Source organism: Bidens hawaiensis, unplaced genomic scaffold (assembly GCF_021521415.1).
Source record: "Bidens hawaiensis isolate Kalapana, Puna unplaced genomic scaffold, B.hawaiensis_p1.1 tig00001032_1, whole genome shotgun sequence".
NCBI classification, from domain to species: Eukaryota; Viridiplantae; Streptophyta; class Magnoliopsida; order Asterales; family Asteraceae; genus Bidens; species Bidens hawaiensis.
In genome coordinates this window covers 319,368-391,456 of record NW_027491060.1, presented here as the reverse complement: position 1 = coordinate 391,456, position 72,089 = coordinate 319,368, and the positions used below count along the sequence as shown (strand labels likewise).

General features: G+C 36.8%; 3 protein-coding genes, 1 long non-coding RNA gene and 2 pseudogenes across 5 annotated transcripts; 4 read left to right on the top strand and 2 right to left on the bottom strand.

Annotated features, from left to right (window-relative positions):
* The first annotated feature begins 2,174 nt into the window (after nucleotides 1-2,174).
* LOC143552777 (protein Dr1 homolog) lies at nucleotides 2,175-5,027 on the top strand. Of its 2 annotated transcripts, XM_077042920.1 has the most exons (6): nucleotides 2,175-2,460; nucleotides 2,651-2,713; nucleotides 2,847-2,936; nucleotides 3,020-3,114; nucleotides 3,952-4,020; nucleotides 4,670-5,027. In XM_077042920.1, exons 2-6 carry the CDS (start codon nucleotides 2,659-2,661, stop codon nucleotides 4,838-4,840), a joined length of 480 nt encoding a protein of 159 aa, XP_076899035.1. In that variant the 5' UTR covers nucleotides 2,175-2,460; nucleotides 2,651-2,658; the 3' UTR covers nucleotides 4,841-5,027. The 2 variants fall into 2 exon arrangements, with proteins under 2 accessions (XP_076899035.1, XP_076899037.1); XM_077042922.1 differs by lacking the exon at nucleotides 2,175-2,460 and having other exon boundaries at nucleotides 2,513-2,713.
* Nucleotides 5,028-5,556: 529 nt separating this feature from the next.
* LOC143555860 (6,7,8-trihydroxycoumarin synthase pseudogene) lies at nucleotides 5,557-8,288 on the top strand (annotated as a pseudogene).
* A 35,621-nt stretch (nucleotides 8,289-43,909) lies between these two features.
* On the top strand, nucleotides 43,910-45,471 carry LOC143555842 (6,7,8-trihydroxycoumarin synthase pseudogene; annotated as a pseudogene).
* Nucleotides 45,472-49,006: 3,535 nt separating this feature from the next.
* LOC143552767 (6,7,8-trihydroxycoumarin synthase-like) lies at nucleotides 49,007-50,928 on the bottom strand. The gene is made up of 2 exons (XM_077042912.1): nucleotides 49,963-50,928; nucleotides 49,007-49,733 (listed from the first exon to the last, which is right to left on the bottom strand). Exons 1-2 carry the CDS (start codon nucleotides 50,845-50,847, stop codon nucleotides 49,332-49,334), a joined length of 1,287 nt encoding a protein of 428 aa, XP_076899027.1. The 5' UTR covers nucleotides 50,848-50,928; the 3' UTR covers nucleotides 49,007-49,331.
* Nucleotides 50,929-53,814: 2,886 nt separating this feature from the next.
* LOC143552761 (uncharacterized) lies at nucleotides 53,815-57,415 on the top strand. Its single transcript, XR_013138705.1, has 4 exons — nucleotides 53,815-53,994; nucleotides 54,090-54,191; nucleotides 55,976-56,125; nucleotides 57,093-57,415. It is a non-coding gene; the product is annotated as an uncharacterized LOC143552761 (long non-coding RNA).
* An 11,451-nt stretch (nucleotides 57,416-68,866) lies between these two features.
* On the bottom strand, nucleotides 68,867-70,589 carry LOC143552752 (uncharacterized). The gene has a single exon (XM_077042897.1). It carries the CDS (start codon nucleotides 70,238-70,240, stop codon nucleotides 69,101-69,103), a length of 1,140 nt encoding a protein of 379 aa, XP_076899012.1. The 5' UTR covers nucleotides 70,241-70,589; the 3' UTR covers nucleotides 68,867-69,100.
* Nucleotides 70,590-72,089: the final 1,500 nt, after the last annotated feature.

Genomic DNA, 72,089 nt, shown 5'->3' with positions numbered 1-72,089 from the left:
ATCACCCCTCCCCATCAGCTCTCGGTCATAGTATTACAATGCATAGAGAGCGTAAGGTGGGCGTGGGTGAGCTCACGTCATGAAGGATTCCTTCATCTTGCTTATGCTAATCAAGTGGTGACAACAATCCATTACTCCCTCCGTCCCATTAAAAGTGTCCACATTTTATTTTTTATTTGTCTCATTACAAATGTCTACTTTCAAAATTTATTAGTCAATTTTCAAGTTTACCCTTAAATAAACACAACTAACATTAATAAACAATATTGATATACCCAATTTCCAAGGACAATAATTTAATTTACCTTAAACTTTGTGTTTTTCAAACTAAAACACTTTAATCGGGACAGATGAAGTATATATTTTAGTTATTATAATATTTATTTAAAACATCACTCACACTCCTACCATGAACTCTCAAGTGAGTGTGAGATGATACCTTTCCTACACATGCGACGCCTACGTGAGTAATGTGACGCTACCCACAATCCCACACGCACACACACTCATAACCTATACTTGGATACGGCTCACTCTTATGTGTTGTTTTTCATGCCATTAAAAAATCTCTCATGCTCACACTCCCACTATCGACTCTCATGTGAGTATGAAGGAATACATTTCATACACATGTGACGCCTACGTGACGCTACCCACTCTCACGCTCATGGCCCAAACTCGGATACGGCTCATTGCCTGTGTGTTGTATTTCATATGCCTATTTAGTAAAAAAAAGTATATCTAAATAATATTTTCATAAACTACATATGAGACAAGTCATCATTTTTTGTTCATGAGTTGTTTTTTTAAAGTTCATACTTATTATACAGCATTTTGGTTTTTAATTAAAATTAAATTAGGTAACAATAACACTGCGCTGCGGCGACACGAAGCAATATCGGTTAGTTTCATTACGATAACGACACTAAATACAAAAAATAAATTAGTAAACATTTGGAATAATATTGACACTCATATAGTTTATGAAAAGAAAACATTTTTCTACGACATATATTCAATTGGTAATTTCGCCGTTGAAACCATAGAATCTAAACAAAACCATGTGAACAAATGCACCTAATGACAAATCATTGCCTGTGAAATTTCGTCGTTGGCGTTGCTAGATTCAAATTGGAGAGTGTCATATACAGCATTTGAGACGCCCGCTCATCCTCCGATTCACTCGTCGTTGCATTGTGGATTTACTTGCGTCGCTGGTCTCTTTCTCTCTTTGAATTTCTTTCTGCAAAGATGATAAAGGAAGGACCTAATAAGATATTGAAAGTGGTGGATAAGTGACATGGAGATGACGCATGAGTTGAACAGAACGCATGACTGTTTCACCTGAACACCTTCACGAAGAAGCCAAGTACAAACCGAGAAACACATTGTACAACAGTTCATGCACATGCACTAACCCTCTCAAAATTGTAATATCTATAATATGTATAAACGAAGACATAAAAATCCCACGTGTCGCGATGTGGTCGCTCCCTTTTTTTTGGAGTCACCAGATATGCTTGATTTTTAAATGGAGGCTTCTCATGCATTTGACCCGAATTCATGGGTATGAGTCTTACCAAACCCAGATATTCCTTAAACGGGTTATAACATCTCATTAAATTAAAAATTATTCTCACCAAATTATTGATGTAAAAATCCTATAATAAAATAGGATATAATAAAAATTAATATCTTATTTATTTAAAAATATATATATTATTTAAATTAAAAAATCAATTTGATAGTAAAAAAAATAAACGGGACTTGGGTCTCGTCAAACCATAAGTATATTATTAACTTTCATAAATATTATTATAATTAAAAAACCAATTTTATAGTAAAAAAAATAAATGGGTCTTGGGTCACATTAAAACCATATAGCTTTTAAACCGGGTTATAACATCTCATTTATTTGTGAAACAATTTATCATCAAACTATAAGTATATTATTAACTTTCATACAGTAAAAAAAATATAAATTCATAAAATAAATAAATATTATAACAAACAATATAAAACAATCCTCATAAAAACTAGTTAATAAATAAATAAATAAATTATAGAAACTCAACTCTCATAAACAATGGTCAAGTATTCTTTTTCTTCCGACCCAACCCGACCCGATCATAGGTGGTTTGTTTGGCTCCCCCTTTGCGTTTAATATCTCTCCCACCTAAAAAACAACCCCTATAAAACGCAACATCATGGATCTAATCATCACCTCATCCCACTCTCGCGTGTCACCCACGCATCTCCAAAGCACCGTCCACCTCCCAGGTCAACACTCCACGCGTCCATCGCGCGTGGATAATCCTTCGCCTGCAAACTTCACCCTCTATATCGAACCACCACCATCACGCTTCATCGTCTCCTCCTCCGATACTCCTTTTTCCGATATCCAAATCAAACAATAATAATAATAATAATAATATTTCATGCGTGATCTCGATCTTATCAGTAAGTCCTTTTTCATACCTTTGTTCCTTATCTTATTCGCATAGATCTATTATTTTTATTTATGGTCCTTGATCTGATTATTTTTGTTAGATCTGATGTATGTATACGAAAATCTGATTCGATTTATGTGTAAAAGTTGAAGTTTATTTCAGATCTGGTGATTAAAGAGTTTAACATGTTGATTTTGCAGAGTAAAATATGGATCCTAATGATATTGTTGGCAAGGCGAAAGAAGATGCTTCGCTTCCAAAAGGTGTGTTTGATTTTGGGGGTTTTTAGATCTGACGGTTGATTTTGTAATTAACATATCAAATTACCTGCCTGAATTAATTTGTATGATTTTGCCCTAATTTATTGACGGATTATTGATTTAAATGATTTTTTAGCTACTATGACTAAGATTATTAAGGAGATGTTGCCTCCGGACGTACGCGTGGCACGGGATACTCAAGATCTGCTGATTGATTGTTGTGTAGGTAAGAAATGATGTCGTGACTGATTCCGATGGATCGTGTTTGTGTTCTGGTGTTTATATGTTCTGTTGTGGTTTGTTTTGCAGAGTTTATTAATCTGGTTTCGTCGGAGTCGAATGAAGTGTGTAGCAGAGAAGACAGGAAAACTATTGCACCGGAGCATGTACTCAAGGCATTAGAGGTTTGTTACATCATACGGGTCAAACTGGTGTTCACCTGTTTAACTCGTTTGTGTTTATGAATTTATTAAAAGTTGTTTTTTGTTAGAATTAAATCGAAGGAGTGTTGTGTCAAAACTTAAATGATAAAGAATGAACATTGGGTTGTATAGCTTAATGTAATCGTTTCATATAAACCTGTGATTTTGGTTGTAAATTTGAACATGAGTATCAATTTGTAAAAAGAAGTAAAGTTAATTTAACTCTGGGATTAAACACGCTGCGCTCGTGTCAACCCGTGAATACACGTGGTGTGTTGGGGTCCGTGTCAAAGTTAAATGCTTGTGTCGTCTTTGGGTACGTGTCAAGTTTTCAGTTACGTGTTTGGTCGACTTGGAGCCTGGCGGGTTGACCAATATAACGCATTTGTTTTTATATATTTTTTAAAGTTGTTTTTGTGTTATAGTATAAATTGATCGAGTAATTTATGTCAAAGTTTTAAAGATAAAAGAGAAACGGACATCGTCCCTTATAGTTTAAATGCAACCGTCTTATATAATTTTTTTTGTTGGTTGTAAATTTAAAATTTGAGAGTACTAATCTGCCAAAAGAAATTGTAAAAATAAGTAATTTTGGGGTTAACAGGTCGTGTTTCATGTCAACCCGTGAATACACGTGCCGTATCAGGGTTTGTCTCTAGGTTTTTGTCGTTTAGTTATGTGCCAAGTTTTTAGGTTCGAGTCAGCTTTGACCCGTCAACCCAATAACACGGTCCATTTAATGACACCACTATTAAAGCACACTTTGTTTCAATGCTCTTTCCTTATTTGATCATATTGACCAAACTTACCATTTTTCAGGTTCTTGGATTTGGGGAATACATAGAAGATGTTTATGCTGCGTACGAACAACACAAACTTGAAACAATGGTACTTGTTTATTATATCTCTTACGTATGATATACTTTAGATGTCTATTGTTAGGCTATTTGGTTGGTATTTGTTAATTACAATTAGTGCTAGTTATTATTAGCGTTTAGCTATTTTCAGCCCACGGGCGTGCATGAAACTGAAAAAACCAAAATAACATAACCGAAGTAACTGAACACAAACAAAAAATTACGTTGTGGTTGTGCGTTTTCATAAAAACCAAATCTTCGATTCAGTTTCGGTTTTGCGTTAAAACCGAACTGAACTGAACTGAACCTAATGTATGAATTTTCATTTTTTAATGTTAGATAATTTGTAGTCCAAATGTGTAATGATAATAATAATTATCAATTAGTCATTGATTTAACGAAACTCAAAAGCATATAAGCCCAAATTCTTAGTTTGGTTCAAAGAGTATTTCGACCTAAAAATTTCCAAGCCCAGACCAAAAAACCCAAAAATAAAAACTGAACTGTTTTTAAAAACTTACCAAATTTACAATTTTGGTTTGGTTAAGAGACAAAACCGACCCATGCACACCCGGCCCCTGCATTATAATTGCAGTTTCCCAATATAACATTATTATTATTATTATTATTATTATTATTCCAATCTCTTTTACAATATTCGATTCTTTATAATTGAGCAGGATCCTGTGAGAGGCGGCGGAAAGTGTGCAAATGTAAGAGAGATGACGGAAGAAGAAGCGGTTGCAGAGCAGCAACGGATGTTTGCCGAAGCACGGGCTAGGATGAATGGCGGTGCTGCAACCGTAACCAAACCACCTGAAGTGGATCCTTGTTTGGAAACAAACTCTTAGTTAATGTTAAGTAGGTAATTAACCTTAATCTTTTCTTATTCATGTACAAAGTGTGCTAGCTTTAGTTACCGGTTTGATTCTTAGGGTTGTAGTTTGTTTATATGTTTTGCTGTAATCGGTAATTAGTAGGATTTTAGTTGATAGATTAGAGTTTTTCTTAACTAATAATTTTATGTAGAATTTTTCCTTTTTGGTTTATGTATGTACTGTAAATCAAGGTAAAAATGGAAACTACATATTTTCAATTAGTTTTTTGTTTACAATTACACATTATGAAGTCTGTTGCGCATATTGGTAACATAGAAAAAAGGAAACAAGTGACGACTGAATATGTATTTGTTTATGATATGGTCTTTGATTCGGCTCAAAACCAAACGGCACACATTATGAAAACTGTTGCGCATATTGGTAACAGAGAAAAAAGGAAACAAGTAAAGACTGAATACGGATTTGTTTACGATATAGTCTTTGATTCGGCTCAAAACCAAACTGCACAGAATGATTAATTCCTATGAGCAGGGGTTAGAATGTTTCATTTTGCTTTTTGATGGATTCAAAGGCAGTTAAATAAACACTTTACAGCTAATATTATATTATATTATATATACTGAGAACTGCGATCCGTGAGATTACAGTGGCGGATCTAGGATTAGTTTTTAGTGGTCGGATTTAATTTTTAGTGGTGGATCTAGGGTTATTTTTTAGTGGGGCCAAAAATGGATCTAAGATTTAGAGTGCTGGATCTAGATTTATTTTTAAGTGCTGGATCCAAAATGGAACATGTAAGGGTCATCAAAGTTTATCAAGATAACTTAGGATTATGATCTGGGCCATAACCCTAGGTTTTTTATTGTAATTTCAAATCAAACCATTAACAGGTAACCACTAACCAGTTAACATGGTCAACAATGTTTCCAACATTTGAAGCAGTTATATTTATTCAGATATGATGTTAATGTAAATTTTTCACTAGTTTAGATTAAATGGTGGTGAATGGGACGGACCAACAGCCTCCTGCATCATGGCAATGACAAAATCCAACCATGAATAATTAAACGGAATACTTATCAAAAAAGGACAATAACATCGTCGTCAGTTGAACAGACACAAACTATTATTTTCGTTTTCCGAGTTTCCAAATTGTTTATTATCAGCGAATCTACGTAGAGAACTTTTGTTAATATATATACCCTGGTTAATTAATTTGAGCCATGTCTAATTGCATCATTGGCTTCATTTCTCATCATACCAGTCTTCTTACTCTTCCTCCTTCCTATTATTATCAGATTTCTATCAAAAACACGCACCATACCGCCGGGACCACCCGGATTACCAATAATAGGAAACCTGCACCAACTTGACATCTCCGACCTTTCAGGTTACCTGTGGCGTCTTTCAAAAACTTATGGCCCTTTAATGTCCCTTTGCCTTGGCCGTGTCCAAACTCTCGTTGTTTCTTCTACGGAAATGGCAAAAGAAATATTGAAAACCAATGATTTAATCTTCTGCACCAGGCCGGTTTTAACAGGCCAGCAGAAGTTATCATACGATAACAAAGATATCGCTTTCTCACCTTACAGTGAGTATTGGAGACAGATGAGAAAGATCTGCACCCTTCATCTCTTTTCGGTGAAACAAGTGAACTCGTTTCGTTCGGTTAGTGAAGAAGAGGTGTTTGACATGATCGATAGGATAAAGGCTCAAAGTTCTAGCAAACAAGTAACGAATTTGAGTGAAGCTGTTACGGTCCTCACTAGTAATATTATTTGTAGGGTGGCTTTCGGGAAGAGACCGCCTGCATATAATAATAGAAAAGAAGGGATGCAATTTGATGAGCTTATGTTAGGATACCAAGCGATGTTTGTTAACTTCTTTTACAGGGATTATTTTCCTTTAATGGGGTGGCTTGATAAACTCAATGGAAGCATTGCTAGACTCAAAAAGATCTTCAGGGACATGGATGAGTTCTATCAAGAAGTAATTGATGATCATCTGGATCAAAACCATCCAAACAAAAAGCAAGATAATATGGTTGATATTCTGCTTAAACTAAAGCAAGATTACTCGAATGATCTCACTTTTGATCATATAAAGGTGTACTCATGGTGAGCATTTCACCTCATCTCTATATTCAGTCTCTTTCTAGATTTGTTTCAGTTAATATAAAATGTGTACCAGGGGTGTTCAACATTATGTTTAAAACCGACTAAACTAACCAATTATTGGTAATTCGGTTTTTGGTTTCACATAATATAAGTTTGGATCAAACAGAATAACCAGAATATCCCAAATAACAAATAATGATTATTTAAGTTTTATCATTTAGCACAATCTTTTTATAATTTTATTTAGGACAACCCAATTCAATAAAAAATGATGGCAAAAATAATAAAGAAAAAACAAATTTAAAAATTAGATAAAAATGGCTATATGGTTTGTTCGTTCAAAACTGAAATTAAAGCGAATTTGAATTCATTCATTTGGTTCTGTTGGAACCTACTAATTAGTTTCAGTTCATTTTTTTGTTATGGCCGAATAAAAAATCCAAACCGATCAGCCGTGTTGGTTTCTTTCTTTTTTTTTCCAGGATATTTTGTTAGGGGGGACAGACACAACTGCTTCGACAGTGGTCTGGACGATGACTTTGCTCATCAAAAACCCCGATTCATTGAAGAAAGTTCAACAAGAAGTGAGGAATGCAGTTGGAAATAAAGGGAAAGTAGATGAAGATGATCTATATAAGCTTGACTATCTAAAAGCAGTAATCAAAGAGACACTTAGACTATACCCGGTCTTACCCCTTTTAGTTCCTCGTGAATCAAGAGACCAATGCGTTTTAGATGGATACGAGATACCCAAGAAGACGATTGTGTACGTGAACTCTTGGGCAGTTGGTCGAGACCCTAAATGCTGGGAACGACCTGAAGAATTCGAGCCAGAAAGGTTCATGGGTAGTAATGTTGACTATAAAGGGACAAATTTTGAATTGATCCCATTTGGATCTGGTCGAAGAGGTTGTCCGGGGATGTTGTTTGGAGCTACGACAGTGGAGTTGGTTCTTTCAAATCTTCTGTACTCGTTTGATTGGGAATTGCCCGAGGGACAAAAGACATTGACACTTTAAAAGCTGAGGGGACCGTAATGCATAAGAAGAATGCGCTTCTACTAGTGGCTAAAGAGCCTGATAATGGCTACAAGAGTACTTCACTACACTGTTAAAAGTAACTCAAATTGATCTCTAATCAGCATCAAAGTCTATGTGCATATATGCATGAAGTCGTTTAATGTCATTCAAATAATATAGCTGGTGGTCAATCAGTATGTCCTTGGTTTACTGCTTAGCTTTAGGAAGTTTGTTTTATATATTGTCTATTTAATCGTTCGTTTGATGCAGTTTATGTACGTCCACTTTGGATCCAGATATAAGAAATCATTTGTGTTTACAATATTCATTTGTTTTGTGTATGATTTTGTATTCTGATTACCAACATCATCGCATAATTCAAATTGTAGGTCCTCTTTTGATGGAGTTAACAACTTTACTCGGATCAATCCGTGTTGTTAGCTAACGGAAATCACTAACAACACTCGAATCTCATATCTTAGTTTGTAAGAAAAAGAAAGAAAGAAAGATAGAAAGTTAGGTAGGTGGAGGTGTTTGGTGAGAGAGAATTTCTCTTTATTTCCAAGTGTTGTTTTGAATTATGAAAGGTTGGTGGAAAAATGGGAGTAAAGTGATTTCTCCAAGTTTACATAACATGTATATAAAATAAACGTACCGAGGTATGTAATACACCGACTCTAAGCAAATATAAAAACATACACAATCCTAAAACTAATTTAAAATATTGGCCATACAATCTCCCTCTAGGATTGAGTATGTCCAGGAATCTTCATCAAGTTCCTTGCTTCGTCTTTATTTCTTGAAATCTAGTACTTGTCTTGATCCAAGAGCTCGAACGAGATTGGATCTTGAACAATTCTTTATTTTCCGATCTTTAAGACTTGAACTTCAATCTTATTTCTTGGGAAGGATCGGTTGCAGCAAATTTTAGAAACATCGGATGCGGGAGGCTCGGCATCTAATTTTCTTTTGTTGACTTCTTGTGCTGACTTGTTTCTTTGCTTTGTTCTTCTACTGATCATCAGACAAGATCAGCTAATTTTTTGTTCAACCGCCAACTTTCACGTCCTCGTTTTCTTTTAAGCGCTTCAACATCGGCAACTTCAGTCTTTGCAGCCAGGACACTTGATCTTGATCTACCTGTCCATGTACAGCTGCACAAAACTTAGAGCAAATAAGATTCGTTCACAGACCCTACCGAGGGTCAAAGAAGAATTTTCTTTTTTTTTCAAAGCATGCCTCATCAACTTGTAAATGATTTGTTTAAGTTCCAGGTTTCAAACGAACTTTGCATGAACGACCTTGACAACAAATGCATGATTTTGAGTAAAACAAAGTTTTAATAAAATATGTACAAACATTAAAACATAAAATCTTTTTGGCATTTTCATATATTATAATATTTCAAATATATATATATACATAGTATATTGAAGTTGAAACATAAAATAAAACAACAATGAAAAAGATAGGAGTAAAGATGAAATTAAGATCAAAACCCGAAAAGTTTGATCCGAAAACCACAAAGTTGAGCCGAAAGCTCTGATACCACTTGTAGGTCCACTTTGGACGAATCTAACAACTTTACTCGGATCAATCCGTGTTGTTAGTTAACGGAAATCACCACAACACTCGGGTCTCGGATCTTAGTTTGTAAGAAAAAGAAAGAAAGAAAGATAGAAAGTTAGGTAGGTGGAGGTGTTTGGAGAGAGAGAATTTCTCTTTATTTCCAAGTGTTGTTTTAAATTATGAAAGGTTGGTGGAAAAATGGGGAAAAGTGACACTTTTATATGGTCCCCATTTCTCCAAGTTTACATAACATGGATACAAAATAAATGTACTAAGGTACGTAATGTTGTATATTGCGTACCTGAATGATGAATTCAATCAATGATGCAAAACCTGTAATCATGATTTCAATCTTAGTTTCTTGAACAATTGCCTAGATTAATCTTTGAATCGTGAATCACTTTTAGATAAAACTATCTGCGGGTTACACGCAATGATTTATCGGATAAGAGAGAGATTTCTGTAGATGGAATTAGATTTTCGTAATTCTATGTGATGATAAGAACTAGGGAGAACTAACCGTCTTCTCTGTTCTGTATTCGATCGAGATAATAATCTTCTCTAGGGAATGAAAACATTGACTAATTGATTTGTGCTGCGCGTGCTAGTATAAAATGATAACTGATTGGGGTTTTCAGCTTTCGCACAAGATCGTGTTTTGAATTTATAAAAGTGATTTCTACTAAGACTAAACACACACAAAATAAGCAAGTGTACCTATCGTATATGTAGAATAGTATTGGTAAGAACCATGTATCGATCCGTGGACACAAATGTTTCTAATAATGAATCTTCGTATTACTTTGATAGGAGGGTTTAATCTTTTTGAGGTTGATTTTTAAACTTTTTATAAAATAGAAATACTTATATATAATATATAGGTGACAGGAAGAGAAATTCTAAGTGAGTAATTCAATTATATGAAGGTTACCATCTAAGATCAAGAATCCACTCCATTATTCCTTAATGATTATTAAATAAACATGTGATAAACTTGTCATAATAATATATGATAGAATAGTCTCTCATTTCTAAGTGAACGTATTCTATGACATAAAAGAAAGTAGCATGAACATTTTAAAATCCATTCTTTCCTAATGTCATGCTACCACGAGAATGTCAATTTAAGTGGACAAGCAGTTCGGTATTGTAGAATGATTATGATTGACTTCGATTTCTCAAATACCAATCCTAACAACTTCGAGTGGTTGTAGTTAACTCACACAACCTTCCCTTGGTTGATTTAATTATGTTATAATTACACATTCTATTAACATATGATTTCTTTAATTAGCATGATAACCTAAGCAATCGTGTTAACAATGTTGTTTTAGAGTTATCAAAACAAGAGAAATAAATCATAACTTATATCTCATCATTTCTAAGTACAACATAAGGATCCATATTTTATCTTGAATAAGTTATCAAAGTGTTCTTTTTACCATTTCTAGTTTCCAAGAACACGAGTTAACATGAACGATTATTAATCATCAACCTTGATGTATGAAGTTAAAGTGATAAAACATTTATTCATCAAAAGATAATTGCAAAATAACCATATACTATACCAAACTAAATCACACGTTTCACATAATCATCAAGTAAAACAAAGCTTCTTCATAGATTATAGATGGTAAATGGAGTTTAGCTCATAATGAGCATTATTATGAACATTAAAAGGGATGATGATAACAAACACATGATTAAACTAGAACAATCTAACCAAATGTGGATGAATCTTCCTTCTTAATGATGATGATGGATGATAATGATGATGGTAATGATGGATGACAATGGTAACCTCCAAGCCTTCAAACTCCTCACAAGATCTTCAATATGAGTGTAATGTGGGTGTTTTTATAAGAGAAACCCGTTCAGAGATTTTCTTCAAGCACACCGAATGCGTGCAACATGAGCCTCTATTTATAGGCAGCCTGGAGTGAGAGGCACGACCCCGTGCTTTATGAGGCACGACACCGTGTCCACGTGTCCAGTCGCATTAAATGCTGTCAGATCGTACATGATGACTCACCACGGAGGCGTGCTTCCTGAGGCACGGTCCCGTGCTTTTTAATGACATGTGCTAATTCTTTTTGTCTTATCTGAAAGATGACCACGGCCACGTGGTTGATGGAGCACGACCCCGTGCTTTTGTGTCCTGTATTTGTCTTTTCTTGTGTTCAGAAGCATGGGGGCGTGGTTGATGGAGTACGGGGGTGTGGTTGAGGTTTTTCTTGGGTTTTCTTTCGTTCTTCTTCCTCTTTTCATTTGTTTCTTCGTTTAAGGCTTGGTCCTACCTGAAATAGCATTTTAATGTGATAAGTAGCCTTCTGAGCTATATTATTTGATAGAAGTTGCAGTTTTTAGAGATTATTTGATGCTAAAAAGATGTATAATTTGATGTATATCACTAATATATTAATCCAAAACTAATTCCCTCATGAGCCCAAATAAATTAATTAAAAGCCCATTTAATATTACACTTAAGTCCAAGTATAAAACCGAATAATAAAGTCTAAATAACCTTATTGTTAAACAAGCCCGCACTCCCGCGTCACCTAACTCGTTTAATTTCTAACATTATTTCCTCGATCCACAAGTTAATCCAATAACACTAAAATAACCAACAATCCTCCCCTATTTTAGTGATATCCATGATAACTTAACCATCGTCATAGAAACGCAAACGTATGCATAATTGAAAATGTCCTACGGATTGAATTTTCATCTTAGTAAATTACACGATCCAAATATTCGAATATTGGGGTATCCTATGGATTGAACCCTTGCTATCCATTTGAATACTTGAAGGAAAAATACACATACGTTTATAAATCCAAATTCCACTCGACACAATATTTTACTAGCCTGTGTCCTAATCATTCAAAGAATATATCAAAGCTCAAGTCCATTGTCAAGTGATACAAATTCATTTTTGGTGATACCGATTTGACCACAACAAATTTTCATAAAATCTAGTTTCTTAGCCATTCAACCATTTTTATCGGTTGTTGCAAATGCTAGAAACTCGCATTCCATTGTCAAGTGATACAAATTCATTCCTTAATTACCTAAGAAATGAAGCATTCTCCAAAAGAGAATACACATCCATTGTTAAGCAGTTTGTTTACTGCTTGCCAATGTTGAGCACTAGGATAACTAGTTTATCTGCTTAAATTACCCACAACATAAATTATGGAAGTCTTTGTGCTAATCATATAATACATCTTAATTAACTTTGAATACTCTAATTGTGAAATAGAATTACCTTGATTAGACATAAACTTGATATTAGGATCTATAGGTCTATTTGGTATGAGGTAATGGAATGGACGACGGAATGGAATGAACGTGGTAATGGAATGGAATGAGTTATTACCATTCCAATGAAATGTTTGGTTACCACACGGGAATGAAATGAATCACTACTTTGCATTGTTTGGTAGGTTGGAAAAAAGAAAAAAAATAAATAAAACGGTAGTGAGTGGTGTTGGTGGGAGGTAGGTGGCGGTCGTGCATTGGTGGGCGGTGATGATGATTAGCGGTGACGGGTGGTGGTGGGCTGTAGGTTCCCAGCAGGATCTACACAGGAGTATCTCGTAATACGTAGGTGCGGAATCCCTACGTAACACGATACGAGCGTAAGATGTATAATACGTTAACACCAAATACAAACACACGTTACAATACTAATAAGACACGTTGTATTGCAACTCTTCAACACGTGATCTTCAATCACAAAAACACGTTCTTGAATTCTCTCTCAAAACAAGCCACAAGCTGAGGTTAAATACACCTCGACAACTTCCCCTAACATGTTAGGCGAAGTTGTCCTAACTTCGCTTGTCCACAAGTTCGCCTACATCCCAGGCGAACTTGTGTGACACAATATCTAAAACCAAATCAAACAATCTAACTCGATTACAGACACATACAAAACACTAGATACTGAACTACTGACATCATGCACCAACAGACTCCCCCTTGGCAGTAGCTTCAAATCTCTATCTTCATTCACGTGTCTAGTAATCCCAAAATCTCGTGTCACCAGTCTTCAAGCATGAACGCCTTCTCTAACACAAACATAAACCACTCTCTGATATTTCTTGGCTTCATCTTTCCATGCAGGAATATAGAATATCTTTTTCTCGTTTAGCACCTGCAGGTCAGCTTGAGACAAATTCACCAAGTGCATCGGATCATACACTCTCAGGACTTCTTGTTCATCTTCATCTTCCATAACCGCTTCAGCTGTTTGGCTATCAACATACCACCACTTTAGATTTTTTAAAACAACCTTGGACATTGTCTTCATTGGCACTTCTTTCAAACACCGAATCGGCTTATATTTCATTACCATCCAAGGTTTGCCATCAGCTCTCATTCCTCTTTCCTTATCTTCAACAAGCTTCCCTTTCTGCGGCTTTAACAACTCAAACTTTTTCTCTTTTACACTTTCTTTCCACACAATCTTCCCAATAATTCTGGCCATATTATCATCACTTCTATTAATCAACCCCAATTTAGCCAAATCCTTCACCTCACACTCAGGCAAGGTATTCAAAGATCTCAACAATCTCTTAAAGTACTGAATCCCATCAAAACGTTTAATCACAAATAATCTCAACTGCTCATCATACAACCAGCATATAATACCCTTCTTCGATTCAGCATACCCTTTGATATTATAACTCTTCTTGAACATGGTTGGAACCGCTGGCTTCTTTGTCTTTACAAACCACTGAGCGTAGCCTTCTTTCCATCTCGGCTGCTCTTCCCATTTAGACTCATCACTTTCCATATCTTGACCCACATTTGCCTTATCAACGTCTGGGATATCGTGTTCAACATTGTCATCAACAATCTCTCCCTCTTCAATCTCCCTATCAATCACAATCTCAGCTCCTATCTTTTCAATCTCCTCAACTGGCAGCACATCGTCATCAGCCACAACATCATCATCCACCATTTCCTCATCATCCACCACCACAACATCTTCACCCCCTGATCCACCTGCTGTACCAGTTGACTCCCCCTGAGATGTGGAAGTCCCAAGAGTTTGTTCAGTTCTTGGCAACTCACCACCTGCACCTTTCGATGCATTGGGATCATCGTCTCTATCATGACTTTTCTTTGTTCTCAACTCATCGCCCTTGCAGCTCGTCTCCCCCCTGAGATGCTAAGAACTGCTTTAAAGCATCAAAAAGTTTACCGTGCTCAACCAGGAAGGACGACTGAATCTGATTTTCTGCAACAAGGCGCTGGATAGCTTGAATCTGGATCAGATTGATTCTTGATTGTTCAGCCACCACTCTTTCAAGAGCCGCTATCCTTTCAGAATCAGATAAGGTAGCGTCAAAATCAAACCGCATATGAGAAACGTCTTGAGCATAAGGTGGAGGTATTCCCAAACTAGTTGGAATATCTGAAGCAGGCTGAAAAGTAACCGCGGGTGGTATCGTGACAGTTAACCCCGTAGTAGCAACTAATGTCGACTCAACAAATCTTGCAACAACCTCCGATGGAGTAAGGGTAGGAGGTGGCAAGGAAACTATCTCTGGAGTCGAAAACTGAAATGTGGTAGGTGGAATGCCAAATGATGATGACGTAGTTATCACGGGAGCACTTGAGATTATCGGTCCAGTCACAGTCATCGACGCAGGAACCATAGTCATACCAGATAGAGCGGGTGGGGAGAAACGCACCACCCTTGAGCTTTCACCAGCTCCCGAACCTTCACCAGTTCTGACCCTTTTCGATTGACGTATCAACTGGTCTAACTCCTCCTCAAAGTCAGATTCACTGCCATCCGAGTTTTTCTTTCTTTTGCCATGTATTCTTTCCTGGCTGACCAGAATCTGTTGTGCTTCAGCAACATCATCAGCGGAGGAGTCAGAGTCGGTTCTCTCAGACACTGCTACAAACGTAGCTACCATCGATACATTTACACCAGAAACCTCTGCTACTGAGACTTGAACCTCTGCAGCAGGATCAACTCGCTCCATATCAAAGAACCCTTGGCCACCAAAAGCAGCTTCAAGATCTACCTGTTCCTCCGGAGCCACAACAGCACCAGCAGGCAATGCTTGCTGTACCACAGGTGGTGGTTGAGGAACATCAGCCTGTTGCGGTGCCGGGTCCCGAAATTCGTCACCAAGAGGAGCAACATAAGCAGGGTTTATCAAGTAACCAAATAATGGAGTATGTCGTGGACGAAGCTCCGGTTTACTGCGAGCACTCGATGACCTGCATTGCGCAAAGATCCTCTTGCTTACACTCTCTACATATCGAATGGGACGGCGTTGAGGTAGCGTAGGAGCTACATGATTCAAGATCATCTGTAAGAATCTTGGATACATTAAGAATCTTTCACGAGCGACCGAACTTCTCTGACGATCGATTTCGTAAAACACCATCTGACTGAAGCTGTACGGCTTGTTGTAAGTCAGGGCGGTCATGGCAGATTGCATCGTCGCTCCCATACCGTCAGTACCAGCTTTACGACCCGACATGTACACAATCATTACGTGCATCAGAAAACGCCACTGATCCAGTAAGAACCCCTTTCTCCTCTGTGTGTCACACACTGGACCCGAATAGCCCATTCGTAAAAATGCACCATCTCTGAATGGAGTCGGAATGTCGGTTGGATCATTTGTAGATTCAGCCCCGAACTGCAAGGCGGCCCTGATCTGATCTGCTGAAAACTGCACCTCCTGATTGTTCACTGTGGCGCGCATAACCGGAGGCTCAACTCTACAGTCATACTCTACCGTTCGCCAGAAATCTTCAATGTTCGGTAGAGAAATGGGTAGAGTTGTAGTAATAGCGTGGAAAATACGTGAGCGAACAAGGAAGGAGATGATCTCGCGATAATCATCGACACCACTAGCATCCGGATCCAGCTTGATATACATGTTGTGACCCGAAAAGAACTGTCTGTTGTTGTCACCGCCTTCGTCACCACCAGCACCACCAGCTCCCGCTACAGCAGCCATATCTTCACAACAAACGGTCTAAGTTAGAATATCGACAAAGCAGATCATAACTTCGCCTGTTACCATGAGCGAAGTTATGATAACATCTTGTGTGCAGGCGAAGTTAGACATAGGGCGAAGTTGAGTACAACTTCGCCTTTACCATAACTTCGCCTGATAACAGATTAAAACCCTTAAATTAACAAGAAAAGCCATAGGCGAAGTTAAGTATAAGGCGAAGTTGAGGATAACTTCGCCTAATCCTAACTTCGCCCCTGAACAATATGAATAATTAATTAATTTAAGATTGAGCAAGCGAAGTTATGCCTAAGACGAAGTTGAGAACAACTTCGCCTAAAGATAACTTCGCCTGAATATGAAACGGCATAAAACAGAAGACTGAACTTGGTTTTAATGGTGAATTGGTGATTGATAACATAAAAGGATGTTACAATAGAGATCTAGACGATCAAATGAGTTACGAACACATTAGAAAGAGAATGGTTAGCGGGTGTTTAAGGGTTGCATGAACGAGGTCACAAATCGGACCAAAACGACATCTGATTAACGTAATTGACAAGAATTATAAGTCATACCGATCCTACACACCTTTAATATGGATTGAAAACAAAAATAACAAGGTTTGATTCGTGATTTAAGTTCGCCGAGGGTGTAAGTAGGGTTATAAGTTCGCCGGGTTTGTGAAAATATGTAAAGTGTTTGACCAAAAGATACCTTATATAGGGTTGAAACAACACAGGCGAAGTTAAGGCCAACTTCGCCCCTTAACAACTTCTCCCCTTCACAACTTCGCTTAGTATTAACCTTACAAAACAGGCCCTTATAAATTTGAACAAAATGCAACTGTCTTTTAAAAACTTCCATTAAAAAATTTAAACATTGCGATCAAAGAACCAAGTAACCAAGTATTAAACCATAAAACAAAATATGCAATGAAAATTTTAGTAATTAACTAAACGGGATCAAATTTCAGTCTTGACGTGAGCCAGCATGTTTTAGAAAAGATCCGAACAGGAATCATACTAATTAAGTGGCTGTCACATGGATCCATGTTCAGCGATATTATGACATAAAGAAACAGGTTGTAAGCAGGTATACAACTTAGTATGGTTTTCATCGCTTCTATGATACGGTTTAGGTTCAATTAAGCTCAAAATTTAAATGGACATCACATCAGAGATTGTGATGCCTCCTATCTATTCTCAAAGCGTATTTGGCTTTCCCCAAGTCACCCCGAGTTGACCTCGACCCGTAGTGTCTGATTAAACAGTAAGTACATATCGATCTTTAGAGTCTTCTTCCCGTTCTCTTTCTTGCCTCTCGATTGATAAGTATAACATCATAAGCTTCAGAAGGCTTAACAACAATTTTTTTTTTAATAAAGATTAACACAACTTCAAACAGTAGACGATTGCAAGTCCCGAATCTGGATCACTGCAGGTACTTGACGCACTATCTTCTTGAGAATCAGAACACTCATGGGCTCGTGTATGACTGGGTAATCACTTTTCTGCCTATCATTCGGAAAGATGTATATGGAGACATGCACAGCTTCGAATGAGTCTCCACTTTAAATCGAGGAGATTTAGTTAGTATCACTTCTACTTTTACGCACCATTAAAAGCTACCATAACATACAATGGCTGTTCTAGAGTCTTTTAGGCCTAATAACTTCACTAGTTAAGCACACAGAATTAGTTATTCTTTCACTTTCCAAGGTTGGATCAATTTTCTTTTAAACATTGTATTGAAACCTTACGAAGTTATAGACTTGAAAAATTATATCATCTCCCATTAAAAAATTTTAAATTCTATCGCCCGATCAAGTCAAAGTCTTCAGGTAAACGGCTATCCTGAAGATCCAATGGATCAGCTGGACCGACCACATACGAGTATGTGTCCTTCTAACTAAGTATGAACGACTATCTTTCAGCGAAAGAATAAAAACACATCTTAAACCGCCCCGGTCACATTCAGTCATCTGGTTAATGGCTATCCTCATAATCTACTAGTAGAAGTAAGGACCAAACGTATCCGAAGATATGTCCTTCAAACTGAAGCAACCGACATAATTCTAAGCGATAAAGATTTTTTTTTTTTAATAAACGAAAAACCAGGTTACTCGGGATTGATCATCCCATTAAGTTCAACAAGATTTTGAAAACGTGTTCGGTCAAACGCTTTAGTAAAAAGATCGGCAAAATTATCCAACGAATCAACATTTTCTAGCACTATTAATTTCTTCTCAGCACAATCCCGTATAAAATGATGACGAATGTCAATGTGTTTAGTTTTGCTGTGTTTGACGGGATTGTTAGTTACTGAGATTGCGGTAGTGTTATCAATGCAAATAGGAGTTTGAGTGAAATTCAGACCGTAATCGCGCAATTGCTGTTGTATCCAAAGAACCTGGGAGCAGCAGTTTGATGCTGCCATGTACTCTGCTTCACAGGTGGAAATGGCTACTGAGGTCTGCTTCTTGCACTGCCATGACACCAATCTTCCTCCCAAAAACTGACATCCACTGGTTGTCGACTTCCTGTTCTGATTGCAACCTCTATAGTCAGAATCCGTGAAAGCTACCAAATCCAGTTCTCCCCCTTTCGTGTACCACAATCCCAGCTTAGGCTTTCCTTTGAGATACCTCAATATTCTCTTCACTCCCTTCATGTGAGATTCCTTTAGGCTTGCCTGAAAACGAGCACAGAGACAAACTGCAAACATAATATCAGGTCTCGATGCAGTTAAATACATTAAAGAACCTATGATTGCTCGATATTGGGTGGGGTCCACGTCTTCATCACTGTCTGAATCAGCACCCAGTTTGTGGTTGACGCAAACTGGAGTATCAAATGGGGTGCTATCTTCCATATTGAAGCGTTTGAGCACATCATGGACATATTTTGTTTGATAAATAAACATCCCATCTTTCTATTGATCTACCTGCAAACCCAAAAAGAAATTTAATTCGCCCATTGCGCTCATTTCAAACCTCTTTTTCATGACTTCTTCAAATTCCTGACACATGGCGACTTTTGATGCAGCAAAAATGATGTCGTCCACATAGACTTGCACTAGTAGAAAATCTCCCCCTTTTCTCTTGACAAACAGCGTGCTGTCGATCTTTCCTCTTTCGAACCCATTCTCAAGCAAATAATCAGACAAGGTTGCGTACCAGGCACGAGGGGCCTGATGTAGCCCATATAACGCTTTAATCAGTTTGTACACATGATCAGGAAAATCAGGGTCAGGGAAACCCGGAGGTTGTTCAACGTACACCACCTCATCGACTTTACCATTAAGAAAGGCACTTTTTACATCTAACCAGAACACCTTCATCTCATTGTGTGCAGCAAATGCCAAAAATAGTCTAATTGCCTCCAATCTTGCCACATGAGCAAACACTTCATTGTAGTCGATTCCTTCTTGCTGATTAAACCCTTTTACGACCAGCCTCGCCTTATTCCTTATAATTATCCATTTCTCATCTCTCTTACATTTAAAAACCCACTTTGTGCCAATAGCATGTACATTCTTCGGTTTTGCAACTAATTTCCATACTTCCATCTTTTCGAACTGTGCTAACTCTTCTTGCATGGCTTCGACCCACGAGCTATCCTTTAGAGCCATTTGATAGTTCTTCGGTTCAATCTGGCTGATGAAGCAGGTGTACAAGCATTCATTTAGCATACCCGTTTCTTTAATGCTAGCATAACACATGTGTGCTCATTCAAACTTCTTCTTGTTTGAACACCGTCAGACAAATCACTTATCACGTTCTCCAACGGGTGATTTTTGTGAATTCCAGTAGTCGGAACCGGACCGACCTCCAGATTGTTTACTAAGTTCGAAGAGAGTTCATCTATGGGTGATTGATGTTGAGAGTGAAATGGATTGTAGAATTCTTCTTCAGTCGGGGCCACTGAAGTATAAACAACACTTGACGAGAAAGTTGACTTTCATCGTATAGCGGATGTTGCACAAAATTTTCCTCCTCGTCATACAGAATTTGTGATGCAATTTTCTCATCAACTTCTACAAAATCCAAGTAAGGCATATTAAAAGATTTGAAAAGTTTATCATAGTCGAAAGCTTCAGCGGGTCCCATGCTAGGCTTTGGTGATTTGTAACTTGCAATGTCCGTGTTACATACCACCTCAACCTTGCTGTTCGATAAATTAAAGACTCTTCTGTTGGGTGTACCAACAACATATCCGACTAAAATACCTTCGTCGGCTTTCTCACCGAATTTTGAGTTTGTCTTTAATATCGTACATGGGGACCCGAAAGGTTTGAGACCATTCAAGTTTGGCTTTCTACCATGCATAAGTTCATAACAAGTTTTATTCAATCTTTTAACAGTTAAAACACGATTAAGGATATAACAGGCTGTGGCAACAGCTTCAGCCCAGAACATCACGGGAAGTTTAGCATCAGCCAGCATAGTTTTGGCTCCTTCAATTAGCGTTCTATTCTTCCTCTCAGCCACCCCATTTTGTTGCGGAGTATACGGGGCGCTGTACTGATGGTCTATCCCTTTCTGTAAGCAGAACATCTCCATCTGGTAGTTCTTGAACTCTGTCCCATTATCACTCCTGATGTACTTAACCTTTCTTCCAACAATATTTTCAACCTTGGTAATCAAGTTAATTACCAACTGATCCGTCTCATCTTTTGCCTTCAGAAAGTATACCCAAGAGTATCGAGAGTAATCATCGGTTACTACCAAGCAGTATGAAGTTCCACCTAGACTCTTTACATTCACGGGACCAAAGAGATCCATGTGAAGTAGATCTAGGGTACAGACAATTGAGTTAACATTCTTGGAGTAATGAGATTTTTTGTGTTGCTTTCCCTTCTTGCACGATAAGCATTGATCTTCAAAGTTAAAATTCTTCAAGGGAACTCCAAGCACTAGCCCATTCTTGACAATGTAATTCATTTTACGAAGATGTATATGTCCCATTCTTCGATGCCATAACTCGGACTCGGACTCAGTTGCCTTTGACAGAAGACATGATTCTTCGGTTGTCATCTCAGTTGACCTCATATCCATTACATACGTGTTCTTTTCTCTTGGAGCTCTCATCACCACCCATGCCTCTGGTATCTTGAAACCAGGATAAAGAACGATTGCCTCATTTTTAGTGAAATGCACCGTGTATTCTTTGTCACAAATCTGAGACACACTCAACAAGTTATGCTTCAATTCTTCAACAAAATTCACCTTCTCTAACTTCATTTTCCCATTTGTCACAGTTCCCATACCAGTGATTCTACCTCCACTCTCTCCAGCGAAACTAACCCTACCTCCTTGAACAGGTTTCCATTCATGTAACAAATTCTTGTTATCAGTCATGTGCCGAGAACAGCCACTGTCCACAACCCACAGATTGTTTACTGCCCTGTTCAACTGTTCCTGCATAGTTAAAGAAAAAGATTAAAATCTAGGGACCCAATACCTACTGGTCTTGGGTCGATTAAATCTGTTGAATGGCATCCAGTAATTTGGATGCCCAAAGTCAGTGTGAGGATGATTTCTGTAAGTTCTGAAAGGAAACCTTCTCGAGGATTGACTATGAGGCCTTCCAAACCTTAGTGAATTGACTGAATTATAGTTTTTGTGAGCCGGGGAAAAATGAGACCGATTTCTTTGAAATCTTGGATTAGTCCATTGTCTGAAATTTGGTGAGGTAGCATTCTTACCAGTATAATAATTACTATTCGTTTTATTCTCAGTTTTCGGAGGCCTCATACCTCAAAATTTTCTCTGGTTTAAAGGACAATCAGCAATAAGGTGTCCTACTTGATTGCATCTGAAACAACTTCTGTGTTCAACTTTCTTCTCAGCAGTTGTTTCAGATGTTGAGGTTGCATTACTACCCGTTTGTCTAACATATGGTGGGACAAAGGGATTTAGGGAAGAATTCTTTTCATTTTGCTTATATTCCTCCTCTCGTTTCAGTAACACTACCTCTTCTTTTATCTCACCCGATTCGGATGACTTGTCCGAATTTGATGAGACAGAGCTAGGAACAGAAATCTCTACATTAGAAATTGACTTACTCGTTTCGCTCTTATTAACTTCAGGTTCTTTAGTCGAAATTTTGACTGGAACTGTCTGACTAATCTCAACGTCAGCAGATTTCTGATTACTAGGAGTATAAGTATAGTTATTGTTATACGGTGGTGGAACTTCAGAAAAACCAATTCCCCCTTTGTTAACTCGGGAACGTTGAACACTTATGATGTGATCAAGCATTGCTGAGGAATTTCTAAATTGTTCAATTTTTCTGTTTAGTTCCACCACTTTTACCTGGTAATCAGCTATCTGTTTATCTCTTTCAGCAATTAGTTTGGTTTTTTCTTCTAACACTTCATAACTAAGATCAATTACTTGTATTTTATCAGCTAGACTTGCTTTAAGACTTCTGATATCCTTTTCACTAGCTTTTATTTTTACCGAGTAACTGTTTTCTCTAGTTTTAGTGTAATGGTGATCTTCTTTTAACGTTTTAAATTGTGCGTCCAAACTAACAAACTGATCAGTTACTGTTTTCAATTGTTCAGACAGATTTTCACAGTGTATACAATGAAGTTCAGAACTTAACTCAGAGAGCTGATCGTTCACTTCTGCCATATATGCTTGATTTTCTCCCGTCTCTCTCTCGCTCCCTCCAGTTTCGATGTTTACCAAATTAGCCTGTTCGAACACTTCCTCGACTTGCAGATTCCAGTTGTATCCACCATTCTGTCTAGATACCATAGCTCTATTCTCACTACCTCCCCCATTCTGTTGTGCAGGCCTGTTCTGACTGCGTTCGACTCTCTCATTTGTACATTCCTTGGCAAAGTGACCATTTTGTTGACAGTTGTAACATCTAACCTTTGATTTGTCAAACCCTGGTCTTTCTCCAACGAACTTTCTACCCGTTTTCTTCATGAATCTCTTAACCCTTCTTACTATCATAGTCATTTGCCACTGCAAATCCATCTCTTCTAAATCATCAGCATCGATCTGATCATAGTCTTCATCCAAAGTTGCAGGGTCGACTATTTTACCTTTGATATAGTTCTCATAAGATGCAATGAAGGATGCATAGAGAGCAAACTGCTGTTCAGCTGATTTAACACTCATGAGCATCTGTGAGTAGTTGTTGGTTGGAACATTTGATGAGAAATTACCAGTTGTTGCTTGAGGTTTTGAAGAACTACTACCTCCAGCTACGAAACATACGTCGCCATCCATATTAAGAATCACATGACCATCTCGAGTTGAGTTGGAGTTTGATTCTCCCTTTGAGTAATAGGCAGACGATTCTGATTTTGAACTTGAACTTGAAGAGACTTTCGCACCATACATTCCCGGATCCTGAACCTGATCAGTTGGTGTCTCCTTTCGAACCATGTTGAGCTCAAAATTTCGTAACTTATTGACTGCTGTTTCAAGATCAATATTGGCAAATTCTTTATCCTCTCTCATCAAAACCGTATACATTTCCCATTTCGGTGGAAGAGCATCAAGAAGTTTCTCTATTATCTCTTCTTCTTTGTATTCAATGGAGTAATTACTAAGTTCGGTCATCAAGTGATAATATCTGGTGATGATATCGTCAAGTGATTCATTTTTCAGATACTTGAATACAGAGAATTGGGTTTTTAGCAGCTTTGTTTTGGAAGCACGTATCCCCACATTACCTTCATATCGATTTTCAAGTGCTTCCCATAGCTCTCTAGTAGTTTTGTACTTCTTGAATGTATGAAGAATCTCTTGTGGAAGAGCCATTGTTATTGCTGCATGAGCTTTACTTTCTGCCTCATACATCTTCTTTTCCTCCTCTTCCATCTTATTGTACTTCTTAATCTGTTCACGACCCTCAAACAAGGCTGTTGGTGGAATGTATCCATCTTGAATGCAAACCCACATCTTAGCATCTTGATATTTCACATACTGTTCAAACCGATCTTTCCAAGCAACGAAATCGGTACCCTTAAGCATTTTTGGAGCTTTAGTTGTTGAACCGGCTTCTACCTCCATTTTCAGTTCCGTAATGTTTATTGAAGTCATCGTTGAAAGAAACACGACTCGAAATACGAAGAATAAGCATTTAATTTTAAACAGAAATCAGAAGGCGAAGTTGTGCTTAACTTCGCTTGATTCCTAACTTCGCTTGATTTCTAACTTCGCCTGCTTCCTAACTTCGCCTGCTTCCTAACTTCGCTTGACTGATAACTTCGCTTAACCTTATAAGTTCGCTTAAACCCTACGAACAGTGACTGCAACTTCTCCTGATGAACACAAGGTTTTTGCAGGTTTTAATTTGACGTATTGCGAGGTATGCGAAGGTGTAATGGGTTATATTTGATGGTGGGAGATGGGTAAAACACAAAAACTAGGTATTTCAACGTAAACTCGTTCCGCGAATAGTCGAACGGAACGATCTTAACACTCGTGTGATAATCCCAAACCTCACAATCACGAGCAAATGCTCTGATACCAATTTTAGGTTCCCAGCCGGATCTACACAGGAGTATCTCGTAATACGTAGGTGCGGAATCCCTACGTAACACGATACGAGCGTAAGATGTATAATACGTTAACACCAAATACAAACACACGTTACAATACTAATAAGACATGTTGTATTGCAGCTCTTCAACGCGTGATCTTCAATCACAAAAACACGTTCTTGAATTCTCTCTCAAAACAAGCCGCAAGCTGAGGTTAAATACACCTCGACAACTTCGCCTAACATGTTAGGCGAAGTTGTCCTAACTTCGCTTGTCCACAAGTTCGCCTACATCCCAGGCGAACTTGTGTGACACAATATCTAAAACCAAATCAAACAATCTAACTCGATTACAGACACATACAAAACACTAGATACTGAACTACTGACATCATGCACCAACATGGGCAACGAGATAATGGTGGTTGGAGGTGGGTGGTGGTAGTGGGGGTGCAGGCTGGGTGGTGGTGGTAACAATGGAGGTGGTGGGGGGGGGGGTGTAATGGTGGGGCGATGGTTAATGGATGCGGCGGGTGGTTGGCACTGATGACGATGGTGGTGGATGGCGATGGTGGTGGTTGGTGGCGGTGGCGGACAGCGGTGACGATGGGCGGCTGGCGGTGATGGGTGGCTGGCACTGATGGTGATGGTTGGTGGAGGTGGGTGGTGGCGGAGGTGGATGCGATGGTGGTGGTTGGTGGCAGGTGGCGGCGATGGTAGGTGGTGGTGGTGGGTGTTGATGGTGGGTGGTGGTGGGAGGGTGGTGGAGGTGATGTAGGGTGAAGGAGGGAATGGAATGAAAAAAAACATAGGGGTATGGAGGGAATGAAATTGAGGTATTTTAGAGGGAATGGAATGGACTAGGTAATGGGTCATTCCATTCCTTTGATCAACCAAACACACTTTTCTTCATTCCCTCACAATTGGTCACTCCATTGCATCCTCTATTCTTGCATACTAAACGCTACCTATATGAGTGCTAACTGAAGAATATCAAATTGATTGAATTTCTTCAATACTTTCTCAATTTAATGAGGTTGAGTCATATCCATACCATTGTAACTGTTTTATTATTATTATTATTATTATTATTATTATTATTATTATTATACCTAGGATAACATCAACCTCCCCCAGATCCTTCATATCAAACTTAGAATATACCAATTTCTTTGTCTAATCAACCACTCAAACCCGAATTAACCATTTCCGTTCATTCAAAAAAATAAATAAATTCACATGACCTAACCTGGCATGTCACAGTATATACACATAGTCTACGCTGCTTTGAAATGATTATGACTTACAAACAGATTCATTAGCAATGGGATATTAATATTTAGTTTAAATACTCCATTATACAAATATCTGAATTCAACAAAGGTTCCACGTCGAGATAAAATAAATTTATCTGACACAATAACCTCCTGCTTAAAACCAGAAATTATTTAAAACAACCCATTCAAGAGGTTCTTTTTAATCCCTAAAATATACAACACATAATCCAAGACAAATGTTTTCCACAAGTAAATAAAAGTCTTCAACCGGTTCAAATTCTTCAAACCATTTCATATCCCTGCATGCATGACTCGTATCACCCGAGTCTACCTACCATGCAACCATGTCATCCTGTACATAATAGGAATAAGAAATAAACCACAAATAATTCTTTTCAAATTATTTTTAAATCATTAGACTTTTCGAGTCCAATAACAAACCCGAAGATCGAGTTTCATTTATTTCACACCCGAAAGGGTTTCCAACTTGTATACTTCTAATGAGTTGATTATTACCCGGGTCGTGACACATCAACCCCATGTGTGTACCATCTAAACAAACATCTTCATTAATAGTTCTTATCAACGTGTCCTTAGTGGCAAATTGAATAAACTACAAAGCTCATAGGCTTTGTCATATTTAAAATAGAATTAGTAAACGTACCTTTTGAAGCATGTAGATCTTTTGACCCAATTGGACCCATCCATTAAATTGTTACCCTTAGTTTTATCACTAATACCATTAAGTACTAACTGACTAAACAAATCAGGTCAATAATGAAGCAACAATCAGATTCCGTGTGGCTTTTAATATCAGAACCGAACAAATCAGGTAATGATTTTAAACGATTTAGGACTCAGAAAACAAATGTAATTTATAATTGACCAGATAACACAGGTCAAATGATTTCTAACTAAACTAACAACCAGTCATACAAATCCTTAAAGCATATTCATCTACAAAAAGTATTATTTTACTTTCCTTTGCAGATTTTAATTTATTCAATCAAAAAACTTTATCATGCAGATGCACATTATGAATTTAATTCTAAATGTTATGTGTTTGTTATTATCATGTTCCTTCATGTCTCCTAAACTGCCAAATTATTTTGTAATCCATGAATAAAAACACAAACCATAGTCTGCCAAATGATGACTTCCCTTCAACTTAAATAGTAATATGTCTATTTATTATACATATCAATTTCAATACGATAGTGACAACCATGAACATAGAATGCATGCTTTCAAGTTAATAATTATTTACTTATACCACTATACCGGGAACAAACTATTCACATTCATTTATTAATTTCTGATTCCTTTTGAGACTTTCAACTTAGGTACATAATAAAAGGGAAAAATTTCAAAATAGGCGTTTATGAATACGTTTTTCAGGTTTTAGGTGTCATTTCAAACAAATTCCCAAAATAGGTATTATAAACTAGTCGTGACGAATAGTTTATGATTGTCCACAAGTAGTTTGTATAACCAATTAAAATTTGCCACGTGCCTATAAACTAACCGTAACGACCAGTTTCACTAATAATTTACTCGTAAAGATTAAATAAGTTTAAAGCCTCGTAATCAACGCCCACGAGTAGATACGGTATCCTTTAGTCGCGACGAGCAGATTATAAAACCTTAAGAGTCGCGAGTAGTTTATCAAACTATCCATGACGATGAGTTTGAATACCAAATGCATCGAACCAGTTTGTTTATCAAAACACTAACCGGAATGGTTAGTTTGTTTGGTCAACTAGTCGTTACGAGTAGATATTGGTCAACGATTACTTTACATCCATTATACGAGTATTTTATTGGTAATTAACTCGTCTCGATAAGTTTACCTGGTAAACATTACTCATACGAGTAGTTCATATGTAGTTAACTCGTCGTGACTAGTTTACCTTGTTTATATTCCCGATACGAGTATTTTATTAGTAATTAGCTCATTCTAATACGTTTACCAGATTTACATTACCCATACGAGTAATTTATTGGTAGTTAACTCGTCATGTCTAGCTTACCTTGTTTACATTCCTATACAAGTAGTTAATTACTAACTAACTCATCTTGGCTAGTTTAACATAACAATCTACTTGTTTCCTTACTTTATAGTCTAAACTAGTCGTTACAATGTTGTTTTGAAGTTCTTGGGTTTATATAAATGTCATGTTCTTGTTGTTTTGAACCCGCACATCAATGGAGGAGGAAATTGATAATATTGTAGTTTGTAACGGAGGAAAGTGGGAAGAAACAAAAGGAGCTACTGAGTATGTTCCGGAGATTAACCATCAAGTGTCGACAACAGAGCCCATGATACGCGAGTGGAAAGGCAGTCCGGATCGCTAAGTCGATCGATGCAGCCCTATATGAAATTATTGCTAATTTTGGATGATCACCCACACATTCTTTAAGTTTCATTAAAAACCATGTCCACGATGGGCCACTTTCCGTCTTTCCAACACCGTATGCGATGGGAAAATTTTGATTGTTCCCATCCATACCGACTGCCAGAAACATTGTCCCCTTAAAAGTCCCCTTTAGATGGGCACCGTCGACAATAACTAGTTTAGACTATAAAGTAAGGAGACGAGTAGATTGTTATGTTAAACTAGACAAGACGAGTTAGTTACTAATTAACTACTCGTATAGAAATGCAAACAAGGTAAACTAGACAGGACGAGTTAACTACCAATAAATTACTCGTATGGGTAATGTAAATCTGGTAAACTTATCAGAACGAGTTAATTACTAATAAAATACTCGTATCGGGAATATAAACAAGGTAAACTAGTCACGACGAGTTAACTACATATGAACTACTCGTATGAGTAATGTTTACCAGGTAAGCTTATCGAGACGAGTTAATTACCAATAAAATACTCGTATAATGGATGTAAAGTAATCGTTGACCAATATCTACTCGTAACGACTAGTTGACCAAACAAACCGGTTCGATCTTTTGGTATTCAAACTCATCGCCATGGTTAGTTTGATAAACTACTCGCGACTCTTAAGGTTTTATAATCTGCACGTCGCGACTAAAGGATACCTTATTTACTCGTGGGCGTTGATTACGAGGCTTTAAACTTATTTAATCTTTATGAGTAAATTATTAGTGAAACTGGTCGTTACGGTTAGTTTATAGGCACGTGGCAAATTTTAATTGGTTATACAAACTACTCGTGGACAACCATAAACTATTCATCACGACTAGTTTATAATACATATTTTGGGAATTTGTTTGAAATGACACCTAAAACCTGAAAAACGTATTCATAAACACATATTTTGGGAATTTTCCCTAAATAAAATTATGCTCTCATAACTTATTAATCAACCGGGAAAATTCCCAAAATAAGCGTTTATGAAAACGTTTTTCAGGTTTTATGTGTCATTTGCAAAACTTTCCCAAAATAGGTATTATAAACTAATCATGACGAGTAGTTTGTATAACCAATTAAAACTTGACACATGTCTTTAAACTAACCGTAACGAACAAATTTACTAATCATTTACTTGTCACGACTACATAAGTTTTATGCCTCGTAATCAACGCCCACGAGTAAATAAGATATCCTTTAGTCGCGATGAGTAGATTTTAAAACTTTTTGAGACACAAGTGGTTTATCAAACTAACCACGACGAGGTGTTTGTTTACCAAATACATCGAACCGGTTAGTTTTACAAAATCCTAACTGGAATGGTTAGTTTGAAAGTTCAACTAGTCATTACGACTAGTTTACCTGGTTTACATTCCCAATACGAGTATTTTATTAGTAATTAACTCGTCACGACTAGTTTACCCAGTTCGCATTCCTTATACGAGCAGTTTATTACTACTTAATTCGCCGTGACTAGTTTGCCCGGTTTACATTCCCCATATAAGTAATTTATTACTTTATTAGTAGTTAAATCCCTACGACTAATTTAACCTTATTATCTAGCAACTCGTTTTAGCGCTAATTCGATATATTTTAAAAATATTTAAAAACATATGAAAATATTATTTAATCCCTTATTTTAATGTCATTTAAAAAAAATTATTATGCCATGTTTTTATTTTATGTGATTCCTTATTTTTATATAATTTTTTATAAAAATTATTATATCATGTAACATATTTTTGCGACTACTTAACCTTATAATTTACTCGTTGCGACACGTTTTAGCAAATAATCCAACATATTTAAAAAATGTTAAAATATATAAAATATTATTTAATCCCTTATTTTTAAGTCATTGTTTAAAAAAATTACTACGCCATGTCTTTATTTTATGTGATTTGTTATTTTTATATCATCTATATATAAATTATTATATCATGTAATATATTTTTTGTGATCCCTTATTTTTTTATTATATTTTATAAAATTTATTATATCATGTAACATATTTTTTAGGTAAACTAGTCGCGACGAGTTAAGTAGTACTAAACTACTCGTATAGGAAATGTAAACTGGGTAAACTAGTCGCGACGAGTTAACCACTAATATATTACCCGTATTGAGAACGCAAATCATGTAGAATAGTCGTAACGACTAGTTGACCTTTCAAACTAACCATTATGGTTAGTATTTTGTAAAACTAACCTATTCGATGTATTTGGTAAACAAACACCTCGTCGTGGTTAGTTTGATAAACTACTCGTGTCTCGAAAAGTTATAAAATCTACTCGTCGCGACTAAATGAATTCTTATTTACTCGTGGGCGTTGATTACGAGGCTTGAAACTTATTTAATCGTCACGAGTAGATAATTAGTGAATGTTTAAATTATAAAATCACGAGGGTTGAAAAGTTATAAAATCTACTTGTCGCGACTAAATGAATGTTTTATGAATGTTTAATGTTCCGCGAATGTTTAAATTAACTATGATGTTCAGAACTGTGTTTATGAGTAAATCCAACGTCCAAAGTAGGGCACCGGTAACGGGGCCTTACAAGTTGGTATCAGAGCAAAGTTCGAGAGATATAAGCATCCTACATGCTTAGACTCGAACAGAGAATGTGATTCAAGTAAGAAAAGAAAGAAGATGCTAGTTCAAGATAGCCATGTGTCACTCAAGCAAGCTCAGTAAAGGTAAAGCGTATGGTAAATAATGTATGTTAATGTTAGCTTATTTGCTAAATGAATAATAGATGCAGGGTAGGGATAGGATTAATTGATTGTTTGATTGATTAACTGTTTAAAAGTAGAAACTAGCACAAGTGGAATCATAAAAGGAAGTATATAGAACCTGAGGAGTAATGCAAATAGTTAATTACATTTGATCAATGTCATTAACTACTTACTTTACGAACCATGTGCTAAATAATTCCTCGAGTGATGACGTTTGTGTTTCCTTATAGAATACGAATGGCGGGAGCAAGAAGTCACACTGGACGTCCTTGTGGGCCATGTGTCGTCCGGGAACCTTCTGAAGAACTATTACTACCACGAGAAAGGAGAAAAGTGAGACTCTGTAGGGACCAAGCAGCGAAGAAAGGTATCAGCTGGATCATGTTGTTCAATATGCCATTTCCTACGATGTGGCTTTTGCAGCAAAGAAATTTCGTGCTGACAAGTCTGCTGAAAGCCATGCAAGGGCTACTGAGAGGGCAGGGGAAGACGGTAAGAAAGTTGATGATAATAAGAGAGGGGCGAAAGGAACCAAACGGCCTGCAGATGTCGTGGAGTATGCGGAGAAGAAGACACCAAAGATGGCGGCCAAGGAAACATGCAAGGTGTGTGGAAAAATTCACCTGGGAGAATGCAGGACTGGGTCGGACATGTGCTATCGGTGCGGGAGGGGTGGACATTACTCTCGAGAATGCCCTGATCGCCTAAAATGCTTCATATACGGTAAAACAGATCACATGGCAAGGGAGTACAAAGGAACGAAGGCGCGAGGCGCGAAAGGGATAAGAGCATAGGCCAAGGAAGACTGCTGAGATGAGCGCTCGATGGAGGAATAATCGCTTAGACAATAGTTTAATGTAGTTTTAACTACGATTACCTAGGAACTTGTTTTGTGTTAAGGTCTAAAACTTATGCTTACCTATGACGTGTAATATATTGAGTTTGGTTATGAATGATTATTTATTTTATGATAAAATGTCGTACTGGACAATGGTGTTAAATGGTAGGATGAGCGTCGTAATAGACACCGTTTGTGTTTTCCCTTCCAGAATACGATGGCTGGATCTAGGGCAGTTGTTGGAGCAGGAGGCCGCACTGGACGTCGTGGCAGGCCTCGTCGTGACCAACAACCTTCGGTAGAGGCAGCTTCCAACACCGAAGAAGAAGGAAGCGCTGCTGGAGGAAACCTTAACAACAATGAAGGGGTTCAGCTAGATCCCTTAATCCAAGCAGCTATTGTCCAAGAAGTAGCCACGGCTGTGAAAAACATGAATCCGGAGGGGTCTGCTGGAGGCCGTGAAAGAACAGCTGAAGGAGCGGGAGGAGGAGGTAGGAAAGATGAAGAAGAAGAAAGAGAGGCCTCGAGTGAGGTTAAGTCTGTGAAGGCCGATGGTAGGAAAAGAGGCCGAGGTGGGTGCAACTATAAGTCCTTTAAAGGTTGTGACCCGTCGAAACTGACTGGATTGGGAGACGCAATTGCTACCCTTCAATGGATAACCACCATGGATAAAATTATCCGAATCAGCGAGTGCCGTCCCGACCAAGCCGTCGGTTATGCCACCCAATCATTCAAAGAAGAAGCAATGTACTGGTGGGAGACGGTTGAGCAGAGGAAGGGTCAGGAAGAGGTTAAGGCGATGAGAAAGAATGATCTAAAGGAGTTGGTGATGAAGAGATTCTGCGCTGATACCGAAGTTGAAAGGGTGGAGATGAAGTTTCTGAACTTGAAAGCGGGAAAGATGACACAACAGGAGTATACTACTGAATTCAACTGCATGTCTAGGTTGGTACCTGACATGGTGAACACCGAAGCTAAGAGGATCAAGTGTTACGTAAGGGGGCTTCCACGGAATGTTCGCACTTTGGTTAAGTCTAATAAACCCGCAACATTTGACCTGGCCGTGGAATTGGCCGAGATGGTTTATGAGGATCTTGCCATCTGTGAAGAGGAGAAGCTGGAACCGAAGCAAAAGAACCCAACCCCAGAACCAAATGAAGCCAATGAGGTGGATCCACGTAAGAAAAAGGCAAGGCAGGAGGAGTTCACCGCTTGTGAAAATTGTGCGAAGAGACACCCGGGAGAGTGTAGAATGGGGTTAGGTGTTTGCTACAGGTGTGGAAGAGCAGGACATTCCTCTTGGGAGTGCAAAGATCATCATAGGTGTCACAACTGTGGAGGGCGTGGACACCTAGCAAGGAATTGCAGGAAGCCAAAGGAAGGACATGAAGCAGAGAAGAATGCTTGAGGTTAACAGTTTCCTCATTATGCTTAGAAACACCGTTCAAGAAGGCCAGTTACTAGCCATAAGTTTAATCTGTGTTTGATTTATTAATGACTTAACGCGTGTTTTATGTATTATTTTAAAGTTAGACTGGAGTTGTCTGGATTTATTATGCTAAGAAACTGTTATGAGTTGATTTTGGTTATGAATGATTGTTGTGTTGTTATAAATGTTATCTTAGGCAATAGTGTTAAGTAGAACGAAACACGGTCCCTTGGAAGGACGAAACGAGATTCGTAACATCGAGGTCTCATGGACAAGCTACCTTAAATAGCTAAAGCACATGAACACCGCTCGATAGCTGCAAATCAGGAGCAGGAAGGGTAACCCATAAACCAAATACGATCCAAGAAAGCGCGTGAATGAAAGAAGTGTTCCTACTACAAGGAATAAGCTAGGTTTCGGGGACGAAACCTCTTTAAGGAGGGAAGAGTTGTAACATCCCAATTTTTCCATTCGGTTAATAATAAGAATAATAAAATATGATAGGATAAGTAGGCTTTTAGATGGAATTAATTATGGACCAAAAGGGAAAGATGGGCCTTAGGTCCATGGGCTTAAGGGAGTATAAATACCCCTTAAACCCTATTCCTTTCCATTTTTATCCAAATCCACACCATAGCCTACACCTTGATAACACACATAAACACCATCCTATAACCCGAGTCAAGATTCTAAGGTGGAAACCCGAACCCGTTGGTGCTAGATCGTCGTGAAGAACCAAAACAACATAAAAAACTAGACTGTGTTCGTTTAACTGACTCGTTTAAGGTATGTTTATATCAAGAACTTGTTCGTAAAGTTCGGTTTTAGTCTAGAAATCATAGATCTGTTTTAGTATGGTAAAAACGAATCCAACAAAGCCAAACTTACTGAAATTGATTAACGTTTGATAGGTTAATTGTTAACCTAAATAACCCGTATTATAGATGCTTAAATGGCACCCTACAAACACGAATATCTGGATGATTGGACCCTTGGGGTTTGTAGGCGCTGCATAGGTGATTCCAACGGTACCTAAATCATGTTATTTCGTTAAGAAATGAAGATTTAATTGCAGATCTGAGATAGGTTGACTATTTACGTTCTTGGTGATTTTGACTTTGACCCTGTAGTCAAAGTCTGGATAAGAACAGAGGTGATTCGTTATGATTGATTAATTCGTTACGCGTTCATAACGAATGGGACCCAATTCGTGAGACTTGATAACGAATGAGCTCTTAGTTCGTTATCTATCCATTCGTTAGATAAGATAATGAATCTGGTAATTCGTTATATGCTCAATCTCTATGCTAAGGTAACGAATCAGATGATGTTCAGATAACGAATTAGCATAACGAATCAAGTAACGAATCAGGTGATTCGTTACTTGCCAACTCGTTATGTGAGGATAACGAACCAGACGGCGAATCAAGTTATGATGAGATAACGAATCAGAATAGTGAATTAGACCATGAATCAGGCTTAATTCGTTATAGAGATTTAGTTAGCGAATTAAATAATAATTTAATTTTCTAATGGAAAATGTGTTAAGACAGTTAATGTATATAAAATTTTTCCAAGCTGACCTGGTAGCTCGACCCCAGCCAGGGGCTCTGCCCCTTAGACCCTGCTAGGGGCTTCCGCCCCTAGACCCCGCTGCCAGGGGCACTGCCCCCGGAGCCCCGTTCGGTGGGGGTAATAATTAAACTAGAAACGCGATATGGAAAGTGATAGTAATCAATACGCATAATTGTTATACAGCTAGCTGTGCACAGTCAAGAAAGGAGTAACCATTAACGGAAGAAGTAATTGAGTTCAGGTGAGTTTCTAGCCGCACTTCCTTGTTATATTTTCGGGGCTGTGTGCATACTCGATGTGACAGTTAATACACTTAACTTAAATTGTAAGTGTATGCCATGTATGATATATGTGTTAGATACAATTGATTGCTTGTCGGTACGTGAACGATCTTCGGATATTGCATGTACCGTTAGGTTATAAATAAAGATATGGATATTGTATGTAATGCAGGGATGATTACTTGTCGGTACGTGAACGATATTCGGATATTGCATGTATTGCCAAGAATAAGGATGATTGTCTCCTTATATGGATATTAAATGATAGCTTTTATATAGAGTTCCCTCTACGGATAATATATAGAGTGTTCCTTACATGGAAAGTATAGTGTTCTTTTAATGGAAAGCCCAGTGTTCCTTTAATGGAAAACATAGTGTTCCTTTGATGGAAAGCCTAGTGTTCCTTAAATGGAAAGCATAGTGTTCATTCTATGGAAGTATATAGGATGTTCCTTCTATGGAGAATATATATATATAGTGTCCTTTTATGGAGAATATAGATAATAGGATAATAGTAATAGTTCTTTTAATAGATATTATGTGACGTCCTCTTATGGATATTTATACAAGGTTAAGATATGTATGTATGTATGTAAGATATGTGTATGTATTGTCTGTCGCCTGATTAACTAGAACTCACTTAGCGTAGCTGACTTTTAATATGTACGCGGGTATATATGTTTATCGAGAAGGCATGAGGATAGCACATGGCATGGATTGAACGGCTGTCATATGAAGATAGAAGAAACAATGTTTTAACTATGATGTCTTATGTTATGGTTTTAAAGAAAAGATTAAATGTTTTGTAACGAATGATTAATATTTTATATTCCGCGAAAGTTTTAATTAACTCTGATTTATAAGAACTGTGTTTATGAGTAAATCCAACGCTAAAGTAGGGATACCGGGAATGGGGCCTTACACAAGATTTAATTGGTTCTACAAACTACTCGTGTGCAATTATAAACTATTCGCCACGACCTGTTTATAATACATATTTTGGGAATTTTTTGCAAATGACACCTAAAACCTGAAAAACGTTTTCATAAACGCTTATTTTCGGAATTTTCTTTAATCAACCAATACCTGTTTACCAATTCCATTTACGATTGGAACTGTAGTTCCTAAACATTCAGACTTGTTCAAGATAAATTAAAAACCAAAATTGGTTTCTGTCTATGTCAATCCATAGTCACAACACTTTCTCATTTATGAAAACCACTTTTTGGTTAAAAAAAATAATAAAATCTTTCCGTTTATCAAAGAACCCAACGCCATCACCATTCATTAACGATCCACAATATTTGTTATTCAATGTTTATACTTAAGGTAATATATTTATTTATTATCAATAATTACCGCATGTGAATTAGGGTTAATTCACAACCATCATAACACGTAAATATTCGTGAATCTCAAATTAACCCTATAATAAGTTTATCTTTGTTGTATATTGCGTATCTGAATGATGAATTCGATAAATGATGCAAACTTTGTAATCATGATTTAAATTTTAGTTTCTTGAACAATTGCCTAGATTAATCTCTGAATCGTGAATCACTTCAGATAAAACTATTTGCGGGTTACACACAATGATTTATCGGATAAGACAAATATTTCTGTAGATGGAATTGGATTTTCATGATTCTATGTGATGATGAAGAACTAGAGAGAAGTAACCGTCTTCTCTGTTCTGTACACGATCGAGATAATCATCTTCTCTAGGGAATGAAAACATTGACTAATATATTAATCCAAAACTAATTCCCTCATAATCCTAAACATTGACTAATATATTAATCCAAAACACGTAATACACCGACTCTAATTAAGCAAATATAAATGGCTGTGATTTGAATATACGCATGAAACAATTTTCATCAATCGGTTGTTGCATTGTTCCGTATTGTCAAATGGAAAAATCAAAGTTGTTTATTGATTGTATTCGTTGTAATTCCAGAAGAGAAAAAGAAATCTTAAATAGAGAGTACAATTCTTAAGTATGGAAATACAATAAAAAAGATTGAGAGTCCTTGATTCTTGCTTCAACGTTCCTTTGCTAGCTGGCAATAGTTGTCAAATCTCTAAGTAAGGAAATGATGTAACCACTATCCATATGTATGTATTATAATATTGTATTTTACTTTTCTAACACTCCCCCTCAAGTTGAGTAGTGGGGTCTCCAATACTTAACTTGCCAAGACATTTGTTGAATATCCTTCTATTGACAGCTTTTGTTAATATATCTGCTAACTGATCTTCTGATCGGATGAACGGTAACTCTATAATTCTAGCATCAAGTTTTTCTTTGATGATGTTTCGATCAACCTCAATGTGTTTTGTACGATCGTGTTGTACTGGATTCTCTGAAATTTGTATTGCGGCTCTGTTATCACACATAATCTTGCTTGCATCGCTTGGAGGGAACCCGACCCCAGTCAGAAGTTTGTGGATCCATATGACTTCTGCTAAGCCTCGTGCAATCCCCCTGAATTCGGCTTCGGCGCTAGATAAAGCTACTACCTTTTGTTTTTTGCTTCTCCAGGTTACTAAGTTTCCACCAACTAGAGTGAAGTAACCTGATGTAGATCTTCGGTCGTCTTGATCTCCCGCCCAGTCTGCATCAGTATATAGTTGTACCTTCAAATGTTTGTTTTGTTGGAAGAGAACTCCATGACCCACTGTTCCTTTGATATAACTGATAATCCTCATTACTGCTTCCATATGTGATACTTGAGGTTGATGCATAAACTTGCTAACCACTCCAACTACATATGCGATATCAGGACGAGTAGGTGAGAGGTATATTAGTTTGCCTACGAGGCGTTGGTATCTTTCTTTATTTGTTAGCTTAGATTCTTTTTCCATACGGAGTTTATGATTCACCCTTATTGGTGTGTCGACAGGCTTGCAGTCAATCATTCCCGTCTCGGCTAGGAGGTCAAGAATGTACTTTTTCTGGCATATAAAAATCCCCCGTTTGGATCTTAGTACCTCAATTCCAAGAAAATACTTAAGTCTTCCTAAATCCTTCATTTCAAAATCTGTGAACAAGTTTGCCTTCAACTTCCTCATTTCTTCCTCATCATTTCCTGTAATTATCATGTCATCAACATACATAATTAAACAAGTTACAAGTTTACCTTTTCGTTTGAGGAACAATGTATGATCGGAGTTGCTTTGTTGGTATCCATATTTCTTCATTTCTAGAGTGAATCTTCCAAACCAAGCTCGAGGAGATTGCTTGAGCCCGTAGAGTGATTTCTACAATCTACAAACTTCATTTGTCTTGAAATTCATTGCGAACCCTGGCGGAGCTTCCATGTAAACTTCTTCTTCTAATTCTCCGTGTAAGAAGGCATTCTTCACATCAAACTGATGAAGAGGCCATCCTTCATTTGCAGTGATGGAAAAAGAACCCTTATTGTGTCAAATTTTGCTACCGGAGAAAACGTTTCTGAGTAGTCAACCCCATATGTTTGGGTGTAACCTTTAGCTACTAATCGTGCTTTATACCTTTCAATTGTTCCATCGGGTTTGTGTTTTATTGTAAAGACCCAACGGCACCCCACTGGCTTCTTTTTTGGAGGAAGGTCACATTTTTCCCAAGTGTTGTTTTTAATTAGTGCCTTCATTTCGGTATCCATTGCATCCTTCCAACTCTTTGATCCAAGGGCTTGTTCTACAGACGTAGGAATTTGTTCAGTGTATAGGGAAGACATAAAGGCCTTGGCTTCTTGGGAAAGGTTCCCTCTGGCTATGTTCGCCATGGGATACCTAGAGGATTTAGACTGTCTTTCTGGAGAGTATCGTTTTGCTGGGATGCCTCTGTTGACTCTTGGTGGAAGAACATACCCCTCGGTTGTTTCCTCATGTCTTATTCCTTCTTGTATCGGTTCATCTTATTCCTCCTGTATTATTTGTTCAACTTGGATGTTAGGTTGGGATGATTTTGGTCTGGAACACTGATTGTTGGTCGTTTCCGCTTGTCTTGTCACTTCTTGTATCAATTCTTCTTGTTCCACCTGCATTGTTTGTTCTGCTTCTATCTCGGATGTTAGGTTGGGATGATTTTGGTCTGGAACATTGATTGTTGGTTCACCAGATTGTTGTATTGTTGGTCCAGTAGATCGTTGTGAAGTGTGTGACTCATCTTGGGTACTATGATTGACTTCTTCGGATGATGAAGCCCATTTTAGCCAACTCAGTGAGTCATGTTCTTTCTCCCCCTGACCACTGTGATCGGAGGTATAAAAGAACTCAGTTTCGAGGAAGTCACAGTTCATGGTAGTATACATATGACGGGTTTTTGGACTGTAGCAGCGGTAACCTTTTTGATTGACACCGTAGCCTACAAATACACATTTTTCAACGCAAGGATCGAGTTTGGTTCGATTGTTTTTGGGTATGTGGACAAAGACAGAGCACGCAAATACTCGTGGTTGCAATGTAAGTTCAGGTGGTAGATTGTAAATTCTGAAAGGGCTTGAAGAGGGGTTTTTAGGTCAAGGGCTTTTGTTGGTAGTCGATTGATGAGATATGTAGCAGTAGCTAGAGCTTCAGGCCAGAATGAGTTAGGAACTTGAGATTCAATCAAGAAAGCTCGAGTTATTTCTAGGAGAATGCGGTTTTTCCGTTCGACAGTGCCGTTTTGTTCGGGAGTGTGGGGGCATGATGTTTGGTGAACTATTCCTTTCGTTTGACAGAAATGTTTCATTGAATCGTTTATGTACTCCCCTCCATTATCGGATCGAAGAATTTGGATATTTGTCTTAAATTGTGTTTGTATCATGGCATAAAACATTATAAATTTATCAAAAACTTCATATTTATGTTTTAAAAAATAAATCCATGTCATACGAGTGCAATCATCGACAAAGATAACAAAAAACGAAAATTTTGTCCACTAACGACTTTTTCCGGTCCCCAAACGTCCGAATGGATAAGGGAAAATGATGAATTAACTTTCGTGTTATTTGGTTTAAAAGCGTGTCTATGGCTTCTGGCCATGACACAAGTTTCACAATTTAATGTCTCATTTGAGGGAAATAATTTCAGAAATAAAATATGTAAATAACCGATAGATGGGTGTCCCAATCTCCTATGCCATAACCAAGCTTCTCTGTTAATAGTTCCATGAGCCAGCATTACAGTGCCATGTTGAGTCACTTCTTCCACATAATATAATCCGTGGCGTTCATTGTCACGCCCAATAATCGCTCCCGTCATGATATCTTGTAATATACAGAAGGTTGGGTGCATTAAAACGGTACAATTTAATTCTTTTGTCACATGACTAATAGATAATAATTTATGTGACAAAGACGGAACATACAAACAATTCGAAAGTTTTTAAGTGGGTGATATTTCAATGGTTCCTCCTCCTTTTACAGGAACAACCCCCCATTCGCGGTTTTTATGTGGTTAATTTTTGGTTGAGATTTTAAAACTATATCAGATAATTCATACGTCATGGTGTCGGTAGCACCACAATCAAAAATCCATGATTTATTCAAATTTTTCATGTTTTTCAACCATATTAACTTCTCCCATAGATTTATTTAGATTATTTTCATGAAAAACATAATCTCCGGCGACTTCCAAAATAGAACCTTTATACATTTGGCCAGCATAAAAAATAATAGATTCGTTATTCATATTGTTAGACTCTTCAGTGGGTTTGTTTAAAAAACCATATTCTTGAGACTCTTTGTTAGTATAAATAGACCTTTTAAGATTTTTACTGAATTTTGTATTTTCTTCCGGAGATGTATTAAGCATTTTCTGAACTAAAGGGTCTATAAACAATGGATTGCAAATACAAGGGTTTGAGAATACTTTCTCAAACCCTTTACCTCTCTGGTCGCTATTCATGTGGTATGAACCTTCTTCCTCAGCAGATGCAACATCACCGAGTCCTCCACCCTGGTTGTCGAGATTTCCGGCAGCGCTAGACCCGGTGTTGCCGATGGCGGAAGCCACCGCCTTTGCTCCTTCTTTATTTCCCTTTTTGAGCCCTTCGTTCAACCCTTTGGGAAAGCCGGCGAGTTTAAAGCACCGCTCTCTGGTGTGTTTCTTCATCCCACCATGGTTGCACTTTAATTTTGTCTTATCTATCCGGGTTTGTTTCTGAGTTTGATGTTGCCTGTTTATTGATTGTATTCGTTGTCATTCCAGAAGAGAAAAAGAAATCTTAAATAGAGACTACAATTCTTAAGTATGAAAATACAATAAAAAAAGATTAGAGTCCTTGATTCTTGCTTCAACGTTCCTTTGCTAGCAGACAATAGTTGTCAAATCTCTAAGTAAGGAAATGATGTAACCACTATCCATATGTATCACATATGTATTATAATATTGTATTTTACTTTTCTAACATTCCGCCCAACAAATCTAAATTATAATCAATCGGTTGTTTAAAAAGATGAATTATCATTAATGGAAATAAAATTATCATACACGGGTCTCAAGCTAGTGTAATATATATGTTTATAACCATTTTTTATAATATTATTAAAATCATATATAGTTAATAGTAAATTGATATTTTACTATTAACAAAATCAAAACGCCAATAACAAAATCAAACAACATATAAAGAAAAGGATCAGTATTAGAAAACGACAACAACATTGTTGGCTGAATACATTGAACACACACCCTCGTTAATTTGAGTGGAAAAATTCCAAAAATAAACCAATTCAAAATCAACTTCTCCATGCATAATTACTCTTCAAGTTTCTTAAAAGCCCTTATGCCATGCATAATGGCGCACTATATAGACATTATATGAGTGGATAAAGCATACATCATGTGAACCTTGGGCAAAATCACATTCAACAAGAACACCTCAACTACAAGCGCGTCCATATACTTTTTATGCGATAACAAGGGAAAATTCTTCATACAAAGTTGTACTCCACATGGAAAAATTTGGTGTTTCAACAATTTCAACAAAGTGTTTCGCATATGAAAAAAGTGTAGATCGCATTCTTTCATGGAAGTTGCAACAACCTAAACCCCGGGCCGTTACTCATTGGATTTACTCAAAAAAGTTACCAAAAGACTAAAAAAAAATATTTTTAAAAAGTGTAAATCACAAAAAAACTTTTCAAGGTTTTAAAACATAGCTCAATCTCACTACATTAACATGCCTTCTGCCTCAACTGAAACACATACGTACTATATACACATTCATCTTGCGCATATGAGTATAATTTATAACATCACATTTTTCTGTATCAAAACCTCGTTTTATACTTCAAAACACAGTTATTAAACATTTCCCTGACGAGTTTATAATTTATAAGATCACATTTTCCTGTATTAAAACTTGTTTGATGAAAATACGTATAAACATGTAACATGTTACACATTCAACATGTAAATAGACATGGAATAAACTATTACAAGACCCATGCTCCCTAGAATAAACAAGTATCAATTGTTCTAGGTGCCATGCCCAAGAACAACATCTTATCATCAAAATGGGTCCTATGCATGTTGGGTTACAAGGCTTCAATAACATGCATTTTGGCATTTTCCCTTTTCTTTAGTTTGTTTTTTATTTTTCGTTGTTGGGTTACAAGACATTGTTGATGGTTTCCCCATTTTTCTCATGAAAATGCTCTATTAGAACTAATTGTCACAATAATTCAAATATAACTATTCTATGTAACACATAATATTACTGTCTACATCATGCTACTAATTTTAAAATTTGAATGCAATACGTACGTAAGTATCACCAAATAAAACGGCGCATTGTTTTTTATGAATCAAAACTATCATCTTTTAGTCTCTAATGGTCTCATCTTTTAACGTATTTGTTTTCAACGGTTCGCGACTAACATAATCCTATCGCTATTACTTACTAGTTCGTCCATGTTAATATCTCTTTTATACAAGAGACGTTTAACAATCCTACACACGCTGCTTTAGTGTATTTTGGAAGGCAATTCGTCAAAACAAGTGGTACGCAAGTCGAATGACCAAAGGGGTGAAATTGTTTTATGGGTAGAGAGTACGTACTCGCATTAAAGCAATAAGTAGTTACATAAAACCAAGAACCAACAGTAACACCTTCGCAAATACCATTTTCCGTCCCTACTTGTATAATAACTCTTTAGTATTAAATTCTTTGGTTGAAGATTTCATAATAATAATAATAATTCAATAATAATAATTCATGATCTTGTTTCCTAATGTCAATTGGACATTCATACAACCTGTTGATGATAATATATCTGTTTCTTATGTCTGTCTTCTTCCTCGACTGAAAAATATATAAATCCTGGTCACCTTGAGTCATGCAATGTATAACCAGCAGTGCTATAGTATCAATGGCTCCGTTTCTCATCATACCATCAGCTCTACTTGTCTTGTTACTCTTCCCCCTTCCCATAATTATCACAAAGTTTCTGTCGAAAACCATCAGCTCTACTTGTCTTGTTACTCTACCTCCGGGACCAACTGGGTTACCGATTATTGGAAACCTGCACCAACTCGACACCTCGGACCTCTCCGAATACCTATGGCATCTTTCGAAAAGTTACGGCCCTTTAATGTCCCTTCGCCTTGGTGGTGTCCAAGCTCTCGTTGTTTCTTCGGCAGAAATGGCGAAAGAAGTATTGAAAACCAATGATTTGGTCTTCTGCACGAGGCCGGTTTTAACAGGCCAAAAGAAGATATCGCTTTCTCACCATACAATGAGTATTGGAGACAGATGAGAAAGATCAGTTCCCTTCATCTCTTTTCGACGAAACAAGTGAGCTCGTTTCGTTCGGTTCGTGAAGAAGAGGTGTTTGAGATGATTGAGAACATCGACTCAAAAGTTCTAAGAAACAAGCAGTGAATTTAAGTGAAACTGTTATGGTTCTCACTAATAATATTATTTGTAGGGTTGCTTTTGGGAAGAGACCTCCAAAAGGGACCCGATTTGATGAGCTTATGTTAGAGTGTCAAGCGATGTTTCTTAACTTCTTTTATAGGGATTATTTTCCTTTAATGGGATGGCTTGATAAACTCAATGGAAGCATTGCTAGACTCAAAAAGACCTTCAGAGACATGGATGAGTTCTATCAAAAAGTAATTGATGAGCATCTGGATCAAAACCGACCAAGCAAAATGCAAGATGATATGGTTGATATTCTGCTTAAACTAAAGCAAGATTACTCACATGATCTCACTTTTGATCATATAAAAGGTGTACTCATGGTGAGCATTTCACTTTCATTCCTAAATCCAGATTAATATCCGTAGTTGTATACGACTCGTGTTGTTTTATTTATGCATGCAGAATATTTTGTTAGGGGGGACCGAAACAAGTGCTTCCTCAATTATATGGGCGATGACTTTGCTCATGAAAAACCCTAGTACTTTGAAGAAACTTCAACAAGAAGTGAGGGAGGCAGTGGGAAATAAAGGGAAGGTGGATGAAGATGATCTATATAAGCTTGACTATCTAAAAGCAGTAGTTAAAGAAGCACTTAGACTATACCCAGTCTTACCCCTTTTAATCCATCGTGAATCTAGAGAACGATGCGTTTTAGAGGGATATGAGATACCCAAGAAGACTCTGGTGTTCGTGAACGCATGGGCATTAGCACGAGATCCTAAATGCTGGGAACGACCTGAAGAATTCGAGCCAGAGAGGTTCATGCATAGTAGTGTTGACTATAAAGGGATGGATTTTGAGTTTATCCCATTTGGGTCTGGTCGGAGAGGCTGTCCAGGCATGTTGTTGGGAGCTACGACACTAGAGTTGGCACTTTCGAACCTTGTTTACTCATTTAATTGGGAGTTACCTGAAGGGACCAAGGACATTGACACTTTGAAAACTTCTGGGACTGCAATACATAAGAAGATCCCGCTCCAACTTGTGGCCAAAGTCCCTGGTCGTTGATGGCTGCATGCAATACCACTTAAAGCCGGATTATAAGCTCTCTCCTAAAAGATTTTTTTTTTCATTTTTTTCTTTTAAAGTTGTATGGTTTAACAATAAATGGGTATCTCCATGCACATGCATGAAATGATGCACCAAAAAATGTTAAATAATTGGGAAGTTAAATTTTCTTTAATTGGTCCGGTTGCATTTGTTATTGTATTTTTATATACATATTTTTTTCTAAACTTGTATTCCTGAATGAAGAATGTAGAGTAGGGTATTGTTTGTTTTATAAGACAATATTGTCTGCAATCTGATTTCATCTGATTTAATGTATGCAACAGAAGATGTGGTCTGAAGGTCTGCAATCTGAAAATATAATACTATTTGTTTTATAATCTGGATATCGTCTGCATAAGCTGAAATTAGTTACCTATCATATATATTACAGTAGATAAAAGTCATTTAACGTTTGTAGACTGTTAAAATAATTGGTAGTGGTGTACGAACTATGGAAGTGGGTGGTGGTAGACAATTGTGGTAGGCGGTGAACGGTGGTGGTGGTGGGTGGTTGACGGTGGTGGTGGCGGTGGACGGTGGATGGTGGTGGTGGTGGCGGACGGTAGATGGTGGTGGTGTTGGACATTGGGTGTTGGTACTTGGTATGATGTTAAGAAGTGTGAAGATGGTGAAAAAAGCTTATTTTTTAAGACTATAAAAACAATTTTCAGATCTTTTTTAACAAAAACAGACAGTCTTCAAGAGCTTATGTCTGCGCGCCCGCATACATAGGCTCCTTACAGACTTTATAAGCAAAAACAAACACGACCTACCGTCATAATTTGACCGGTAGGTAATTAGGTATTTGGTTAGCTAGATATGTAATTAGGCAGGTAAATAAGGGGGTTTATAATTTATTAGGTTAATAAACTATAACTGTTTGAATTAAAAGTTTCATAATGCATTAATTTTTTTTTTGAACGGTGACTTTCACAGTTGTTATCTAATCAGCCACAGTTTTCGAAGAGAGCCCAACCGCCCCACTCGGGCCAAGACTATGTTGTCTTAACCGGGCCCACGCTTGGCATCCGAGTTTGGCTAGGCGTTCCACGAGAAAATTTCGAGCCCCCTACCATTTGACAGGAGTTGTCCGCCCACAAGAGCAAGCTCTCTGGGAAGGAACACTCTAATAGAAAACTCGTTTCGTCATCAAAATTCGAACTTGAGAGGCTAACCAACATCAAACTCTTACCCATTATTTAGCTGACCACTTGAACTAGCCCAAGTGGTTTCATAATGCATTAATTTACCTGAACCACTATATTTTTTAGACAGTTTCACATAATTATATAATCATTTTTTACTTGGACACGTACATGCCTACAAATAAATTTCAACAAATAACTGGGCTGAATGTAAATGGATAATTGGGCTGCCAATGGAACCAAATAGATAATTGAGCAGCCCATGGGCTGGGCAGTAGAACCAAGTGGGTGGGTTGTGCTATATCACAGAGGGGGAGAGTGTAAATATTGCAAAATGCATATATAAGTGGTTTGTAAGTGAAAAGTAAATATTTTGTGCATCGGTAATGGTGGACCTAGGATTTTTATTAAACAGATCCCATGTGTTTTGAATTTTTGAGTCGGTTGTTGTTTTGGTCGGGTCGAGACTAGAAATATAATAAAAGAAACATCATAGTCATGAAAAGAAATATGATCATTACTCATTTGAAAACACAAAATACGAACTCATTTGAAACGAGATAAAAAAACATTACAAATTTTTAAAGTTGTTCCACACGAGTTTTCATATCATGAAAACGAATCATTATATCTTTGGCCGTAACTTTGGCAAAAAGCTCTATATAAAAATGCAAACGCAAGCATCGTTCAAATAATTAGGGCTGCAAACGACCCAAACGGACACGAACAAGGTATTGTTCATGTTCGTTTGTTAAAGAAATGATGAGTTCACGAACACTTATTAAACGAGATTTTTTATTCGTGTTCATTAGGAGATCGAGGAGCGTGTTCATGAACGGTTCACGAACACATAAATCAGTGGTATGCGGAATAAATGCGAACAATGCAAAAAAAAACAATGTAAGAATATGGTTTACAACTTTATGTAAGAGGCAATAAATTAACAAATATAAAACTCTTAAATAAAATAAATAAATGTAAAAAAAAAACTTTTATGAACAACATGTGCAAACAAACATTAGTGAACATTCTTAAAGACATTACTAAACATCACAAACATAAACGAACGCACAAGGTCTCATGTTCGTTTGTTTAACAAATCGAGAGAAATTTCCTATTCATGTATGTTCATTATTAAACGAACGAACATAAACAAACTTTATGTCAAACGGTTAACGAATTGTTCGTTTACAGCCCTACATCTAATCATCACCCATCTCTCTTTGGTTAACATGATAAGATAATATTGGTTTTCGTTCAGAGGGATCCCATGGAAGGTCTTCCAAACTCAGAGATCAAGAATATGTCGTTTGGAGAACTTGTGGGTCGATTGAAAGCATACGAGCAGCGGGTATCCCACGATGAAATTGAAGATACACAAAGTAAGAGATTGTTTACTCATGATTGTGAACAAAGAAAACCAAGAAACGGTAGTGATTATCGTCAACAAGGCCGTGAAGGTCGTCGATGGGTTAACCATGTTGGTAGAGGTCGTGGTAGAGGCCGAAGTTGGGGAAGAGGAATGGGTCGTGAGAATTGACCAAGTTCATGTTCAAGTAATGACCAAAGGGAACCAAGGGAAAGACGAGACACAGCCATGGGTTCAGTGTTATCGATGTGGAGAGTATTGTCATTTGCATATGAATGCACGAGCCGACAACCAGAAGAGAGAGAGAGAGAGAGAGAGAGAGAGAGAGAGAGAGAGGCGAATTTGGCTAGTGAAGATCCAGTATTACATTGAAGATTAAGGATTCGGTTTCAGGATTAAGGGGAAATATTGGGAGTTAATACTGAAACGGGCTTAATATAAAGTTGGACGTGTTAACAAAAGTGAAAGTTTGGTTGATTATTTAAAGAGTTTGTCATGGTAGGATTAGATTTGGGTTACTTGTTTATCAAGTTTTTATTAGTATAAATAGAGGGTCTAGGGTAATTGTAATGTGTGGGTGTAGTTTTTAATAATATTGAACAGAGTCGTGAGAAGTTCTCTCAAAATATCGTGTTCTTGATCCAATTATTCCAACAAGAGTTTCATCATCGGCTCCCCAACAACATTAGGTTTCTGTTGATGGGTCTACTTAACCATAAACATAACACCAACATCGGTCACCAACTCAAGTGGTGTTTTACGGGTTTATTGTACAAGAAGTCACGTCTAGTTAGCAAGCAGCCATGATCCTCACCCCAAGTTTAGGTGAAAAACTGAAAATCGTATTATAAGTTTAAAACCTAGTTGTATATATACAAGTCATTGATAAAAATATATATACCAACAACATTACATCTATCTATCGATCAAGTATATCACACATAAAAATGGACACTTTGTTGACTTTTTCTTGTTTTATTATTACAAAACACAACCCACACAGACCTACAAAGCGAAATAGATGGAAAAACACTCGTTTTAGAGGGCTTTATTTCAACAATTTTAAGTTCGCTTCATTGAGGTATAGTGAACTCTTAGCAGCCACTGTCGGGAACTTTAGCCACTAGTAAAAGAGGATTCTTCTTATGCATTACCGGCCCATCGTTTTTCAAAGTGTCAATGTCTTTAGTTCCTTCAGGCAATTCCCAGTCAAACGAGTAAACAAGATTCGAAAGAGCCAACTCCACAGTTGTAGATCCCAACAACAACCCCGGACAACCCCTCCGACCAGAACCAAATGGGATCTACTCAAAGTCTACCGCCTTATAGTCCACGTCACTACCCATGAACCTCTCTGGCTCGAACTCTTCAGGTCGTTCCCAACATTTAGGGTCTCGCCCTACTGCCCACGCATTTATGTACGCCAAAGTATTCTTGGGTATCTCGTATCCATCTAAAACACTTCGATCTCTTGATTCACGAGGTAGTAAAAGTGGTAAGACCGGGTATAGTCTAAGTGTCTCTTTGATTGCTGCCTTTAAATACTTAAACTTATAAAGATCATCTTCATTTACTTTCCCTTTATTTCCCACTGCATCTCTCACTTCTTTTTGAACTTTCATCAAGGAATTAGGGTTTTTGATGAGCAAAGTCATCGCCCATGTCACTGTGGAAGCACTAGTTTCCGTCCCCGCTGACAAGATATTCTGTGAAAAGACACCAACATTGTTATGAAAGTCGAAACAAGAATTATTTGCATTGTTAAATAGTTTGGAAAATCCACCCTAGGTGGTTTTGTTAATATTCTTGTTTGAAACTCGCAAAACCAACGAGAAATCATGGTGGTTTTGCCAAACCATCTAATAATCCAAAAAAAAAATTCTCAAACAATTGTAGATTGAATCTGAAGGTAAGGGATGAAAGTGAATTGCTCACCATGAGTACGCCTTTGACATGATCAATAGTGAGATCATTTGAGTAATCTTGCTTGAGTTTAAGCAAGATATCAACCATATCATCATTCATTTTGTTTGGTTGGTTTTGACTCTGATGATCATCAATTACTTCTTGATAGAACTCATCCAAGTCTTTGAAGATCTTTTCAAGTCTAGCAATGCTTCCATTGAGTTTATCAAGCCATCCCATTAAAGGAAAATGATCCCTATAATAGAAGTTACCAAACACCTCTTGCATCTCTAACATAAGTTCAGATATCCGTGTCCCTTCTTTTCTATGATTATATGCAGAGGGTCTCTTCCCAAAACCCACCCTGCAAATAATATTACTAGTGAGATCCATAGAAGCTTCATTCAAATTTACTACTTGTTTCATAGAACTTTGAGTCTTGATGCCCTCAATCATCTCAAACACCTCTTCCTCACGAACCGAACAAAACGAGCTCACTTGTTTCGTCGAAAAGAGATGAAGGGTGCAAATCTTTCTCATCTGTCTCCAATACTCATTATACGGTGACAAAACGATGTCTTGGTTATTGTATGATAACTTACGGAAGCCTGTCAAAAGTGGCCTCGTGCAGAAGACCAAATCGTTGGTTTTCAAGATTTCTTTTGCCATTTCGGCAGAAGAAACAACAAGAGTTTGGACACGACCAATGCGAAGGGACATTAAGGGGCCATAAGTTTTTGAAAGACCCCATAGGTACTCTGAGAGGTGTTCGGAGACGTTGAGTTGGTGTAGGTTTCCGATTATTGGTAATCCGGGTGGACCCGGAGGTAGAGGGCGGGTTTTTGAGAGGAACCTTATAATAATGGGAAGGAGGAAGAGAAGGACAACTGATGATATGATGAGAAATGAAGCCATCGATCACTGATGGTAGACATGGCTCAAATTAACCAGGATATATAATTTTCCAAATAGGAGATTAAGACAAAACTTCTCCAAAAAAATATGCTGTATGTTTATTTGACAAAAGTTATAATTTTTTTATATTTTCAACTCCTGTCACCTTCATTTAATATACCCTTTAATCAAATCTTGAACCCACAAAAATCAACAAATCTTGCCGTGGGAAAGAATTAGTCGCAACTAATAGTCGCAACTAATAGGCGGTGGTGATATACCCGCTTCGGGAATCAGGTACCCTACCCGATTTCCACTTACCGAATATGCCCCCTCCTACCCTTAAACTATACCTCATATGATTATATTGTTATTCTAAAAAACAAAATGAAATGTATTAATTGGGGAACAAATCTAACCTCTGTGTTCACATTAAAATTATTGTTTTCCCTTTAAATATGTTATTGACGTTGTGTGAACATGATACAACAAACTTATTAACATCATTATAATAGTTAGGAAGTTTACTAAATGACATAGCTAGAAAAGAATCTTATTCATAATTAACACAAGTAATGACATTTAAGAATACATTTTATTTAAAAATTGGCTAATTATTTTGTAGAACTCAAGTAGTGACATGCCAGAGCATTCAGTTGGTTTTCTGTCACTTGCAGTCACTATCTCTTAAATTTATCAATTATTTTTCCAAAACTTCTGAATTCTCATTCCACATCCATATTTTTATTTTTATTTTTCCTTTCATCTACAATCTTAACTACTAACCATTTTATCTTATCAACTTTTTCTTGTAAAACTGATTTCTAAAAATTTAGTAAACTTCCTAACTATGTCATTTGGAAGGATGGATTCATAAGTGTGAACACTTCTTCAGTTTGGATGAAACTCCAGAGACTTCGAACTTGCGTTATGTGGTCATCAATATCGAAGGAGATGTGTTGCAATGACATCAATCATTTATGAGAACCAGAGGTCTTACAGTAGTAGATCTGCCATGGCCAAATTATGTTCAAGCTATAATTATTCGGTTTTCAAATGTGGTTTTCCAAGATACTTTGGAAGAGCTGGCTTCCTTAATTACAGATGAGCTCAAAGATTAGGGGGTAGGCTGGTAAACACAGGTCAGAGCGATCATTTCAGGTTGGAAATTGGGTGTTTGAGGCTGCAGCCATATATGCATAATTCATTGAGACCTGTTATGCATTACAAGCTTGGACCAAAGTATTTTGGGCCTTTATAGATAGTGGAAAAAGTGGGATATGATGCTTATAGGTTAGACTTTCCTGAGGTTGTCCAACTTAATTCAACCAACTTTCCATGTTTCTCTACTTAAGGCTGCTAAGGAACCACATGAAACTACTCTTCCAATACAGCAGCTATGCAGGTTTTGCCCCAGTGGCAGCTTGGGAGTATTTGGATGAGTCGCGTACTTGGATTTCTGATTTGGAACTACTTCCTGATTTGGGTTTCGTGTATTCCCATCAGATTTGGTTCACGTTGTCATCGTTAGGTCATTTGGTTTGGGTTGATTTTTAGACTATTCTCCGTTCGATTTTTAACTTAACCATACATCTTTTAATTACCAACTATCCCAAATTAGTCAGTTCGTGTTGATTTTATCAATTATCCACAAAATTTTTGGTCTATTTAAATGTATTTAAAAAAGCAAATAACCCGACCCAATGACATATATAACTAAATGGGAAATTCCCAAAATAGTCAATTTTAACGAATTTTTTCCAACTCTAGCTGGAGACGAAACAACAGAGCCGGCAATAGGGTATGGCAGGGTAGTTGACGCCCACAGGCCCGACACCACGCTAGGCCCGATTTTTTTTAAAAAAATATTATGTACTTTTATGAAAAAAAATATGTATAATCGATGTTTCAACACAACTGCATAACCACTAGTTAGGTCTAGTGGCAAATGAGTATGACATCTAACCAAAATGTTGTGAGTTCTAATCTTATTTTAGACATTTTTAAGTTTATTTTTATACAAAAAAATTACACAACTCAAATTATAATCAAGTAAGCCCATTTAGAATGAAATTGTTTAAACCCAACAAAATGTTCCTTTTACTTAAGGCAAAGAAAAATTTCCGTCTTTGGCCTAAAAAAAATTTCGCCTTCTCGGAGCCGGCCCTGCAAAACAAAATACCCAAACTAGCCAAAAATTTCTCATCGGATCCGACTAAAGCCATTTCTTATCCGACTGAATTTTTAGACCTTTAAAATCGCGCCACGTCAATGTTTTAATGGATCCGACCGAATTTCTTAAAATTCCGTCGGATTCAACTGAATTTAGTGGGTCCGGCTAAATTTTCATCTTCTATCTCTCAATATCCTAAACCTCCATAACCAACCTCCATCTCTATCGTTCTTATTTTTTCACAAAATCAAGCAAATCAATAGTGTAAATCGTTTAGTTTTTCGAGGAGAACACAATCATAGTGTTCAATTTCACTATAGAACTCAAAATCAAAAACCCCCGAATTGAAAATATAGGGTTCGTCAGAAAAATTAAATAGTCGGATCCGACGGAAGCATGAACTAAATCTTCGGATCTGACTGTCTTTTCCTCCGACGGTTTTTCAGGTTAATCGGTCGGCCAGGAGGTTAAAGCGTCGGATCCGACTGAACATGAGACTACGTGACGCATCGTGAATGGTTAAAAATTCCGTCAGATCAGTTTGTGCTTCGAAAAAACTGGCTAGTTTGAAAATCTGTTTGCTACAAGCCTATAATTGAAAAAAATGGGTCAAAATTGACTATTTTAGGAATTTCCCTACCTAAACGGGTGACCCGAATAATCACATAAAACAAAAACCCCATCAATCATTATAGTTTGCGCCACATAACAAAACAAACAACCGATGCCACAACCTGGGCACTGATCGGAAACCACCGAAACAAGTCCTTCCGGCGAGTATAAAAAATGGAAGTGAGAAAGATAGTGGTGGTGGTAGAAGAAGTATGGTGTGGGCCCTTCACAACCTTCTCCGTTACGGCGATTTAGTCACTCTCCTTCACGTCTTTCCCGCCGGCAGGAAATCGCGTAACGGAAAGAAGCTCAGGTTGCTCCGACTCAAAGGCTCCGAGTTGGCTCTTTCGTTCAAAGAGATATGTATTCATAGCTTCCCTAATGTAAGTTATTATGATATGTTGATTTCAATTGAATTGATTGATTATATATGGTTTTTAATTTTATTGATTGTTTACGTGATCGGAATAACTAACAGACGAAGATAGAGATTGTTGTGACGGAAGGTGATGAAGAAGGCGGAAGGATCACGGATTTTACACCTCGTTGTCGGGTTGCATGATCAGAGCTTCCTCTACAGGTATATTACTTTTGCAGGGTTTGGATCAAGTACAAATGAAATTAACGTGCTAAATGTGAGAATCAAGTAGAGTAATTATATATATATACAAGTAGAGTAATTATGTAATTACTCTATGTAATTACTCTATAATGTAATTACATAATTACTCTACTTGTATATATAATTACTCTACTTGATTAACATGTTTAGCATGTTAATTTCATTTGTACGTTAATTTGTTTATTTTAATGAATTGAAATTTTGAGCTCTGAGTTCGGTTAGTTAAGATAAAGGAGTCAATGAACCGAGCCTACCTAGGATCAAGCTTGGCTTGTTTACAAACGGAACCAACTCCAACTCGACTCAGCTTGTTTATCTTGAAGGCGTGAAATTTTGAGCTCGAGCTCAGTTCGTTAAGATAAACAAGCGATTGAGTCTCGTTTACCTTGGCTCTGGGTCAGCTTGTTTGCATACCGAACCTGCTCAGCTTGGCTCGTTTATCTTAACGATCTGAATTTTTGAGTTTGAGCTCGCCTTGTTAAGATAAGCAAACTAACAAGCTGAGCTTACCTTGCCTCTTACTCGACTTTTTTACAAACCAAACCAGCTTGCATCAGCTCGTTTTTCTAACAAACGGAGCATTGAACTAGAGCTCAGCTCGTCAAGATGAGCAAACGGGCCGAGCTTATCTTGGCTCAAACTCGGTTGATTACAAACTGATATGGCTTGGCTTAGCTTGTTTACCAACAAGCTAGTTCAAACAAGCTACTTGAGCTTTGAGCTGTGAGCTTATTGAACAGTCCTACAACGATTGTTCATCATTTCGCTATTATTCAGTTTTTGGACCATCAATTCTTCAACCAGATGTAAGTCAGGCTCAAATTCAACCAAAAATATTTAGTCAATACATGGATCGTAAATAACGACAGATTAGGATTTCCTTTTAGTAGAATATGAACAAATTATAAAAGTTGTATTAAGATTGATCAAATTCACATCAAATCCTGTCATGTCATATTAGGGTATATGGGCTTTGTGATTAGTGAATGATTGTTCAAACTTTTACCTTAAAGTTTAATAAGAATCAATTATGATTTAAATGCATTTGCCATATAAATATAGCACATACAAACAAGAGCAATAGGACATGGGTGCAGGGTGTGGGTAGACAGACACTACACATGTAATACAAGAGGTGAACAGATCTTTTGGTCTACTTATTTTATATTTCTATTTAGTAATAAAATTAATTATCATATTGGCATTTAAAGAAAATATTCCAATTTAATGAACATGATATGATGAACGGAAAGCAAAGTTTTTAGAATAATTAGATGGTCCCATTTGATGGCTAGGTTAATTCCAGCTGCAAACAGCTCGGAATTCAGTTCTATCATATTAACTTCATGTTGAGGTAGACCCAAATTGGTTGATCATTAACGAACCGAACAAACACGAACACTTAATCGGACAAATATTTGTGTTCATTTTCGTTTGTTTAAAAATAAAGGTGTCCGTTTATGTTCATTTTTTTAAATTCTAGACGAACAGTTCACGAACATAAACGGACATAATTGAATAAAGATAAACAAACATAACTGAACATATATGAGCATACTTAAACGAACAGAAACATAAAACCAACATATACGAACGTTCACGAACATTATAAATGAACGAACAAAACATGTGTTCATGTTTGTTCGTTTATTAAATGAACGAACATCAACAAACTTTTCGTTTAATGGTTCACGAACAGTTCACCTAATCGTTTGGTTTATTTACTCACTATTATGGAACAGGTTAGCCGTGGCCCACAAGAACATAGCCAACAACTTTACTTGCAAAGTTCTGGCAGTTAAGCAACCCACTTCACCATTAATAAGTAGACCCACATTGTCAAGTAGCTCAACCAGTATGGACTTTTCTCAAATTGATATTTCCACATTGAGGTATCATTCTTACTTTTTTTTTAAAGTTTCGTCTTATAGAGCATGTGTGTGTTGAGTGTGTGGGCCTGTGGGTGGTGGTGGTTGCACTAATATATGCAAGTGAAAATATAGTATAAATGTTCAGATAAAATGCATCGTATGTGTGTTAACCTACAAAAAATCATGTCATGTTCGGGTTCGTGTCAAATTCTAGGTTGAGTCAACTTCCGCTTAAACACGTCATGTTTGTGTCAACTTACGAAAACTCGTTTTGTGTTCGAGTTCGTGTCAGTTTTGGGTCAAAATCGCAAACAGACTTACCTAAATGGGTCATGTTCAAGTCACCCTGGCGGGTTTGAGGTTTGAGCCGTTTAACTAGTTATATTCAGGAAATTTAAGAAATGTGTTTTAAGAAAAGAGACATTTATAGTGTAAACGTATTTATTATAATTATTATGATTATATATGTATATAGGATTAATTTATCGTACAAAAATCCTTAACGCACAAAAACATATGCGAATTACGCTCAAGGAAAAAACAAAATGCTCAAAGCCAGAAAACAAAACGCTCAAAGCCAAAATACAAAAAATGGTCAAGAAATCCATAATACGCTCAAAACGGTTTTCGTGAAGAAAAGTATTAAATTGATCGATTAACGATCCGAATTTGTTTTTTCGGTGAACCTATTATTACTTGGATATATATTGACGATTTCGAGATCTTATGATGTGATTTATGGATCAATTCCATGAGTATAAGTATTTTTGTACTTTAATTAAGATTATTGTATTCTATGTTTTATCTGTGTGTGCGCGCGGGGGGGGGGGGGGGGGGGGTTGCATTTATTTTAATTTCAGAGTACTAATATGCAAATACAATAAAACTTTTCTTTAAGGTGGTCGTGTTTGTGTCAACCCTCGAAAACACATCTTGTGATCAACCATTTTTACTAAAGCTTTTTGTTGAATTTATATGACCATTGCAGTGTACCCGAAGTTCCTGAACCGAAAATCCCATATCAAGTATGTCCATATCCATCAGCAATTATATGGAGATCAAGAATAAGAAGAAAAAGACACCAGTAATAAGCAAGATTAATGTAATAGCATATTTAATTTGAGTAGATGATTTGGATATGTCCATTTGAAAGTATACACAAACATCCCACACTATAATAAAAATAAAAAATGAAAACACAAAAACCAAAAAAAAAAAAAAAAAAAAAAAACAAGAAAACAATTAATAAAAACTAACCCATTTACTTGCTCTTTTTATCACAAAACTTCATGCTGGTTCACAATACTTAACCATTGTAATTACCATGTGCACATAATTAGTGTTTTTATATTTATATGATTCATAGTTTCATACTGGCGTGAATCCAATTAAGAAAGAGCTCATCTTATAGAGAATAAGTTGATGTTTTTAACCCGATATGTTTTGACAATTTGAGCTGACTTATATTTTCACATAATAAAAACTTATGTATTTGCCACTCATCCATATCTTTATACAGGGGTGTTCGGGTGAGCTTTTAAAATTTGTTTATTTGTGTTTTGAACAACAAAATGTATTTGGCAAAGCTCTTTCGAAAGTTTCAAATTGAAGATTTATAAAAGTGTGTTTGCTTTTCAAAAAGCAAATAAGCAAATAAACAAGTCGTAAAAGCTTACCCAAATTTGTTTTCTCACTGGATGATGGGCCACATGTAAATGGAACAGGGCCTAGACCGCTAGGGATGATGCTGGATCTCGTAGTTATATTAGGCCGCAAATGAAGCTGGGCTGGATGATTGGGCTGGATGATTGTTTAAAATATTAAAAAGCCCATATATAGTTTATTGTTAACTTTTTGATTTATTATATGTTTGTCAATTGTTAGCTTGTGGGATAAAAACTTCTTCAATTAACGTATAGTTTTAAAATTTAAATTTCATTTTAGACCCAAACAATAATGAGGTAAAAAACCTTTAAAAAATTATAAACATGTTTTTTTAACTAAATTTTTTTTTTAATTTTTAAAAACCTTTAAAAAATTCCTTCTCTTAAAATTTAAAAATCATTTTAATAACATTTCTCAAACCAGAATTTTCATTTTTTATAAAATGTATTCAAGGAATAATAATATAACGTCTTTATAAGAACGATAAAACTAGTTTTGTATATTTTGAATCGGTTTTTAAAATCAAGTTGATCAATGAACTTCATACCAGGTCATCGTTTACGGATGATAACAAGGCATTGCAATGTTTAATTGAAGAATATGAAGGCCATGAACTACGATTATAATTATATTTAGTTCTTTAGTTAAAGTCATTATGATATTTGATTTATAGATACAAATTTTATGTTAGCTCTCCTATTATAATATATAATAGCTTTAACTAATTAACAAAATTTATTTGTTATAATCTGGTAGGGTAATACAATTATAATTGTAGGTATCTTGCTTATCTGATTTTGAAATTTTGCTTCTTGATTAGAAAGTGCAATGAAATTACTAATATGTAAGATAAATTACTAAAACATGTAGTAGTGTTTAGCAAAAGAACAACGCACAGTAACATGATTGTTAACTGTACATCATCGTCATCAGTGTTGACAGACCCAAGAAATTTTCTATCCGTGTCAGATTAGCATAACAGAAATATCAGTTCATAAAGTAACGATGTGATCGTTGTGTAGTTATGTAACACGGTTAATTTGAAAATATTATTTACTTTTGTTTTTGTTTTAAAAGTCGTAACGGGTCGTATTTCGAAACATTGAAGATGAAACATATATGAAATTAATATTCGAGTATGACATCAAGAATATTAGGAAAAATAAAAAACGATATAATAATTTAGTGTATAACGTATTCTTATAAAAATAAATAAATAAATAAATAGATAGTCAGTTTTAAGATTTAATTAGAAGAAGTTACTATCCAATATGCTAAAATTAATATATCATCAAAATATATAAAAGTACACGTGCGAGACGTAACAATAACAAACTCTCATTCTTGAAAATACATTTTCCCTCCCTTTTGTTTTCTTTCAGTTAAAAAACGGTTACCGGCCACCACCCACCGCCGCCACTCAACTCACCACTTCACGTTTATTAATACAAGTTAATTGTATTCTGATCGAATTGGGTTATTGCATTTGGTCTCAAATTGATAGTTTCAGATCATTTGCATTTGCTACAACAATGGGTGGTCGTGAAATCAACCAGACGGAATTGGTTCGCCTCCTCGGTGAATCCTTACATCATCTCGGGTATCAAGAATCCTACCGCTGTCTTCTGGAAGAATCAAGCATCCCATTTGTTCACCTGAGTTGTCCAAGTTTTCGGAATTTGTTATTATTGGGAATTGGGATGCGGCTTTGAACGCGTTGGAAGAGATATCGGGTCTACAAGAATCTACCGTTAAATCGGCCTCGTTTGTGATAATGGAACAACATTTTCTCCGACTTTTGGAGAATGATAAGTATCAAGAACTGTTGATACATTAATGAAAAAGATCACCCATCTTTTGATTGAAGAAAGTCGGGTTCGTGAACTTTCATCGTTGATCATACAGTGAGGAGATTCTCACATCAAGCCGAAGCCAACTCGGAGCTGCTCGCAACATTGCGCAACATGTTTCCCCACGATGTAGTCGTCCCATGAGGAAGATTGCTTCAACTTGTAGAACAAACACTTGAAGATACATTCATCGATAATACTAGTGAGAAAACTTGATTCCCAACTCACACATCACAAATTTTGAAAGAACATATTGAGGAGGTGCCCTCCGTCCTCTTCTCCAAAACGGGGGCCTTTTAGCCTCCAATTAATAATAATAATTGTAATAATCTGTTGAGGCAGCATACCCTGCAAGGCCACGGTACACCCATTTGCAGCCTCTCGTGGAGTCCAGATGATCAACGCCCTTTCACTTGTGGTCTACAAGAAGACGTGAGATGCTTGGATGTACTATCCGGTACATGTATTCACGTGTACCATTTTAGTATTGCTATAATGATGATTTCATGCCACTAGTGTCCAGATGGTCAAAACTTTTTATCCAGTATGACAAGTGGCACAATTGTAATGTGGGATTTGGCGGGGACATGCTTGTATTATTTGAGGAAACAAACCATTCAAAACAGTTCAAATATCCAGATTACAAGGGACGGAGGAAAACTCATCTCACTTCCACGTGAAGACACCATAGTTGTTATTGATATGGTAACATGAACTGTTAAGTCACACGTAGATACGTAAAACAATGGGTGAAATCAACAAGGTGGAACGGGTCCACCTCATTGGTGAATCGTTACAGTATCTCCGTTATCAAGAATCGTCCAAGTGTATCTATAAAGTATTATATATTCCACTTTGGACACCTCATTGGTGAAGTTGTTGACACATTAAGAATAAAATTGTCCCTCCTTTTATTTAACAAAGTCAGTCATGAACTTTCATCATTCGTTTCACAGAGATGTCGTTTTGACATTAAGTTGGTGACCAATTAAGAGGTGCTCATAACCTTGCACAACATGTTTCCTCCCGATGTCGTGGTCCCACAAGGACGACGAATTTGACTATTGGAGCAAACCTTTCAAGATACGTTCATTGACCATGATTGTGAATAAATCCATTCCCCACTCACACAACACGTGTTTAAAAAACACAATGATGAGGTGTCATTTATCCTCTTCTCTCACAATGGGAGGCTTTTAGCATTCGTTTCTAAAGACAAAAATGCTATAATATGGGTTGGCGTTAATATGTCGGAGCAACATACTAGAAGGCCACAATGCACTTGTGTGCTGCCTTTCATGGAGTCCTAACGATGAGCGTCTTATTACTTGTGGTTTACAAGAGGACTTTAGGTGTTGGGACGTACAATCTGATACATTTCACGTTTATCATTTGAAAAATAGTACTGAAGAAACATAGATCAATTCAGGTTGGATATGATAAATGTCCTTCGGTGACGAAGATGAACACAATTAGGGATGGCAAATAACCCGAGCTGGACAGGTATACCCGAAACCCAAAGAATCCGAGAGGGGTATACCTAAAGCCCGACGAGTATTGGGTTGGGTATGAGATTAGTTTTGATAAAGTTTCATGGGTATGGGTCAGGTATGGATTTTGTGATACCCGACCCGATTAATCGAAAACACATACCCTTTTACCGTACTATACACCTGAATTATAAACCCAAAAAAATTTAATATTAATTTCATTTTTCCTTAACCTTTGTCTAATAACACTTTATTTTTGTAAGTTTACTATACGAAAAAAATTATTTTGTATTTAAGATATGTATTTAAAAAAAAATTATTTATGTTTTATATGTTATCAAGTTTAAACATAAAGCGATATAAAAATTATAGTATTATTATTTATTTATGTATAGTGTCCTATTTTAATTTATAATAGTTCATATATAAATAAAATATATATGATAATTATAATAGTAAAAAAATATATTTGGAAATCCTAACAGAATTTTTTTAACAATCTAGCGAGTATACCCAATACTTGACAGGTAATTACCCGACACATACCCAACAGGTAATGAGCCGAGTATGAGACTGAATTTTATAACCAGATACACACATGAGATTAGCAATAGTCGGGCTATTGCCATCCCTAAACATAATCACACCTCATCTTTTTTCGACTTGTCTTAGATCTGCAAAATATATAAACCCACTAGAATGAGTCAGAGACCACCCTTGGATGCTAACAATTGTTACATGTGTTGTATGTTTTAAAGCATAATAATATGCAGAGAAATGTAGGGTTGCCTCCATATTATTATAGGTAAATAGTGGGCTTAACCCTAATAGGCCTTCTTCAATTTTGGGCTTGCAAAGATTATTTTACATGGGCTAAGTTTAAACGATAAGACTTTAGTCCATTTAGAAGGGTGCCTCTATAAGTTCGCCTAGTCTGGTGTGATCGATACAGACCAAGCTATATTATGCTTGTTAGCTCGTGGCCTTTTGAGACTGGATTGTAGAGGAGTGGTCTGGATAAGCACTTGACTGTGCTAGCATGTGTTGCTTGTTTATATACTGATGACACCAAGTCGATCTGGATGGTATACTTGAGTATTTTTTACAGGCGTTTTTTATGTATAATGGACACATAGTTTAATCATGTTTACTAGAGCTTTTTAATGTGGCACGCAGCTAGATAAAAAATGCGGTATGCAGCGCAGTGTCCATGCTACTCGTAATCGTGTGGTGATGCAGTTTGTAAGTGGAAAATGTTGCTTTCGGGTACAATATATTGCGAAAAATAACATGGCGTGAACGAAAGCCTTGTCGAAATACTGTGCAATCCATTTTTGGTGGATCTATAGTAGCCATGCCCTTTATTTGTGTTGTTTTAAATTTTTAGTGGTCTACTAGATGTGGAAGAATAGTAAGTGTAAATCTGCGTGCGGGAGGCATGTTACACACACGCGTCTTATAAGCTTGTGCCGGTGTTACATGTTGCTAAGGTAGTGCAGCTTGCACGTTACGCGTACAGCATCTTATTGCGAATTTCTAATGTCTGAGACGGTGCGTATGATCAAGTTTAGCATAAAAACGGACGAGGTTAGCACCAGGAATTAAGAGAGCTATAAAATGTAAACCTTAGGCCAAAATATTAAATTTTAAATTAACAGGGCTAAAAGTTTCAAACGATTATTGAACCAAAAGTGTTAATAGTTACTCTATTTTATATTTTCAGACCATCTTATATTTTACAAGTTGTATCATGTTTTAATGGTGTGCATAGAATGTAATGATGAAGATAGAATTTGGTTGGAGCATTCAAGTACAAAAATCAAACAATATCTACAAATACATTCGCACACGCCAGGGAAAGAAAAAGAAAGAAAGAAAGATCAGCACGCAACTATTGTCGATTTGTTTTTTATAGATACTCAAAGCTAGATAGGGTTCTTTTAAAATTATCTTGGTCTATTTTATTTTGTAATGTTATTCACTTAATTCACATGGAAGATCAATTAAAGTGTATGGTCACATACAAATAGGTTTTGCTGTACAAAGCGTACAAATCATTAGAAAAAGCTTATGATGACGTTTGTTTTTAATTAGTGTAATTACACTACTAAAAAGTTACTCTAGAGTGTCATTCCCACTTTGGTGGGTGCATACGATATATGTTTATTCGGTCAGTAAAACCCGAATTTTGGTAAATCCGAGCGTTGAAACGTCTTGGGTGTTGGAAAACCTGGAAGTTGGTAAAACCCGAGCGCTACGACGGCAAGTTGACATGCATTCAGTCAGTATCGATTACGTATGTTACAGTTGGTTAGACTTTTTTATTTGTCACAAATCATCCTCACACTTCTCAACTTTTCCCTAACTATATATATATGTGTGTGTGGGGCATGTTTAATTTGGAAAATTAAATATATTATTATTGTTAGTAAAAATATTGAGGTGGATCAAGGGGTGGCATTGGTCAATTAAATCGAACGTTTGTAAAGCCCGGGCATTGTTGGTCCTAGACATTTAGACGGTGACTCTTCGCAAATTCAATCAGTTTCATTTATGTTCGTTATAACATCGGAACTAAAACAATCATTATTCGCACTCGGTATACGTGAGTTTACTCAAATCCGGTCATTTTTTGTTACACTGGTTACGTAAGGAATTAGAAAAAGAAAACACAAAAACAAAATTGACGTCACCGAATCTGAGACCACCACTTGGCCCAATGGAAATCTTGAGACACCAATGCACCATGGTCTATAGTAATATAATAAATTTTGTACCATATACATATCGTCTCACTCCACGTTAGGTAAGAAAATTTTAAACAGTTGTAACAATCATTCATCATCATCATCATCGTACTCAGTATATCCCACCAATAGCAAAGCTATGGTAGGGTCTTAGGAGGGTAAGATGTAGGCAGCCTTACCTCTACCCCATAGGGATAGAGAGGCTGCTTCCAGTGAGACCCCCGGCTCGATAGTAGTTTTGCATCAAGCCTTAGACATAAGGCACATAGCACTCAATCATCGTGACACCGGCTGATTGGTGCATGTACCCTTATCTTTCAGCTATCAACGCCACTACATGATGCCTGATTAACCGTCCGTCACTTTTAACGTTATTTTCACGAGATTAGTAAAATAACGTCAAAATTAGTGCAATTTGATCATGGTTCAGAGAATTTCAAATTATTGAGATTGATATATTTGATCCTGGTTCAGAGAATTTCAAATTAAAGGAAACAGGGGCATGCATGATTTGATTTGGTTAATGGCAAAAACCGAGATCATAACTCAATAATTCGGTTATTAAAAAATAATAATTGTTCGGTTTCAATTAATTCAAATTCATTTAATTATTAGCGGTTAATTCAATTTGATTCAGTTAATTTATTGCTAACCCTAAGGGTATGTTTGGTTGAAAGTAATGGAATGAAGAGGGAATAGAATGAGAGAAAAAAAATAAATAACAATTTTGCAGCAATAGGACATTTCATGATTTCACCTCTTGAATTTCAATTTTGGCCCATTAACCAAACGATGAACGTATGCTATGCTAGAGGTGTACAAAACCGTTTTTTTTACCTAACCGGTTTAGGTCAAACCGGTCCGGTTCGGTTTATAAATTGGTTTAGGAGCAAGAAAGGTCGACCTGGTCCAGCTCGGCTCGTTCCGCTTTAGAACCGGTTTAACCCGGTTTTAACCAAACCAATCCGGTTTTAAAACCGGTTTGGTAGATTAGAAGGGGAACCGGTCCCAGAACCAGCCGTTTGGGTCGGTTTGGGAACCGATTTGCTGTCAAACTGGTTCGTTTCGCTTTGCATAGAACCGGTCCCAAACCGGGTTTTTTTTACACCTCTATGCTATACAGCTAGAGTATATATACATTGCGACTTACGAGTACCACCCAATGACCAATACTAGTATGCCATGCCACTGTCACTTCCATTCCCACAATTAACGTCTATTTTTTGGGCCTTATTGGACCTTTTTCGGCTTGGGTAAACATGAAGGAATTTATGGGGTGGCTTTTGGACTAGAGGTCTAGAGGTGTACAAAACTATTTTTTTTTTCGAACCGAGCGGGTTTGTGTTTTGCATTGTCATAACCGGTTCGGTTTAGGCCTAGACCGAAGTTGAGATCACGTAGAATCTCTCTATTCGAACCAAATTGAAAAAAAAAATGATTCTACTTCTTTGCCATCATTGATTGCCCAATGTTTGCCTTTACGGATAGGAGAGTCTAAGATAAAGGGATGGGTCTGGTCGGCTAAGGTTTCAAGGGGAGGAGTAGGCCTGTAAACGGACTAGACTTTCATGAGTTGTTTGTGAATTGCATGCTAGGCGTAAATTTTATTACGTTCATTTATTTAATAAAGTAACGAACATGAATACACATGAATTTGATAGTTTGTTTATGTTCATGAACGTCTGTTTATATTTGTTAATTAATGTTCATTTATGTTTGTTTAAATTTTTTAAAAAATACATTAGTAGTTATATTTATGTAAATATAAACATATAAGGGGCTAGTTTAAATTGTATAGATATGAATACGTACATATACACATATTTACTTGGGTATTTTTATAGAAAAAAATAATAAATCGTGATCATCCATTAGAGTTTGTATTCATGAAGGAATGTGGTCCATCAAATTAAATGAAAATTTGTAACCCTTAAAGTTAAGTCATCATGATCGACCACTAGAGTTTGTGTACATAAATATAGTCGCTTGTGTTTATTTTATTTTTGGTCAATTATGTCCATTAGTGTCCGTTTATGTTTGTTCAGCTATGTTCATTAAAGTTGTTTGTTTATGTTCATTTGCATTCGTTTGTGAACTGTTTGTTTAGGTTTAAACGGACATACATGAATGAAGACAAACATGTCCATTTTCATTATGCACGAACATGACCTAGAAAAATGTGATTGATAATATGTTCATGTTCGTGTTTGGTTAATATTAAAGTTAAATGAAAGAATACGAACATGCTCATGTTCATGTTCATGTTCATGTTCGTTCTACTCATTTGCAGGCCTAACGAGGAGAGATGACTTCAAAGAACAAGATCGACAGATCGGGGTAGGGTTAAGATTTTATTAATTTTATATTTTGTTTTTTAATTATAAAGGGTAGAATGGTAATTTTACAAAAAATTAACAGAAAATTAGCATTGGTTAGTGAAAGTACCATACTTGTTACAACCGAATGAAGAGTAGATAGCATATGCCTCATTTTACAAATTGAGGAGAATAGATGCAACATGGCCTAATAAATCATATAAAGCACCCGTATAATTAACTCCGCTAATTAGTTACTTGTCGTTGGATTGGTTGTATATTTTCAATCCATGGATCTCAATCAAAGCAAAACGCAGATCTACATGGTGAGTACCGGTGTCACATGACACTAGAAAATATATGCATTATATGTTACATGTGTATATGTGATATATATCGAGTGGCACCGTATTCTTTAATTCTTTTAAGATACCAATGTTGTAAGTGGGAAAAAAATAGAGAAATGGGGAGTTCTTAAACTTGTTTTCGGGATTTTAAAGTGATTTTGAGGTTTACTATACATCATTTTGATTTTTGGAATTTCAATTAGTGAGTCTTCTGGAACTCTCCCGTGTTAGCTTGTTTAAACGTGTTCTAATATTGTATCTTAATTCATGACTAGGTGTCTATCTATGATCTTCATGTCGGTTGAGCCATTCTAATAAAGTTTGCAGTTAAGCAAGAACGTACGAGTGCTTAAATATGGACCTATGTAGCGTGCCCTATAGCATGATATGAGATGAATAAGAAAGGCACGGGCTATCCAGACACCGTATTTACACACACTTTCTCTCTTACACATATCTCTAAACCCATATGGATGTCTTATTAGCAGCTCCTATAAAAAAAACCTTTTGTGGTGGATCGCTATCCAATCCTACACTTTAACCCGCGCTTGACTGGCATACCTCTAACTAGAATATTGCATATTGAAACTCTTCAAAGCTTCACACACGATTAAATTGACCCCGTGTTACAATTACCCAGAAATGGACATGAACAACTAAATTGGCCCATATGTGAGTCCATTGATCTAGCTGCTAACTAAATTATAGGCATTACTGGAATTGGAAACACATATGCTTTATATATAAGATTTGATTAACCTGCCACATGCACTACCAATTGCATCTTTTAACAAACTTATCATCTTCCTTATAGTGGTGATCTTTCATCAAGAAATTATGGCAGTTAGTAGAGACATTACCAGAAATCCTAAAAAGAAAACCAAAATAGTTCAACTTGTGCGGAAGTCTTCTTAATAATACTCATGCTTTACTCCGTCAGTAGGGTGCTTTGATCAAAATGTGGTGGAGGTTTCCCGGTTTGTCATAAGTTTTACTTGATCCATTGACAGTTATAACTTATAAGATAAAAGATATGGTTAGGGCTTAATGCATAACAGACTCAACCCTATTATTATATGGATGGGCTAGCTTGACCTATTAGGGTTTTTAATGTAACCTTTTCACTCTTGTATTGTTAACCATTGCACTCAACCCACTCGTTGCACCGGAGGATATTGTATATGGTTGTAGTTCCTTTATGTTTTTCACTGGCACCTGCATCCACATATATACCAACAATTGCCACACCTATATCTTGTGTCACCACTCGAATAACAACTAAGGTCTGGTGTATGTTGGATGTTATTGAAATACTCCTGAGTTGGCTTTCAACAAAAACTTTGCATCTATAGGTTAGATTCATCAATAATGTACAGGTTGTCTCACACTGTTAAATTAGCAGTATGACTAGAACAATGCACACTACACTTGGGTTGAATAGTTATCCGATCCAGCTAGCACAATCATCAGTATTTGGTGAATGTTGTCTTAATTAACTAAGTGAGCCTATAAATAGAGATTCATTTGTAATGTTTAAAAGCAACTGTTAATAACACAATAATATTTCTCCCATTTAGATCCAAACGTTGCTAGAACGTATCAAGCCCTTTTCGATCTTCCTTCCTGTGACTTTAAAGTAACGTCTTAAGTAATTATATTCCGTTCCGTCATATTCTTTCGTTGTATTCCTAGCTTCTCGCTAATCTTTCCGTTAATAGTCAATACTAGCCAGATATTAGGAATGAATTCAAAATAGAGATATACATATATATAGACAATTGGCGAACAAATTCACCATTCGTAGACAAGAAATAGTATTTCTCAAGGATAAATGAATTATGTTCATCATTCAAGTAGCAAACACCAGGACACAAGAGATGAAAAACAAAATACATATAAGAAAAGCTAGATATATTTATGCAGTTGCACAATATTCATCAATCTTTAATGAAGCAGTTCATCACATACAATTAGAGCATTCTCATCCCATTCCCCATCCTCATCTCTATAATTACACTAAAAAACATTACATTTCTCTCTCATGTTCAATTAAATAATATTTTTTATACCTTTATCATTACAGTTTTCTCTTTCCTCTACTCACAACCAATTCAACAAATATAAAAAAATAAATAAGGGTAAACAATGTTTCCCAAATTTACAAAAAATCACTACATTTTTCTCTCCATCCTATAATTTACACTCACAACCACTCAAAACCTCACCCTATAATTTACATTCTCTCCTCACATAAATTTAAAGGATGTGATATGAATGCTCTTAGAACTAATTCATTAATTTATGTAAAGCAAAAAAACAATTTATAAGGAATAATATCTAGATGACAACATATTACATCCAGAAAACATCAGGAAGGGCAGATCAACCATGGTCTAATCTTATCATACAATTTGCACCCATGAGAAAAAAGATCAAAACGGTAATAATATGAACATACCGACCTAATTGTTGTTTCATTCCCATGCTTTTGCACTTACTTGTAAGTCAGCAAAGTGATGCTGCAAAACAAATTACATGAAGATGGTTAGAGTAATAACCTAGTTTATCTATCTGCTCAGCTATTAAGAATCACATATTAATTTAGAATACTCTATTACCTCATGGGTTACTCCAAAACTTTGCTGGTAATCGAAAAGGTAGGACGGAGTCCAATTGCTTGTCATCAACAAGGAAGAATTATCACCAGCAACTCCTTGGTTAAATCGGAAGTTCGAGCTCATATGACCGATGTTCTGATGCTGAGTTTCTTGGAAGGTACTCCAAGATCCTAACCGGTTCACATCTTGATCCATTGGTTGATCCAGATATGGTTTAAATTTTGAATCTTGACCACCACCATGCTTAATATTTCTCTTTTCAATTGTCCTCTCCCTTGCTTTTTCTCTTGCCCTTTCCCTTGTTGCTTTAGCAAGAGGATGATGCAAATCAGCACATTTCCTGACTCTAGTAACTTTTTCTTTTTGCTTTTTACTGCTAATTCCACTAGAAGACTTCACTTTAGTCTTTGTAGTTGCTTGATCATCTCCGGTCTTTATAACCAAGGGCCTATCAGCAGTTCCAGAAACAACTTCACATTCTGAAGTAGAAAACGCGCTGTTCGATACGTCCATAAAGCTGCAGCTCTGGCCAGGAAGGAGTTCTAGAATGGCGGTTTTCGATTTCGTTATTAGCCAATCAACAGTTTTGCTGGCCTTGTCGAAACCAAGCAGGTCTTGCAACCCAAACAACTTTTTTGCCACATCAAGGGACAGCCTCATCCTTCGGACTCTCGGACCTCGAGCCGTGTTAATCTTGCTGTGCCGGTCTCCTTTGGAAACTCTCTTCCTTGGACTGCTATTTTCAGGCCCCAAATGAGTATTAAATTCGCAATAATCATCGTCTCGATCGTTTGTCACTACCTGCTCATTGATGTTACTATATTCTTCCATGGTAGATTCCATATTAGGTATCTCATGTGGTACAATAATTGTATTGTGGTGGTTATGATCATTGAGGAAAAACTGTTGTTTTTGGAAGAACTCACAAAAGACAGCTTCATCTTCTAAAGGAATGTAAATAGGTGATGGAAGGAGGAAAGGAGAAGATGATTGGGTGTTATAAAATTCTTGAGGGGTTTTTGAATGGTTGTTGTCATTGTAGTAATTACCGAAAAATGGCATACTTGGTGGCATACAACCATTGTTGATAGAAGAAGGATGCATATTGTTTCTTAATTAACTAGCATCCAGAAAGTTACATATAGTGATGTAAAGACCAATTAAAATTCTAAAAGGAAAGCTTGATAATGAAAACTTTTTTTTTCAAAAAAGGATAATGAAAGGCTTGTGTCTCTACAAGAAACAAGTTTTAGGTATATATTGAATGGAAGTATAAGAAAGCATGAAGAGGGAGAGAGAAAGAGGGAGATCCATTAACATTAAGAATTTGGACTTTGAGAAAGACTGGCAAGCATGCTTTTATTGTCATCATAGAGTTATAGACATATATACTGATGGTGAGAGAAAAGGAGGTCCATTTTCCCTATTAATGTTTAACAAAGAGGGCACTTGATAATAATAGAGACAAAGAGCCATTTTCACCTTTAATTACATCTCAACTTATTGAATAAAAGTTGGGCAATTTTGGTGAAGAAGAAGGGGAGAAGGCAGTGAGTAGCTTCTTGATCGTTAAGTGAGTGGATAGGAAGCACTTCTTATTGTGCTACTTCACGTGATTGACAGCATCAAGTGTATGATTTTCTTTGTGCGTTTGTGTGTGAGAGAGACTTGTACGTGTGTGTGAGAGAGAGGTATATTTAATCCAAAACACCTTTTGGTCTGAAAGCAACCCTTGGTGCCTTGACCAAACACATGCATGCTTTCAAATTCTTCTTCCACCATGAGTGTGTGTTTTTCTGAAACAGTGACAGGGGGGGGGGGGTCCGGGAGGAGAGTTTTAGGGTGGTGATAGTGGTGGTGAGATGGTGGTTGGATAGGGGTGGTGGGGCTGGGGTAGGACTTAGGAGTTAGGGTGGCTTTTCTAGTTGATCTGAGTTGTTGTGGAAACTAAGTTGACAGGAGAAAGACAAAAGAAGACTAGTATTTCTTTATTCTATTCTCAAATTAAAGTTAAACAAGTATTGATGTGAAAGGTTTTCTCTTCTTTATTAGAAAAATAACTTTGCTATTTAATACTGTACTTTATGGTGGGGACATCTAAGCTTCTTTACAGTGCCACGTCAGCATCGACGGTATCGAAGCTCCAACCAATAATATGTCGCTATGGTTTAACACACACACAAACACACATATATATATATGCATATGTATGTATGTGTATGTGAGAGAGATGGAGAGAGCCGTTGGAGAGGGGGGCCACCTCCACACCCATTGGTGCCCATCGTTGGAACGATCCTAGCCTCGGCGCCCCACCACCAAGGGCGCCCCTTGGTGGTGTTCCGCGCACGGCCAACATTTCATCGATGCTCCATAGTGGAGGGTCTAAGTTGTAATTGGTTGTGGTTGCGAGTTGCGACAGAAAATTAAGACACATTATAAAGCAGTGTGAAAAGATTAATCAACATGAATTATAAATATTGAAAACTTGGGTTATCATATTAAAAGTTGTAAGGTTGTTTGTGTAACTTAAACGAACTTGAGGGTTAACATATTTAAAAGTTATTTGTTAGTACTAACCTAATAAAACATGAGGATTACCATATTATATTTTGAAGTTGATTGTGTAACTTGATAAAAGTTGAGGATTAGCATACGAAAGAAAGCTATGGGGTTGATTTTTTAACTTGATGAAACTTGAGTAACTTAGTCAAACCTATGGATAGCAAATGAAAAAATGTGGTGGTAGGCCACCCCCACCGACATTCATCTTAAATATATGTGTAGTATAATTAGGCCATTCGATATGGTGCGTCTGAAAATGTAAAATATGAGTTCGTTATTAAGGTGTCACATAAGCGTTTAGGGCTTTAATTCTTATTTCACACTCATAACATATGTTGTGGCGAGTGAAATATGATGATGGGTGAGGTAAAGATAAATGATTGGTTATATT

Bases quoted from the DNA above. Each gene is read 5' to 3' on its own strand.
- LOC143552777 (XM_077042920.1), top strand. From the start codon at position 2,659: ATGGATCCTAATGATATTGTTGGCAAGGCGAAAGAAGATGCTTCGCTT. The intron at 2,714-2,846 runs GTGTGTTTGATT...ATGATTTTTTAG, and splicing joins AGATGCTTCGCTTCCAAAAG to CTACTATGACTAAGATTATT. The intron at 2,937-3,019 runs GTAAGAAATGAT...TTTGTTTTGCAG, and splicing joins GCTGATTGATTGTTGTGTAG to AGTTTATTAATCTGGTTTCG.
- LOC143552767 (XM_077042912.1), bottom strand. From the start codon at position 50,847: ATGGCTTCATTTCTCATCATATCATCAGTTGTCCTTCTCTTCCTCCTT. The intron at 49,734-49,962 runs GTGAGCAATTCA...GTCTTTTCACAG, and splicing joins ATGTCAAAGGCGTACTCATG to AATATCTTGTCAGCGGGGAC.
- LOC143552752 (XM_077042897.1), bottom strand. From the start codon at position 70,240: ATGCATCCTTCTTCTATCAACAATGGTTGTATGCCACCAAGTATGCCA.